Source organism: Bufo gargarizans, chromosome 1 (genome assembly GCF_014858855.1).
Source record: "Bufo gargarizans isolate SCDJY-AF-19 chromosome 1, ASM1485885v1, whole genome shotgun sequence".
Taxonomy (NCBI): domain Eukaryota; kingdom Metazoa; phylum Chordata; class Amphibia; order Anura; family Bufonidae; genus Bufo; species Bufo gargarizans.
Genome location: NC_058080.1, coordinates 371,648,936 through 371,709,078, shown reverse-complemented (window position 1 = coordinate 371,709,078; position 60,143 = coordinate 371,648,936). Strand labels below are relative to the sequence as shown.

At 44.5% G+C, this 60,143-nt stretch overlaps 1 protein-coding gene across 1 annotated transcript; it reads right to left on the bottom strand.

The window, feature by feature from the left end:
* Positions 1-13,981: 13,981 nt before the first annotated feature.
* Positions 13,982-48,374, bottom strand: S1PR4 (sphingosine-1-phosphate receptor 4). Its single transcript, XM_044284620.1, has 3 exons — positions 48,242-48,374; positions 17,921-18,142; positions 13,982-15,760 (listed from the first exon to the last, which is right to left on the bottom strand). The coding sequence occupies exons 2-3, from the start codon at positions 18,124-18,126 to the stop codon at positions 14,839-14,841; spliced, it is 1,128 nt and encodes a 375-aa protein (XP_044140555.1). The 5' UTR covers positions 18,127-18,142; positions 48,242-48,374; the 3' UTR covers positions 13,982-14,838.
* Between the last annotated feature and the right edge of the window lie 11,769 nt (positions 48,375-60,143).

Genomic DNA, 60,143 nt, shown 5'->3' with positions numbered 1-60,143 from the left:
TCTATGTTGGGATAGAGCTGCCTTATAGGCAGGTCTAAGGACACGGTCTGGGTATCCCCTTTGTTGAAATCGTGTCCTCAGATCAGCCGCTTGGGTGACGAAATTCTGCTTGTTTGAGCAATTTCTCCTCAACCGTAGATATTTGCTCCTCGGAATTCCTCTCCTGAGTGGGAGAGGATGGCTGCTCTCCCACCTCAGGAGGTAATTGGTGGAATTAGGTTTCCTGTGAATAGAAGTGTCTAGTTCGTCTTTGGCATTTCTTGTGACTTTGATATCCAAAAACGGCAGACTAGAGGGGTGTGATTCACAGGTGAAGCGCATGCCTATCTGATTAAGATTAAGATTCAGTTGCGAGATGAAGGATTCAAACTGCATTTTGTTGCCATTCCATAAGATGAATATAGCAAGTAGTGGTCAATAGGATAGAGAAAGGTGCTCCTAGGGTAAGTATGTTCAGCAAATCGAATTTCTACTGTAAGAAATGGTTTGCTCACCTATTGCGGTTGCACCAATTGGGCGCAACCACAACGAAGGCCAAGTAAAGAAAAACAACAGTTGGTGCAGCCTAGATTAGTCCGATCGCCTTGGGCAGGAGCCACCCTGCCACTCGAGTAACGGTAGGAAAGAAGAAACGCTGAACTTTACGTTGAGCATATGGACCTTAGAGGGCGCACTAACACAGTCGTAAGCAATATTTCAGTTTCAGCAATTTTCAGTTTATTCAAAGACAACGCATTTCGGGGTACTGGGGACCCCTTTATCAAGTCTAAAAGGAGGGTTGATAAAAAGACACATATGTAGAATAAACACGATATGTGTGCTCATCTATATAAAAATGTGTGACAAATATGTAGTGATAAATATATATATATATATATATATATGAAAACATATAGAATAAAGAATATCATATATATATGTATATATAGAGAGAGAGAGAGAGAAAATTGTAACATCAAGAGAACCAATGCTGTAAGATTGTCATCTGCTAGGATAAAAGCCAATATGATATACAAGAAATGGGTGATAAACCTAGATGAGTCCATACAATATTATATAATAGTGTCTCTGCTGTGAAAACACCAAGGTAATAAAGTAACATAAAATGAAATAAAATAAAAAATGAACATATATAAATATTGATACCACCAAGGCAAAAAACTAAAATAAAAAGATGAACATATACAGATGAGCGTGCATAAATATCAAATACATCCCTCAGGACAATGTACTTGTAATATAAAGAGCCAATTGATCCTAATCCATAGTGTCCATATCCCTGAGGGCATGGGGACTATAGAGTCCATAAACACAGTGAAGTGGAGAACCCCTAAATTTTGATAGTCAAAGACCTTAATTTGTTTGTTCGTAAATTAACCACTTCAACCCCGCTAGCGGAAACCCCCTTCATGACCAGGCCACTTTTTACACTTCTGCACTACACTACTTTCACCGTTTATTGCTCGGTCATGCAACTTACCACCCAAATGAATTTTACCTCCTTTTCTTCTCACTAATAGAGCTTTCATTTGGTGGTATTTCATTGCTGCTGACATTTTTTCTTTTTTTGTTATTAATCGAAATGTAACGATTTTTTTGCAAAAAAATGACATTTTTCACTTTCAGCTGTAAAATTTAGCAAAAAAAACGACATCCATATATAAATTTTTCGCTAAATTTATTGTTCTACATGTCTTTGATAAAAAAAAAATGTTTGGGCAAAAAATAAATGGTTTGGGTAAAAGTTATAGCGTTTACAAACTATGGTACAAAAATGTGAATTTCCGCTTTTTGAAGCAGCTCTGACTTTCTGAGCACCTGTCATGTTTCCTGAGGTTCTACAATGTCCAGACAGTAGAAAACCCCCACAAATGACCCCATTTCGGAAAGTAGACACCCTAAGGTATTCACTGATGGGCATAGTGAGTTCATAGAACTTTTTATTTTTTCTCACAAGTTAGCGGAAAATTATGATTTTTATTTTTTTTCTTACAAAGTCTCATATTCCACTAACTTGTGACAAAAAATAAAAACTTCCAGGAACTCACTATGCCCATCACAAAATACCTTGGGGTGTCTTCTTTCCAAAATGGGGTCACTTGTGGCGTAGTTATACTGCCCTGGCATTTTAGGGGCCCAGATGCGCGAGAAGAAGTTTGAAATCAAAATCTGTAATCAAAAGACAACTTTTCCCATTTTTTTATACAAAGTTGGCATTTGACCAAGATATTTCTCTCACCTAGCATGGGTATATGTAAAATGACACCCCAAAACACATTCCCCAACTTCTCCTGAGTACGGCAATACCAGATGTGTGACACTTTTTTGCAGCCTAGGTGGGCAAAGGGGCCCACATTCCAAAGAGCACCTTTAGGATTTCACCAGCCATTTTTTACAGATTTTGATTTCAAACTACTTCGCACACATTAGGGCCCCTAAATTGCCAGGGCAGTATAACTACCCAACAAGTGACCCCATTTTGGAAATAAGACACCCCAAGGTATTCCGTGAGGGGCATGGCGAGTTTCATAGAATTTTTAATTTTTTGTCACAAGTTAGTGGAATATGAAACTTTGTAAGAAAAAAATAAATAAATAAAAAAATCATCATTTTCCGCTAACTTGTGACAAAAAATAAAAAATTCTAGGAACTCGCCATGCCCCTCACGGAATACCTTGGGGTGTCTTCTTTCCAAAATGGGGTCACTTGTGGGGTAGTTATACTGCCCTGGCATTCTAGGGGCCCTAATGTGTGGTAAGTAGTTTGAAATCAAAATGTGTAAAAAATGACCTGTGAAATCCTAAAGGTGCTCTTTGGAATGTGTGCCCCTTTGCCCACCTAGGCGGCAAAAAAGTGTCACACTTCTGGTATGGCCGTACTCAGGAGAAGTTGGGGAATGTGTTTTGGGGTGTCATTTTACATATACCCATGCTGGGTGAGAGAAATATCTTGGCAAAAGACAACTTTTCCCATTTTTTATACAAAGTTGGCATTTGACCAAGATATTTATCTCACCCAGCATGGGTATATGTAAAATGACACCCCAAAACACATTCCCCAATATCTCCTGAGTACGGCGATACCAGATGTGTGACACTTTTTTGCAGCCTAGATGCACAAAGCGGCCCAAATTCCTTTTAGGAGGGCATTTTTAGACATTTGGATCCCAGACTTCTTCTCACGCTTTTGGGCCCCTAAAAAGCCAGGGCAGTATAAATACCCCACATGTGACCCCAATTTGGAAAGAAGACACCCCAAGGTATTCAATGCATTACAAGAATATGTGTCAAGCTTTATTGTCTGATGGTGAGACTTATGAGATCCTCGATAGAGACCCTACTGATGTCTATAAGCGCGAATTGAAAACTATTCTGGATGAAGCGAAGGGCTCTCATGTAATTTTACCTGAAGAATATGCTTTCCTTTGATGTAGAGGCTTTGTACTCCTCTATACCGCATCATATGGGCCTGATTGCAGCGGAACATTTCCTTAAATCTCGTGGTTGCCAATATCACGCTCACAGCCAATTCATCCTCCGTATCCTTGAATTTACCCTGACCAGGAATTTTTTCTCCTTTGACAAAAAGATTTACCACCAGCTCAGGGGTACAGCGATGGGGAGCCCATGTGCCCCCTCCTACGCTACCAGACCCTGGTATTCAGGGATGAGGAATCGGTGGATTTATCTAGAATTGGTATGTTGGCGCGATATATCGACAACATCTTCATCTTATGGAATGGCACAAAATGCAGTTTGAATCCTTCGTCTTGCAACTGAATCTTAATCAGATAGGCATGCGCTTCACCTGTGAATCACACCCCTCTAGTCTGCCGTTTTTGGATATCAAAGTCACAAGAAATGCCAAAGACGAACTAGACACTTCTATTCACAGGAAACCTAATTCCATCAATTACCTCCTGAGGTGGGAGCGCAGCCATCCTCTCCCACTCAGGAGGGGGATTCCGAGGGGCCAATATCTCCGGTTGAGGAGAAATTGCTCAAACAAGCAGAATTTCGTCACCCAAGCGGCTGATCTGAGGACACGATTTCAACAAAGGGGATACCCAGACCGTGTCCTTAGACCCGCCTATAAGGCAGCTCTATCCCAACATAGACCCTCCCTACTGACCCCCAATCGGTACAGTAACTTAGATGCCAAAATGTTACGTATAATTACCACCTTTGACAGTGGATCAAAACAAGTCAGATTCTTAAAATGGACCCTGACTTGGGGGAAGTGCTAGGGGATTATCTCCAGATCACGTATAGACGGGGTGGCAATTTACGTGACAAACTGGTTCACAGCCACTTTTCTTCCATCCGGACATAGCCAACTTGGCTGCAGTCTAATGCCGTGGGTTATTACAAGTGTGGCAACTGTGTAGCTTGTAAGCATATACAGGCCACAAAATCCTTCACCAGCGCTGTTACTGGTAAAACCTACTCCATCTCACAGTTCATTAACTGTAAATTCAAGGCAGTGATTTACCGTATTTTGTGTGAATGTGGCATGGAGTATATCGGCAAAACTAAACGTGAACTTCGAAGGAGGGTAGGCGAGCACCTGGGAGACATCTCACATAGAAGAGACACTTCGGTAGCTAAACATGTACATTTAATGCACAAAGGGAGAGCCCAATTAGGATTCATGGGCATTGTTCTGGTCAAACCCCCACCCAGTGGGGGCAACTGGGGTAGGAATCTTCTCCAGCGTGAATCATGTTGGATTTTCTACCTAAAAACATCAGCCCCTCTGGGTCTCAATGAGAGACTCAGTTATGTTTGCTTCATATGATTAGTTATTGTCCAGCTTTAGTCATGTTTTGAGGATATTACTATCTATCAATTATCTAACATATGGTATAAGCAACTAGGCTCTATGCCCCCCACGGAGTCTGTATATTCATCTTAGGAGTATCTAGTTCTGCTTAGTTTGCTATGTTTGCGTAATCCTTTCATCTCCTCTTGTCCTGAATTTTGCCAAAAAATGCCATTAACTGTTCTATTGATTGTATTTACTAGGTTACCACGGATGCACACGACTTGTGCGTCCCTTAGCGTTTCCTGTTTACTTCAGTAACCAGGTAACCACCTGTGCCGCCTCTCCTTATCTTGCTATTGGCCGCCCCTGCCCACGTGACCGCGGCGCCCGCATCTGGCGTCACACGCCGACGCCAGACTTAGGGAGGCTTTCCCTTTGGAGAAGCGCGGGCAGGTAGAGTTTAATACCACTGGTGAGGTGCATTATCGCTGCTGGTAGTTTTTTCCTCTAACCATAGGGGACCTGCAAAGCGTAGGATTATCATATACTCCTGACCAGTTAGTTCAGGATTACCACTTCCTTCGCTTATATGCACCCTCTCATCTGAGGGGCATTTACAATTATATCTACATCTGATCCAGTTTTCGCTGCAGGTTTTTCTTTCCTTTTGTACGTACTCCCCTGAAGAGTCGACACGGACAGAAACGTGCCACGTCGTTTTAGATCTAGGGATCAGGTCCGAGTAGGGACAGGTTCGCCCCTTTCGGGGCGGGTGCTCTGTATAGATAGGTAGAATGAAACTAGCCCCCTTCTCTATCAATTGTGTTCAATAGGGCACAGAGCTCCATTATTTATACAGACCCTGTCGACTACCGTGGCTTTCCATTGGACCTACCTTGACATCCTCCGGATCCGCCTCCCCTGAAATCTCTTCTGTTCCCATCACACGTATTGGTCTGGTAAGACTGCTCGCACCTTTTACTAGGTGGAGCAGGATTATTCTTTATCTACCAGTGTTGGGGTACCAGGCTTGGACCCCTCATGTTTTTAGTGTCTTGCATCACAGTGGTGTGTTTTATCCATTTATTTATTAAAATTAATGTTTTAGATATTGACACTCCCCTCTTAGGGGCTTTTTTCTTGGTTGGATATTGGCGTGCCTTGCTGAGCCTATACACATAGAGCTCTCAATTTTTGTTGATACCACATTATCTTCTAGGCAGAAGAACTGACCAGAAAGTGAGCAAACATAAACAGTAGAAGAATAGTGCAACATTCAGGACTATTTTATTTTGGTAAAAAATATTAGAAGCCAGAATGGAGATGTTAAATTACAGTGTGCGCTACTACTATGTCTTCCTTCGTCAGGGATGTAGTCCTGATGTCATAAAAGCAAAATAAATAAATAAGAAAAACACAATGCAACATCACTCTGCAAACAAATAAAATAAATACAACAGTGCCATACTTATTTTGGAATAAAGAACTACGTCTTATCTTTATATAGTCACTAGAGAAAATGTACTAATGCTAATGCTATGTTATTAGGGTGGCCACTGGCTTCACCCCAGAAAGCCGGACCTAACTGTCCACACCCCCGAACAGCTAAACCAAGCTCCCATCACGGCCAAAAAAAGGGTTGGTTGGAGAACTTTCAGAAGGGAAGGTGAGCTGGGGGCAGCCGGGGTGCTTCTCTCCCCCTCAGCTACAGGGAGCCATGTCTGCGGGCTCTAATGACTGACTGGAGGTGAGAGAAGCTTCAGTCAGTTAATATGTTGCTGCAGCTCACACTCAGCGCAATGCTGTTGTCTGAGCGTGAGCTACTGAAAAGAAGGACATCCCCGTGTCCGTCCAGGCCCTGCGCCGGACGGAGGACAGGGAGCCAGAAATCCGGACTCTCCGGCCTAAAACCGTCTAACTCCTGTACAAGTGTTCCAGGGAGCGTGAGCGTGGGTACGTAGCGTGGGTCGGGAGGATGGAGAGGACTGTCTGGCCCGGCGCATGCGCACAGCAAGGATGGGGACGCCAACAGTCGCGGCCACGTTGAACCATTGATGGTAGGCGCTACTATTTTAACACTTTATAGGATGCAGCTGTATCCTTCTTTTGATATTAGATGTTTTTAACCCTTGATGTAGATGCACTTAGCACTTTTGTATTACAATCTATACAGTCCCTTGGTTCTGATATGTAGGATGAGAAGGGGTATAGATATATGTATAGGATTTACACTTTGCACTTTATACTAATGTTTGTATAATCACTGTAATTTTTACATAATCTTGTATTTACATGGATTTATTGATAATATGGATAGTGTCATGTGACAGAGCACAGATGGATTTCATGTGATTGATACTATGTGATTGTTAACATGTAAATTCACTAATTACACTATGTGATTGCACTGGCTTGTGGGTATATATTCCCTGTGTTTTGCACTGTTGTATAGCTTGACAAAGGCCTCATTGAGTAGGCCGAAACGTTGCTGGGGAATAAAGTTTGGGGTCTTCACCCTTTCACCGAAATCTGGAAGTGCTACCTCGTTTTTTGGAAAGTATACATCGTGGAGGAGAAGCCGACCCCTAGGAGGAATTGCACCCAGTGCACACTGTCTGACTGTGCTGCTGCGGTATTTGCTACTATATATTTAAGGACTTCGCAGCTTAGCACTGAGTACACCGATGATGCCGAATTCATCTGAAACAGCCCCCCCCCCCGATGTACCAGGCTGGACGAGGAGAGGATTCTCCATGGTTTGGTGAGCGACTGCACATTTCTGTCTACTCCATCTGTTACAGAATTAAAGAAAGGCTATGAGGCGGATGGCAAACGTTTAGCCTCTATGGAGTTACACTTGGCGACTCTGGCTGAATACTATAAGTCGCACAGAATCCCAAGGGGGATGCGCTCCCAGCTGAAGCCCAATTTGTTTCCAGCAGATACTAAGTTTGCACAGAAATTCACGCAAATCTCCAACAAATATGCTTTGGATGTTATACTATTGAATTTGGAGTTCCTCCAATATGAACTGGGAGTTACACGGGATCAGCTTGAAAAGGAGGACAGCAAGCTGAAGGATGTCCTCCGAGTACAGGATTATGAGGTATACCTGACGAGTTGTTCTGCATATCTGGACAAGTTCAGAAAGGAGCAAGAAGTGATTAAAAGGCGTAAATGGCTACGAGATGAGGAGGATTACAGACGAGGCAACGTTTATACCTGGCATGAGCAGAGAGGCCAGAGACGCCAACCCAACTATGGTGGTAATAATAATAACACAAGGAGATATGTCGGCAATTCCCGAAATAAAATGGCACCGTCTACAGCAATGGGATCCACACAAGTTGAGCAGCAGGATGATTGTTTTTTAGGCGCGGTTTTGGACCCAAAAGGACCAGACGTGGTGGACAAAGACAACACAGATGGAGAAAAGGAACAACGCACAGCAAGAAGTCGGCCTGTGAGGAAAAGAAATCAGGAGTGGTAAATATATCTTCCCATGTATTGACTGATACACAGACTGAACTTTTATCAAAGGGCTTGTCCTATTGCCCTTCAGTGGGTGTAGACTGGTTTCAACTTGAAGTTGACCTACAGCGGTTTTTCAGAAATATTAAACACTTAAAGTGTGGTTCTCAGATGAAAGTAAGCATTTTTCTAATAGTGAAAGTGTTAACAGCTGTGAACTCTCTCTGCGCGGTGTTGGATTACACGCGAAGAGTGACTTCACTTCGCAATTGAATTGTCCAGCCATTGACACGTATATTAACGTAGTCAGGGCAGATATTAACAACCTGAAGGGTCCTATGCAGGAGAATGGTTTAAGACATCCGAATATGACATCAGGAGAGATACAGGCTCTTAATGAGCTGTGCAACAACGGTTCCCTCACAGTCAAACCCGCTGACAAGGGGGGAGCCGTTGTTGTCATGGATACAAAATGGTATATCTCTGAGATTCAGAGACAGCTTGGGGATGTTGTAGTGTACAGGCGTCTCAATCATGACCCCAAGTTTGATGTGATTAGAACTATCACTAGGATGCTTGATAGAGCCAAAATGGGAGGTCTGATTGATGGACCCTTGTACACCTACCTATTAGTGACACATCCTAAGACACCATTAATATACGTGTTACCTAAGATTCATAAGTGCCTCAGTAATCCCCAAGGGAGGCCCATAGTGTCCGGGAGGGAGTCAGTTTTTTCTAACATAGCCATTTTCCTGGATAGGATCCTCCGTCAGTTTGCTATTGCAGCCAGATCGTACATACGAGACACAGGCGATTTTTTTGGATAAAATTGCTCAGGTGGTAGTGACTCCGAATACTATATTGGCATCATTTGATGTGGTCAGCCTCTACACCTCTATCAATCATGATAGAGGTGTGGAGGCAGTCAGGAAGTGTTTGAGGAACACACCATACACTAACGAATGTAAAGAGTTTATTATTGACCTGCTCGGTGTAGTGTTATTTTGCTTTCCAAGATGGCTACTTTCTCCAATTGCGAGGACCGCAATGGGTTCGAATATGGCGCTGACGTATGCCAACATCCTCATGTCAGGCCTTGAGGCAGAGCACTTCAGCCATGTGCTGGGGTGGTGGAGATACATAGACGATGTGTTTCTTGTCTGGGATGGCACTGAGAGTGAATTGGCTGAGTTCCACAATTTTATGAACTAAATGGACCCTAAGATCCAGTTCACCCTTACACACTCCACCTAGCAGGTAAAATTTTTTGACACAATAGTAAAGATACAAGGGACGGTATTGATGACAGATTTGTTCATTAAATCGACAGACTGCAATAAATTGCTGAAATTTTAAAGCTGCCACCCGCGTTCTATGGTGAAATCACTGCCACGGAGTCAGTTTCGCGGTGTCCAGCGAATTGTGAAGGATCCACAACTATGTGATTCGAGACTGTCAGAAATGTCTGACAAATTTATCTACAGAGGTTACCCTAAAAATTGGTCCAGAAACACAATGGTATCTGGTCGCTCTGAGGTAGTTACTAAGCAAGTCACAAATAGGGTATCATTTATTTCCACTTACACGGAAGGTAACTAGTAGGGGTTATTAAAAAACACTGGTCTATATTGAAAAGCAATTTTGGTGGTGTCAAAGAATTTGCTGTGCCCCCTCTCATGTGTTATAGAAGATCTAGTAATTTATGCGACAAATTGGTTAGCGTGGAGGTAGTCGGAGAAAAAACATCTATTCAAACCTATATAGGTCACAAAAGATATGGATGCTACCCGTGTCTGAGCTGCGTGAACTGCAGCTATATGCTAAAAGGGGAAAAATTTACGCATCCAGTACTGAAAACTCAATTTGAGATACGACACTTCCTTACATGTAATAGCTCATTTGTTATTTATCTACTGTCTTGCCCTTGTGACCTCCTCTACGTTGGAGAGAGCACTTGTGATGTAAAAACAAGGTTGAACTATCATAGATATTCGATTCGTCAAAAACGGAGGGATCTCCCTGTGCCCAAGCACTTTACGGAGGTTGGACACAGGGAGAGGGACCTTAAATTCAGGGTGATTGACCATATCCCTCCTCTGAAAAGAGGAGGTAATAGGGAGCGAATATTGAAACAGCGTGAAATAATGTGGATTCACCGGCTACGTACACTCAAGCCTGATGGCCTGAACACAGAATGCAGATGGGATTTGTGTGGATAGGATGTGTAGTTTGTTCACTTGACGTGAGGAACAGTGCTAATTTTGATGGTGATGGACCATGTGATTGGCGCATGTGATCTGACGTCACCACAGGTCCTTTAGCCGGTAGTTCATCATTGAAGAAGTAAAGAAGAGACCGGGAAATACGCGATCAAGAGGAGAAGGTGAGTTAATTTATATATTTTTTTTAACCCTCAATTGATCACCTACTAAGCATTCTGTATTCAGAATGCTATTATTTTCCCTTATAACCATGTTATAAGGGAAAATAATACAGTGAATAGACTGTCTCCTAGCAACCATGCGTGAAAATCGCACCGCATCTGCACTTGCTTGCGGATGCTTGCGATTTTCACTCAGCCCCATTCACTTCTATGGGGCCTGCGTTGCGTGGATATATAGAGCATGCTGCGATTTTCACGCAATGCATAAGTGATGCGTGAAAATCACAGCTCATGTGCACAGCCCCATAGAAATGAATGGGTTCAGATTCAGAGCGGGTGCAATACGGTCACCTCCCGCATTGCACCCGTGCGGAAATCTCGCCCGTGTGAACTCAGCCTTACACAGCTCCATCAGCAGAAAAGTAAAAAGTTATGGGTATCAGAATAGGGTGATATAATCTTTGCTTTGTTTTTTGAAGAGCATTTTGATTTTTCAAGTAAAAAATAACAAAAGCTATATACATTTGGTATCTCCATAATTATACTGACCTGCAGAATAAAAATAAAATGTAATTATTACTGCACAGTGAATACTGTTGAAACAAAACCCTAAAACAATGTCAGAATTGTTTTTGTAAAATGTTGCCCCCCCCACCCAAAGAAAAGTATATACTAGATAATTCACCTGATTTATCCCAAATTGGTTCCAAAAACCTGTGTGCAGGATAAATTCTAAAGCGGACAAAGGTATGCCAAAGGTGGAAACGCATTAGGTCTAATGTATTGGCTTACTTGCCTTACAGTGCCAGAATTGGTATCAGCAACTGTTGATGGGGGCATCCTTTTCAGGGGAGCTACTCCACAGTCAGGCAGGGTAAGACTAGGGTGATGAGGAAAAGTTTGTACATGGAACCATACTATAACGTACAACAGTCATCTTGACATCATTGGGGCTAATCAATGAGCACAGAGCATTGTGATTATTAATCCACAACTAGAACTACTCATCTGTGAACATCATAGGGTCAGCTGGATTTATTTCCTGGGCCTATGTTTTATGGTTTATGTACATGTGATATAGCCAACATCTGGTTGTCCAAACCATCACCTATCCACATTGTACATGCCCTTTTTTTTTATAATAAATGTTTTGAACTTAATGATGTTCTAGTGGTCCATGTAGAAATGGATATTTGAGTGCCCTCCCATCTATTTCTTATTTACCTGTCTTAAGGAAATGGATCACACACTTTGACAACACTTATTTGGCATAACTTTATATTATAACACACACTTACATGAAAAATACTTTACATTCAGATTACATATACAGTATATGTTTTATATTTTATATATATATTCATATACAAATGCATACAATTCTGAAGAACACAAATGTTTTCTTGTAAGCATCTCAATATCAGTATACAAGTTACAAAGCTTACAGCTTACACAGAGTATTAGTTTTTGGCCTTCTTCCACTAGATGGCTCTCCCAGTGCATATGTGTATATATATATATATATATATATATATATATATATATAGATAGTTATATATATATATATATATAGTTATATATATTTATATATAGATAGATATACAGTACAGACCAAAAGTTTGGACACACCTTCACATTCAAAGAGTTTTCTTTATTTTCATGACTATGAAAATTGTAGATTTACACTAAAGGCATGAAAACTATGAATTAACACATGTGGAATTATATACATAACAAAAAAGTATGAAACAACTGAAAATATGTCATATTCTAGGTCAGTGATGGCTAACCTTGGCACTCCAGCTGTGGTGAAACTACGACTCCCAGCATGCTCCATTTATTTCTAAGGAGTTCTGAGAGCAGCCAAGCAAGCGGGGCATCTTGGGAGTTGTAGTTTTACCACAGCTGGAGTGCCAAGGTTAGCCATCAATGTTCTAGGTTCTTCAAAGTAGCCACCTTTTGCTTTGATTACTGCTTTGCACACTCTTGGCATTCTCTTGATGAGCTTCAAGAGGTAGTCACCTGAAATGGTTTTCACTTCACAGGTGTGCCCTGTCAGGTTTAATAAGTGGGATTTCTTGCCTTATAAATGGGGTTGGGACCATCAGTTGCGTTGTGGAGAAGTCAGGTGGATACACAGCTGATAGTCCTACTGAATAGACGGTTAGAATTTGTATTATTGCAAGAAAAAAGCAGCTAAGTAAAGAAAAACGAGTGGCCATCATTACTTTAAGAAATGAAGGTCAGTCAGTCCGAAAAATTGGGAAAACTTTGAAAGTGTCCCCAAGTGCAGTCACAAAAACCATCAGGCGCTGCAAAGAAACTGGCTCACATGCGGACCGCCCCAGTAAAGGAAGACCAAGAGTCACCTCTGCTGCGGAGGATAAGTTCATCCGAGTCACCAGCCTCAGAAATCGCAGGTTAACAGCAGCTCAGATTAGAGACCAGGTCAATGCCACACAGAGTTCTAGCAGCAGACACATCTCTAGAACAACTGTTAAGGAGACTGTGTGAATCAGGCCTTCATGGTAGAATATCTGCTAGGAAACCACTGCTAAGGACAGGCAACAAGCAGAAGAGACTTGTTTGGGCTAAAGAACACAAGGAATGGACATTAGACCAGTGGAAATCTGTGCTTTGGTCTGATGAGTCCAAATTTGAGATCTTTGGTTCCAACCACTGTGTCTGTGCGACGCAGAAAAGGTGAACGGATGGACTCTACATGCCTGGTTCCCACCGTGAAGCATGGAGGAGGAGGTTTGATGGTTTGGGGGTGCTTTGCTGGTGACACTGTTGGGGATTTATTCAAAATTGAAGGTATACTGAACCAGTATGGCTACCACAGCATCTTGCAGCGGCATGCTATTCCATCCGGTTTGCGTTTAGTTGGACCATCATTTATTTTTCAACAGGACAATGACCCCAAACACACCTCCAGGCTGTATAAGGGCTATTTGACCTTGAAGGAGAGTGATGGTGTGCTGCGCCAGATGACCTGGCCTCCACAGTCACCGGACCTGAACCCAATCGAGATGGTTTGGGGTGAGCTGGACCGCAGAGTAAAGGCAAAAGGGCCAACAAGTGCCAAGCATCTCTGGGAACTCCTTCAAGACTGTTGGTAGACTATTTCAGGTGACTACCTCTTAAAGCTCATCAAGAGAATGCCAAGAGTGTGCAAAGCAGTAATCAAAGCAAAAGGTGGCTACTTTGAAGAACCTAGAATATGACATATTTTCTGTTGTTTCATACTTTTTTGTTATGTATATAATTCCACAGGTGTTCATTCATAGTTTTGATGCCTTCAGTGTGAATCTACAATTTTCATAGTCATAAAAATAAAGAAAACTCTTTGAATGAGAAGGTGTGTCCAAACTTTTGGTCTGTACTGTATATATACAATATATATATATATAACTGCTCTTTAAAAGTTCAAGCAGTTTTATACAGTGCTCACTTTCCTATAGCTTTAGCAAGACACAATTCAAGATATTTGCAAACCACAGAGTTGTGTCCCTTTACATTTTATATTAAGTATGCTGAAACTTATACAATATGAATACAACAAAATATAACACAGCCTACATATATGGATTTGTAACTGAGGCCCATCTACTGTAAGCATGGTTGTTTAGGACTGGTATCTAGGACTGATCAGGAAGAGCATTCAGTTATGAAGTTTCTTCTATAATGTTCAGTTCTGGACAATGTTTTGCTCCATTGTATCTATGTTGATGTACTATAGGCCAGTGCCTACGCTTTGATGTATTATAGGTCAATCTAGAGCATTTTCATAAAAAATTAGGAATCTGAACTTCATATGCAAGTTACAGATTAATGTTAGGATAATGATCAGAGTTGAATCTCACTTAATTCATTGCATTGCATTTTTTCTGGCCCATATAGTAAGAGAATAATTTCCTCAAAACACATCTGCGCCATGCTGGCACATCAGCAGTAAAGTGCTTAGACCACAATGTAATGCTGCGTATGAATGTGAGTACCATATATGTGTATCATCGGTCATCATATTTTATTAAAAATTCTCTAATGAAAAGAAATAGTGATATAATGGAAGATAACCCATAGTATTGAAATCATGATTGCTTCCATTTTTCTACATGCTATGTATGACAATCAGTGGACATACTGTATGTGAGACAAAACTCCTTAGGCATGGTATATGTTTTTCACTTACGGTAGATTAGTCTGAAGACTCATTACTGACTGGGCACACTAGAAATGCTGGTTACAGGACTCCTAAAACTTAATGCTCGTGAAAGGCGCACACTGCTTTTTCTTCTAAGTGAACTTTCATTTGATGAACCTGAGGTGATATCTGCACCTTGCTGGTGACATGCTGGTACCTTAACTCCAGCCATAGTGCAAGCACAGCAGAGAAATGCCACCATTGCTTTACGTACTTCTGAACTTCTGAGAGAGTAAATTAAAGGGTTAAAAGCTGAGTTCAAGACAGCTAAGGCAAGCACCCATTCCAGTCCTACTGGGGATTGACAGGAAGGTGGAGTGCATGAGGAATCCACCAAAAGATAGATAAAAAGGGGAGTCCAGCAGACTACAAATGCGCCAAGGATGATGAGAACGGTTTGAAGTAAGTGTATTGCACGCCGACTTTGGGTTGTGACTGCAGTCTGCCTAGCAGTGCAACAGACTAAGTAATAAATAGTGCAGTAAAAACCAATAATCCCTATCAGGCTAATGGTCAGAAGGCCAAGGCTAAATACAATATATTGCCTTGAGTAAAGGGGAAGAAGGCTGGAGCAGGTTTCAATGTGGCATAGGCAGTTCCAACCAAACAAAGGCAAGGACCCAACAATAGCAGCCAGCACCCAACATAGAATAATTAACCCCTGTGCACGCACCACTTTTCTAGAGCGGCTCTCTGAGACAAGGGCCACCATTGTACAATATCTTTCCACTGCTGTTATGAACAGGCTGAAAGTAGATGCAGCTAGAGTGGTGAAGAGAAGGCCCTCTCTTAGAAACCATTGTTGTGGGGACAATTGGAAAGTCATTTCACCTGAAAGCCATATATTTAGCAAGTATGAAATGCCAGCCAGGAGATCACTAAATGCAATGTTTGCTAAACAGCAGTGAACCCAACGTCTCAAACGCAGAAACCTAAAAAAGTAGAAAAGCATGGTTAATTGTAATATCCTTCCAATTACATATTACTACAGTCTGGCAGCTCATCGTTAGAGGGACTCTTTCACCTCGGGCCAGTCCTATTAACTACACCAAGGCATGACTATTACACAGGCCTTTGACTTCACATCAATAATTCTTCTCTCTGTACTCACTCCGGTTCCTCCACTGTGCTCCCACAAACTGGCTGTGCAGTGCATAGAGAGGTGGCCTCCTGCAGTCCTCTTCATTATGTGCGTGGGCTCAGGAGTCTTCTCTATGCATCACACAGTGGAGTGAGTATAGAAATAAAAATTACCAACGTGAAGTCAGTGTAACAGTGGCTGCTGTCCGCCGCTGTTCCCCTGCTTACTGCTGCTGTTCCAGGCGCCGTGTTCAGCGGTGATCTGCGGCCTGTGCTTCCTATTCACCGCTGCAGGGATCTGGGATCCGCTCTACAGTTTGCTCTCAGCCCTGGGCACAGCATGCTTGCTGCTTGTTTCCTGCAGCACTTCTTTATGGGCCGGCGTGCATGACTTCCTGGGCTTTATGGGTTAGGTCATGTGACCTCTCTGATCTATCCCAGCCCTCCTGCGCATATATAAGTGTCAGCCCCCTTCCCAGATGCCTCAGTGTCAAGGCCCTTGTGTCCTGCTAAGGTTCCTGGTTTCCGCTAGTGTTCCTGACTCGTATCTGTATTCCTGGACTCTGCTACCTGTTAGATCCCTATCTGCTTGCCTTGACTCTCCTGTTGCCGATCCGGATTGCCTTACCTGTACCTGTGCCACCTGCCCTGACCTTTTGCCTGTCTGACTATGCCTTTGCCTCATCCTTTGGTCCTGCACCTCTGGTACCTTTCTCAGGTATCTTCTGTTCCACCTGGACCAGCTGCCTCGTGTGCCTATCCTCCTCAAGAGGTAGCGACCAGGTGTTCCCCTTGGGAAAGTCTATCCCCACCATTAGGGGTACTGTGAAGATACAGGGATTCACTTAGACAACGCCCCTTAGAGGAGGTAGGACACATGACACAGTGGGTTCACACCCGCTGGTTCGTGACAGTCAGTAGTGTGTATATTAGTCATGCATAAGAGACCCTTTATGCCCCATGCACATGACCGTATCGGTTTTGCAAAGTGCAGATACACAAAATATTGATGCAGTCTGTGTGCTTTTCACCTCCATATGTCCTATACTTGGCCACAAAATGTGGACCATAGAGCTATTGAAGTTAATGGGTCTGCAAATAAAATGTCTGTGGACCTCAAAATACATATGGTTGTGTGCAGGGGGACTTAAAGGGGTATTCCCATCACATACAATGGGGGCATATCACTAGGATATGCCCTCATTGTCTAATAGGTGCGGGTCCCACCTCTGGGACCTGCACCTACAAGGAGAATGGAGCGGGTAGAGCTGTGGCTGGAGGACCCGGGGTCTGTCCACCGCCAAGCGCTGCTCTCTGCTGCTCCCATAGAAGTGAATGGGAGCACACAGCGCACGCGCGGCCCCTGCTCTCATTCATTTCTATGGGGCAGACAGAAATAGCCAAGCCAGCGCTCGGCTATTTTCGACAGCCCCATAGAAATGAATGGAGGGCAGCTGCACATGCACAGTGCGCCCTCCGTTTATTTCCCCGCTCCGTTCTCATTGTAGGTGCAGGTCCCAGAGGTGGGACCTGCACCTAACAGACAATGGGGGCATATCCTAGCGATATGCCCTCATTGTCTGAGATGGCAAAATCCCTTTAATGTAAGAGTCAGATATTTGTGCTTGGTTAGCATAGAAAAATATTCTCTTTGGTGAAGGATGACTGTAAGGGATCGGCAATGAACGTTCAAATGAAGATTCACTCATCCAATCACTGCTCCTTGTAAACAGACTAATGATCACCCAACATTAAAAATGCCCATTTGTCGGCAGCTTATCAAGGGATGTGCTGCCAATAAATGAAAACTATATAAAGAGTGTATGGGGATTGGGAAGAACGCTAATATTACCCACTGATCATTTTTCCCCATACTAACGAAAAATTGCTGCATATAAATCCTAGTAACAAGTGCTGATCGACATTATGTTGTCGATCAGCGCTTGTGACCAGGCTGGATATCTGCACGTGTCAAAGGACCCTAGTTCTGTCCTTGCTTTGTTCTGTCTCACCTTAGCAGGGCCACCAGCACTGTCAAGTTCTCCATTATGATGAACAGACCGATTAGGGTACTGATTATCTTCAGATTAATGCCATTTTCACTTGATCGTCCAAGTAGACGTCCAGTCAGGTTGTAATGTAAGAATATAATGTTAACATTTTGTTTACCCACCAACTCTAGGCACTGATTAGATATCTGGGTATATGTGAAGTTCATGATGGCTTGTAAGAACCTAAAAAAATAAATATGAATTATTTAATTGACCTATTGGATATTTCCAACTTTTGCAAACAAAATATTGGGTTGTTTGCTTGGGCTTTGTTCATATATATATGTATCTCCTGTATGTTCCACAGTAAGAATGGTGCACTCCGTAGCACTGTTTTTGCTGATAAAAATATAATCCAATCTGTCATGAGAATATGATGTCCTATTTAAAAGAAGCGTATAGTAATGATGGGTCTCTGGGCTATTATACAAAAAACTCCTAAAACAAAATAGCAGGTCCAACTCCTTCCTGCCCCATCACCATTGATGTATACTGACAGATACACAGTGGCTCTCAGCTTGTTTTCTGGGTTGAAGTAATGTAATGCCCTTCCGTATTATGCACAAAAGCTGAATAGATAATAGGTCTACACTACAAAGGCCTCTTTCCAGGAAGACTTCAAAAATCCTAAAATGTATTCCTGCATTTAGTAATCTTTTTAAGTTTTACTGGTACTTGGTGGTCAGCATGGAGTTTATGGGATTGATTTATCAACACGTTTTATACTCCAGTCTAATAAAAAAGGTTGTTGGAGTGAATTGTGCCAGATCTATTAAATGGCACACACCTTCAAGTTTGGCACATTGTCTATGCCTGCTATCAGAATAGTGCAGTCTGTAGTGCTGTTTTTTCCGTCTAAAACATTTCCAATAGATTTGTGTAGATTTGCACAACATTTTGCACAATTTTCAGACTTTAACATTGATTAATGTGTCTAAAGGCTTAATGCTACACCCCTTCTTGTTCTGGAAGAAGCCTGTGGGTTAAACGTCGGGAGGAGGGCGCTGACATATCGGTTGGTAATCATTTTTATATTTTGGTTGCATGTTTGCAGTTTCATTTTTTGTCTTTTGCCTTTCAACTAGCTCTCACGGGAGTATATTTACTATGTATGTGGTTTTCCACTTTACTACCTAGTTGTCTGGTGTTACTTGTTTATTATTTATTTATTATGAGCTGCTATCTCAGCGCCCTCTTGTGTCCTCTTTGGTTAATAATCTGTAGCCAAATAACAATAACATATATATCTGTAAATGAATTAGTTATTCATCAATGTTGTACATGAGTTGTTACAGATATTCTATAACCTTAACAACAAAATATAACCTTATAAAAGCCCTTTGACTCTGCCACCTTGTTTGACTTAGCAACCAAAACCTATTTAATTTCCCTAAGGTGCCTTTGGCTTCTTCCAATAAATACCATTTAGTGTATCTAAAGGGGTCCACTAAAGACTTCCTCTCCTTGTAATCACAATAGTTTATAATAAAAAAATTAAATTTTTTTAAAAATGTTCTTGTCTGAGTCTCTTTATTGTGTGTGACTATTGTATATTCTAGCCATAATGCTTTCTTCACAGTTATCAGTATTTGCCTTATAGATGGGGGCTGAGGAAGTATCCAACTTTTTTGTTGCCATAATAACAGTGTGTGCTATTGGAGATAAATGACTAGCCTTTCCCGTTAAAGTGATTAAGTCCCCTCCTCCCGTATGAAACAGTATCATTGTACCATTTATTGGCACCTTTAATAAGCAAGATCTTTTGAGTAAAGTGTATGTATCATCCCATAGGGCCTTCAACTCTTGACAGCCCTATAACCCATGGAATAAGTCGGATTTTTGTTCTGAGCATTTTGTGCATTTTGTCTGTCTGGCCTATAGGCCGAGGGTAGTATGGTAAATGCTTGATTTTTAGCTGAGTTTCTCTATAGTTTTCAGATATTATGTGCTGTCTAAAATCCGTCCACCCACTAAGAATCTCTTTTCCTATGTCTCTTATCGCTAATTGTTTTGCCTATTCCTGGAACATGGAATGACATGTCCCTGGAAGTATCTTACTTTTTCTAAAAGCGTAAAGATCTGAAACAGAATGTTTAGTATTTTAGGATAGGAGAGTATCAAAAGCGTTTAAAGGGGCTTCTTTTGAAATATCCACCAACTTTGCCCTGCAAAAATGTAGGAGTTGTCTATATGGGAAATATTGAGGGCCTGTCAGAGTATATTTATCACATAGTTCTAATGTCAACCATCTTAGTTCTTTCTCTTGAATCAGGTTTCCTACTCTCTCTATTCCTTTCCCCTTCCAACGCCGAAGCAAACTGCTTGTTTGACCCTCCTGGAACTCCGGTGCTTCCCATAAGGGTAGGTGCTTGGAACATTGGTAAGATAGATTAAATAGCTTCCGAGTGATTTTCCATGTAATAATGGTATCCCTAAGTAAGATAGAGCTTCTTATTTCCTGTGGTAAGTCGGAGAATACACCAACGCCATTAAGTCCCATGGGGACCCCATACTTTTTTCTAGTGTTAAATTTTAATAATGACTAGTTCCTCTCCTCCAATCCAGTATATGTCTCATTAAACAAGCTAGATTATATCCACTCACGTTCATAAAGTTTACTCCCCCTTCTAATTTAGATCTCATAAGTTTATCTAGCGCTATCCTAGGCCTCTTTCCAGACCATAAGAATGTCACAAAATGTGAGTTTAGTGTTGTTATATCCTTATGCTTTCGCAACACTGGAATGGTCTGTAGTGGATATAGAAGTCTAGCAAAACATGACATCTTAACTAAGTGACATCTTCCCATCAAATTTAATGGGAGTTGGGCTCATCTTCTCAAGTCTGAGAATATTCACTCTAGTATGGGTTTGTAATTAAAATTATATAAGGAAGCAGGGAAGCAACCTATCTTTATTCCTAAGTACTTGATGTGGTCTCTTGGAGGAGTGATACCACAATTCCTATGCAATATGGCCCCTCTACCGGTGTTATACACCCTAAGTCCAAAAATTCACATTTTGACAGATTTGCCTTATATCCCAAATACAGACCAAATTCGGACAGTGTATCAAATATTTTAGAGATGTGTTTTGTCGGATTATCTAGGAAAAGGATAATATCGTCTTCAAAGAAAGCTATTCGGACTTCCTGATTGCCCACTTTAATGCCACTAAAAATTCCAGATGTTTGGAGGTATCTTGACAGAGGTTCAATAGCTAGATTGAATAGCAAAGGCAATAGGGGGCAACCCTGTCTGATGCCTTTCTTCAGTTCAAAAGGTTCTGACAAGTATCCACCTGTGTGAATCCGTGCTTGTGGCTTTCTATATATATATGCCCCAGTCACTTACGGAAAGATCCTTTAAAACCCATTTTGTCCTGCACTGACCCCAACCAGTTCCATCTCACGTTGTTAAAAGATTTTTCTGCTTCTAGCGTCAGCAGTGCTGGCTTTTCTCCTTGGCGGGGCCAGTGCTGTACTCTATCCAAGACCGCTAATGCCGTTCGTATATTAGTGACGGCTGCTCTGCCTTGGGTAAAACCCACCTGTGCAGGGCTTATTAGAGTTGGCATAAAGGTACCCAATCTCATTGCCATAATTTTTTATAGTATTTTTGCGTCCACATTTATCAAGGAAATGGGCCTATAAGATCCCGGATGCATGCTATCTTTGCCAGGTTTTAGCAATAGCTTAATATAAGCCAGAGAAGATGATTGAGGAGGACCCCCCTCTTCTAGTGCAGAATTAAATATTGCTGTTAAAATGCTCCCTATTTGGTCCTTTAGTAGTTTATAAAACTCCCCTGTCAAGCCATCAAGACCTGGTGCTTTGTGCGACTTTAGGGATTTGATAGTGTCCAAAACCTCCCCCTCTGACACCGGGGCATTCAAAATAGCTAATTGTTCAGCTAATACTTTAGGGAGAGATATTTGATCCAGTATTGTGGTCTGTGGAATAGGATCAGGAGAGTCATCATATACGTTTTTGTAAAAGTTACCCAAAAATGTATTTATACATTTGTGATCTGTTATTTTTCCCGCTTCATCAATAGTGTTGATCATGAATATTTGAATTGCACATTTTTATCGTGAATATAGGTACTTTGAAAATTGCGAATATTTAGAATATAGTGATATATATTAGTAATTTAGAATATTCAAGATTTTTTTAAAATCAGTACACATGATCCCTCCCTGCTTCTAGCTTGTGAGCCAATGAGAAGGCTGCCGTATCTTTGACTTTAGGAGTAGTGTTGATTGCGAATTTTTCAATTGCCGAGTAAAAACATGATTCATCCCTGCTTCCCTGCTTCTTGCTTGTGGGCCAATGACTCATGCTCACTTTTTTTCTGGAACTAAGACATTTGTTTCTACAAATTACCCCCTCTCCCATCCGCCCCCCATACATTTGCTATCACATGGCCCTTCCTGTCTATCACCTCGTTGTAGTTAAAACCTCCCCAATAGTATATTCACTATATGGCTGAACCCTTAAAAGAGCAATGTTACATAGAGAAAAAACCTGTATGGAAGGCAAGTTAACAGACTAACTAACTAAAAGTAATGAATTTTCTATACTTTTCAGTCCACCGCCAATGACGCATAACGATTCGGTCTCTGCTCCGGTTGTGTCTTGGGAGAGGAACTGTTGTCCAAGGCTTGTAGTCCTTTTCCTGGACTTTTTCTCCATTCCGCTCCTATCTGTGCTGAGGAGATATCAATTCTTCCGGCTAATGAAGATCTTTCTGTGTCTCCTTGACGTTGTCGCTGTGGCGAGTACTTCTTGGGCACAGCACTATCTTTATCCGATGCCTTCTCAGCCATCCATCCCTGGGCCTCTGCAAAGCTCCTTGTTTCACTCGGTGATTTGAATATATACGGCGCTTCTCCCACCACTTGTATTTGCAATATTGCGGGGTATTGCACCTGAATTTATCTTCTTGGCATAAAGCGTGGAGCACACCGCACTATACTCCCTCCTTTTCCTTGCCACATCTGCAGAGTAGTCTGCAAATACCAGGAGTTTTCTCCATGTAGATCCAGGGGAGTTTTCCTGTTACAGAATGCTCTCAGGATTTCTTCTTTATGATTATAGTCCAAAAACTTTACAATAACCTGTCTGGGCTTGTTTGTTTGTGGTTTGGACCCTTAAGCTGGTGTAGTGGTTACAGCCCTGGTAGGACCCACACAATGTGCTCTTTCTACTCTTTTGAGCTCAGTCAAACCCAAAGCTTTCGGAATCTATTCTTCACATAGTTTCTGTAAGTGAGTGGGTTTGATGTGTTCTGGCACTCCCAGGATCCGCAAGTTGTTCCTGCGAGATCTATTTTCTATATCTTCCATGCGATCACGCAAGGTAGCATTTTCCTGTGATAGCTTTTTTTAATGATATACACTTCTGTCGACTCATCCGCCAGACTCAATATTCTTTGCTCTACTTCCCCAAGCCTGGAGGAATGTGAGTCTACCTCCGCTCATATTTCTTGTAAAGAAGCCGACACCACAGATATGAGGGAGTCTTTGATGTCCGGGGCAAGATGTTTAGCTACCTCCATAGCCAGCGTTTTATAGTCTAACAACGATCCCATTTTTCTCAGTCTGTCATCTCTGTATCTCCTATGAATAAATCTTGAGACTAAGCAATGGGCTCACTCACTGCCGCGTGGTCTCCCGGCGCCATTTTCCTCTCACCACCCTCGGTCCTTCCCTTTACACTTGCTGGTTTTCCACTGCTCTGGAGCAAAAATCTCCCCATGTGATGTCCTCCAAGATGACAGGGGAACGTATAGCCACAGCTTCTATAATCGCTGATGACTGTACAGAAGAATTTTTGAAGGTCTAGGGAGAGGGTGTAGCGGAGCTCCTCACACCACCGTCTTACATCCCAGCGCCGGAACTGGAAGTCCAGCCACGTTTTATATTCACATTTTTATATTCACACTATTATGGAATTTTATGCATTCATATTACATGTTACTTGTCTCCGCTATGGCAACATTGCTATATTAAAATTTCCTGTCTCCTACCCGACAGTGTTAGTGACTTGTATATGAAAATGTTTCTGACAGACTCCCTTTAAAGAGAACCTGTCAAACTGGTTTGGGGCCACTAAACCACCAGCATGCGGTTATTCAGCTGGGGTTTAGGGTCCCAAACTTGCCCGTTGCAAACCCATCCCAGGACTCTTCTCCAGTAGCATCATCCACATGCACATTGTGCCAATGAAGCTGAGGACATTGCACCTTACTTAACAAAACGTGCTTGAATGCACAATAAAACGAGGTATAATTTCTCTGGTTTCATCATCACAGTGCGCATACACCTGATGCTGCTGGTGAAGAGTCCTGGACACTTATCTAGGTATGCTTGAATTTCATTTACCTTCTTTTAAGGAGACAGGTGGCTTTGCTATGAGCAGCTTTGGGGACCCTAAACCCAAGCTGCATAAAGACATGCTGGTGGTTAGTGGCCCCAAACTAGGTAATAGGTTCCCTTTATATGATATATATCATGTACAGAAATAATAAATACACATTGCAATTCAAGTTCTAAAGGTTAGTTCTTGCAAATGAAACCTGCATCCATGTTTACAGAAATTGAGGGTCACTGTTTGCCATAGTTCTAGAAAGACTTTACAGATACACACAATGCTATATAGAAAAACACGTTTGGTTCAAACAAATTCACACGTGGCACTGAAGTTTTCTGTTCTCTTTGTGGTTTAGGCGTTGCACAGACAGACTCACAGGAAGGGTGGAGTGTGTGAAGTTTCACAGAGCATGGCAAGATTTCTTCCAAGCTGTGAAATGGCTGAACGTTTATTTCCTATTGTTGTTGTATATAGTGAAATTATTACTGTCTAGTTTACTTAGATGGAATTTTTGAGTTAAAGGGGGATTCTCATGCCAACAATTTTCAGCACATCCTGCTCTGGACCTTACACCTTCTGATATCTCGAGATTAGGGGTCCCTCAACCCTGTCCAGGTGTTGGCTGACTGCCGCATGCAGCCTGTGGTTCAAAACAGAGTTGGCCAGGATAATGGAAGTAACTGAGCTCACCATACTTTTTCTGCAGCTGCCGGTGCACAGTGAGCTATCTTGTTTCTGTATTTGGCACGTTGTATAAAGAGCATACCATCTAATGTGTATGGGCACATCCTGACTCTGCTCTTAATGCTAGATTTAAGGAGAGATAAGGACTGGGCAGTTGAATTTCAACTGACCAATCCCTTTGGCAGCGACTTTCTCACCTCTCCCCATTCAGGACACATGCACACTTGCCCGTGAATATGTGCAGACAATTTTTTTTAAAATAATGGTACGTTAGTTCAGATATGTTTTTAAAAATCTTTAGAGGGGTTGGCCCACCTTATACATTGGGGGCACCTATGTCTAGAACGGAGCCTGTAAAGTGAAAGAGAAAAGACCGTGCATGCAAGGCCGCCCTCCATTCATTTCTTTGGGACTTCCGAAAATAGTTGAACGTGCTTGGGACCTGCACCTATCAGACATTGGGGACATATCCTAGCAATATGCCCCCAATGTGTAAGATGGGACAACCCACAGCGTGGGAGCAGGGATGTGTAAGTATTAATGGTTCACTGTGTGGCTATCTCTTAAACCCTCATATTGGCATGGTGGGGGTCTATTGAACCCTGTGTATGGGTCCATTCACATGTCCGCAGTGTTTTGCAGATCCGCAAATTGCTGGCACCCCAATAGAAATGCCTATTCAATAGGACATGTTCCAATTTTTCGCGGAGCCGCGGACCGGAAGTTCGGGGGCCGTGGACCGGAAATGCGGATCTTTTCCATACCTATTGAAAATGAATGGGTCTGCACCCGTTCTACATAATTGCGGAATAGATCCGGACCCAAAGTGCGGACGTGTGAATGGACCCTATAGATGAGGTAGCGAGGTGGCCATGCGTACATTTTAGGAACTAAGAAATAAACCACAGTATAGCTAGCCGCATGCATACATGACAACGTCATCTACTCCTTTCTAGAGTGTCGCACATGGGTCAGGAGACCCTCATTCTGCTGATATATAGGTATGAGGGATGGAGAGAGTCGCATGCAACTCTTAGGGCTCATTCAGATGGCATAAGTTTCTTTCTGCATCTGATCCGCAATTTTTCGAATTAGATGCAAATCCATTCACTTCTATGGAGCCCCAAAAGATGCGAGCAGCATGTGCTGTCTGCATCTTTTGTTCCGCCACGCGAAACAAATAAAACATGTCCTATACTTGTCAGTGAAAATTTGGACGTGGCACCATTGAAGTCTATGGGTCCGCAAAAATGCAGAATGCAATCCGTTTTTTGCGTACATGCTGAACTGACCGCAAAAACATATGGCTGTCTGAATGAGCCCATTCTCCGGATAGGTCTCTTGGAAATAGAACTGTCACCTATCCATATAATTAAGCAAATTAACACCACATTGCCGTCACCTATTTGGCATTTTTGCCATATACATTTGATGTTCCATGTCTCTAATGGTATCAACCAGCACCTGAATCTGAATTCTTTTGTAATTTCATGTCATTATAAATTTAAGTTTTATTGAGTTATTCAATAAAATGTATTTTTTTTTTTCCGTATTTCTTTGTCCTGCTCAGTGAGAAGGTCGCACATGCTCCGTTTGATCCTTCAATTGCCTCCTGAATTGTGATAGGGAGAGCTGAGACACACCTCTTAGCTGCAGCAGAAAAGACACTCCCCTTGACCTGTGATAGGGAGAGCTGAGACACACCCCTTAGCGGCAGCAGAAAAGACACTCCCCTTGAGCTGTGATAGGGAGAGCTGAGACACACCCCTTAGCTGCAGCAGAAAATACACTCCCCTTGAGCTGTGATAGGGAGAGCTGAGACACACCCCTTAGCTGCAGCAGAAAAGACACTCCCCTTGAGCTGTGATAGGGAGAGCTGAGACATGCGCCCTAAGCGGCAGCAAAAAATACACTCCCCTTGACCTGTGATAGGGAGAGCTGAGACACACCCCTTAGCTGCAGCAGAAAAGACACTCCCCTTGAGCTGTGATAGGGAGAGCTGAGACACACCCCTTAGCTGCAGAAGAAAATGCACTCCCCTTGAGCTGTGATAGGGAGAGCTGAGACACACCCCTTAGCTGCAGCAGAAAAGACACTCCCCTTGAGCTGTGATAGGGAGAGCTGAGACATGCGCCCTAAGCGGCAGCAAAAAATACACTCCCCTTGACCTGTGATAGGGAGAGCTGAGACACACCCCTTAGCTGCAGCAGAAAAGACACTCACTTTGACCTGTAATAGGGAGAGATGAGAAACGCCCCATGAGCTGCAGCAGAAAAGACACTCCCCTTGATTTAAGTTTTATTGAGTTATTCAATAAAATGTATCTGTTTTTTTTTTCCGTATTTCTTTGTCCTGCTCAGTGAGAAGGTCGCACATGCTCCGTTTGATCCTTCAACTGCCTCCTGAATTGTGATAGGGAGAGCTTAGACACGCCTCCTTAGCTGCAGCAGAAAAGACACTCCCCTTGAGCTGTCAACTTGATATTAATCCAGCAGAGCAATGAATGGGGAGATCTCTGGATCCATGTGAGGTACAGGGCTGGTTCTAGCTTAGTTAGAAAGAGATTGTCATGTACTATTTGATGTCATATTTTTACATTAGTCATGAGATAAGCCCATTAACCTCCTCAGGACCGCCGCAAGCAGGGATGCGTCTTTGTGGCGGCCCTGTAATTCCTCCTGGACGCGCCGGCGCGTCATCTTGCGATGATTTCGGTCAGAGCCGCCCCGCGCATGCGCATCGCGGGCCGGCAAAAGTTAAAGCACAATTTCGTCATCAGCCTGCCAGCCAATGATCGTCGCTGGCAGGCTGATGATTTTCAAAAAATCGAATCAGAAGCCATCTAACACATTATATTTATAAATATAATGTGTTAAATGGCTTCTCTGCTCCTCTGCTGGTTGGTTCCAGCAGAGGAGCAGACATCACAGTGAGTACACAACAAACACTACACTTAGCCCCAGATCACCCCCCATCACCCCAATTAACCCCTTGATCACCCCTTGATCTCCCTTGTCATTCACCTAGTGAAAGGGAAAAAAGTGATCAGTGTAAACTGTCACATTTTTTTTTATTGACTGGTATTGACTGATAGTTTTAGGATAGTTTAGGCCCCTTGGTTAGGTAGTTAGCGATCGTTTAGCGCCCAGACCACCGCACCGCAGTCACTGATTCGCTGATTAGCGTATCGCTAATCAGCATTTGTACTGTTATAGTATCTGTAAGTGATCAGAACTGATCACAGTCAGATCTATAATAGTATTAGTGTCACCTTAGCTCGCCCTCCACCCAAAACGCAGTGTTTGCCCGATCAGGCCTGATCAGTCGCCCACACGTGCGTTCACTCACGCCCGCCCCGCCGCAGTGACAAAAAATATTATTTTCTTTAATCACTGCACAATCACTTTACAAGCGCTGCGGCGATAAAAAAAAAATCAGTTTTGATATTTTTTATCAATCGCAGCGGCCTCCGGTACTTCGCTAGCCTCCCATTTGTAAGACAGGCTTGCTTTTTTTCTTGGGTAGTCACAGGGAATACCCCCTAAATTTAGTAGTCAAAATGGCAAATAAGGGGTATTCTTCTGAAGAGGCCTACAGGCTTCTGACCCAGTCGGATGAGGAATGGGAACCCTTATCTGACGAATCCAGCGGGTCAGACTATGAACCTGTAGAAAGCAGTGGCAGTCTGACCCAAAGTTCGGACGAGGAGGTTGAGGTCCCTGATACCACCAGGCGTACCCGGCCCCGTGTTGCTAGACCACAGGTTGCGCAGGATCCGCTTCAAGTGCAGTAGAGTGGGGCTGGCACTGTCGGATTACGTGGTGAGGCATACACCAGCAGCGCAGCCCATCCTGGACCTAGTACCAGCACCGCCGTAGAACATGGTGAAGTGGCGAGCACCAGAAGGGCAGTTGAAGCTGGTACGGTGGCAGGTGCAGTAGTTCCCCCGTCGCAGCCACCGCACAGACAGGCCCGTAGAGCCCCTAGAGTCCCTGAGGTGTTGGCAAACCCTGATTGGCAGCTCCCAACTTCAGCCACACCAGTAGTTCCCCCTTTCTTCGCCCAGTCTGGAGTTCGGGTTGAGACAGCTCAGATCGGTTCGGCACAGTTTTTTTTTAACTGTTCTTGACTGCGGAGCTGTTGGACTTAGTTGTGGCAGAAACAAATCGATATGCCACTCAATTTATAGCCGCCAACCCGGGAAGCTTTTATGTCCAGTCTTTCTGGTGGAAACTAGAGTTGAGCGAACACCTGGATGTTCGGGGTCGAGAAGTTCGGCCGAACTTCCCGGAAATGTTCGGGTTCGGGATCCGAACCCGATCCGAACTTCGTCCCGAACCCGAACCCCATTGAAGTCAATGGGGACCAGAACTTTTCGGTACTAAAAAGGCTGTAAAACAGCCCAGGAAAGGGCTAGAGGGCTGCAAAAGGCAGCAACATGTAGGTAAATCCCCTGCAAACAAATGTGGCTAGGGAAATGAATTAAAATAAAAATTTAATAAATAAAAATTAACCAAACTCAATTGGAGAGAGGTCCCATAGCAGAGAATCTGGCTTCCCGTCACCCACCACTGGAACAGTCCATTCTCAGATATTTAGGCCCCGGCACCCAGGCAGAGGAGAGAGGTCCCGTAACAGAGAATCTGTCTTCATGTCAGCAGAGAATCAGTCTGCATGTCATAGCAGAGAATCAGGCTTCACGTCAGCCACCACTGCAACAGTCCATTGTCATAAATTTAGGCCAAGCACCCAGGCAGAGGAGAGAGGTCCCGTAACAGACAATCTGGCTTCATGTCAGCAGAGAATCAGTCTTTATATCATAGCAGAGAATCAGGCTTCACGTCACCCACCACTGTAAGAGTCCATTTTCATAAATTTAGGCCCAGCACCCAGGCAGAGGAGAGAGGTCCCGTAACAGACAATCTGGCTTCATGTCAGCAAAAAATCAGTCTGCATGTCATAGCAGAGAATCAGGCTTCACGTCAGCCACCAATGCAACAGTCCATTGTCAGATATTTGGGCCCAGCACCCAGGCAGAGGAGAGAGGTCCCGTAACAGACAATCTGGCTTCATGTCAGCAGAGAATCAGTCTGCATGTCATAGCAGAGAATCAGGCTTCACGTCAGCCACCACTGCAACAGTCCATTGTCATATATTTAGGCCCAGCACCCAGGCAGAGGAGAGAGGTCCCGTAACAGAGAATCTGGCTTCATGTCAGCAGAGAATCAGTCTGCATGTCATAGCAGAGAATCAGGCTTCACGTCACCCAACATTGGAACAGTCTATTGGCATATATTTAGGCCCTGGCACCCAGACAGAGGAGATGTTCATTCAACTTTGGGTAGCCTCGCAATATAATGGTAAAATGAAAATAAAAATAGGATTGAATGAGGAAGTGCCCTGGAGTACAATAATATATGGTTAAGGGGAGGTAGTTAATGTCTAATCTGCACAAGGGATGGACAGGTCCTGTGTGATTCATGCCTGGTTCATTTTTATGAACGTCAGCTTGTCCACATTGGCTGTAGACAGGCGGCTGCGTTTGTCTGTAATGACGCCCCCTGCCGTGCTGAATACACGTTCAGACAAAACGCTGGCCGCCGGGCGGGCCAGCACCTCCAAGGCATAAAAGGCTAGCTCTGGCCACGTGGACAATTTAGAGACCCAGAAGTTGAATGGGGCCGAACCATCAGTCAGTACGTGGAGGGGTGTGCACATGTACTGTTCCACCATGTTAGTGAAATGTTGCCTCCTGCTAACACGTTGCGTATCAGGTGGTGGTGCAGTTAGCTGTGGCGTGTTGACAAAAGTAACGACAGATTTAGCGGGATATAAATTTGAGGCCTAGTATTTAGGCGCTGGGTGACCGGTATGGATTTACTGACAGAATTAGACTTGGAAATGCACAGTAGCGTGTGTGTGAAGTTATTCTGAATGACCCTATGTGCACCTTGAATATTATATACCCTTTTAGGGATAGATTTCAAATAGCTCTGATATAGCAGAAACCACTAAATTATGAAATTGCTAAATTGGGAATTGTATTTCAACCCAGAACAAAAAATGTGCTTTGATGGACACTAAATAACTTGCCCAGCCACAACAGTACAGCGGTAACGACAGATTTAGCGGGATATAAATTTGAGGCCTAGTATTTAGGCGCTGGGTGACCGGTATGGATTTACTGACAGAATTAGACTGGGATATGGCCAAAAAATAACCACACTATTGCTGGTTAAATGCACTTGGTGTGACAGCTTGACCAACCACACTACTGAGGGTTAAATGCACTTGGTGACAGGCGCAGCTTGCCCCTGATGTAGTATATGGCCAAAAAATGAACAGAATATTGCTGGTTAAATGCACTTGGTGTGACAGCTTGACCAACCACACTACTGAGGGTTAAATGCACTTGGTGATGGGCGCAGCTTGCCCCTGATGTAGTATATGGCCAAAAAATGAACAGACTATTGCTGGTTAAATGCACTTGGTGTGACAGCTTGACCAACCACACTACTGAGGGTTAAATGCACTTGGTGACGGGCGCAGCTTGCCCCTGATGTAGTATATGGCCAAAAAATGAACAGACTATTGCTGGTTAAATGCACTTGGTGTGACAGCTTGACCAACCACACTACTGAGGGTTAAATGCACTTGGTGACGGGCGCAGCTTGTCCCTGATGTAGTATATGGCCAAAAAATGAACAGACTATTGCTGGTTAAATGCACTTGGTGTGACAGCTTGACCAACCACACTACTGAGGGTTAAATGCACTTGGTGACGGGCGCAGCTTGCCCCAGATGTAGTATATGGCCAAAAAATAAACAGACTATTGCTGGTTAAATGCACTTGGTGTGACAGCTTCACCCTGATGTAGGCTTTAGCCAAAAAACAACCACACCATTGAGGGTTAAATGCACTTAGTGACAGGCGCAGCTTGCCCCTGATGTAGTATATGGCCAAAAAATAAACAGACTATTGCTGGTTAAATGCACTTGGTGTGACAGCTTCACCCTGATGTAGGCTTTAGCCAAAAAACAACCACACCATTGAGGGTTAAATGCACTTGGTCGCAGCTTGTGCTGGCGCACCACAAGACACAAAATGGCCGCCGATCACCCCAGAAAAAAGTGACTGACAAACGGTCTGGGCAGCCTAAAAACATTGAGCAATTGAATTTCAGCAGCTCAATGATGCACAGCTGCAGATCGATCGATTAATCAAGTCCTTTGAAGGAGTTAATCTGCCTAATCTCGCCCTACTGTCGCAGCCGCAACCTCTCCCTACGCTAATCAGAGCAGAGTGACGGGCGGCGCTATGTGACTCCGGCTTAAATAGAGGCTGGGTCACATGGTGCTCTGGCCAATCACAGCCATGCCAATAGTAGGCATGGCTGTGACGGCCTCTTGGGGCAAGTAGTATGACGCTTGTTGATTGGCTGCTTTGCAGCCTTTCAAAAAGCGCCAAGAAAGCGTCACAAAAGCGCCAAGAAAGCGACGAACACCGAACCCGAACCCAGACTTTTATGAAAATTTCCGGGTTCGGGTCCGTGTCACGGACACCCCAAAATTCGGTACGAACCCGAACTATACAGTTCGAGTTCGCTCATCCCTAGTTGAAACCCATCCAAGTTTCCGAAATGAAAACTTTTCTGGGCCTTCTCCTCAACATGGGCCTAACAAAAAAGCATGAATTGCGGTCATATTGGTCCACGAACCCAATTTATCACATGCCCATGTTCTCTGCTGTCCAGGACACAATTTGAGACCATCCTGCGTTTCCTGCACTTTAGCAACAACAGCACCTCCCGTCCCAGAGGCCACCCAGCTTTTGACAAGCTCCACAAAATTCAGCCCCTCATAGACCACTTTAACACCACATTTGCAGATTTGTAAACCCCTGAGCAAAACATCTGCGTAGACGAGTCCCTTATACATTTTACCGGGCGCCTTGGCTTCAAACAATACATTCCAAGCAAGCGCCCCCGGTATGGGGTCAAATTGTATAAGCTCTGTGAAAGGGCCACAGGCTATACCCACAAATTTTGGATCTATGAGGGTAAAGATCAGACCCTGGAGCCGGTCGGTTGCCCTGACTACCTGGGGAGCAGTGGGAAGACAGTCTGGGACTTGGTGTCACCCTTATTTGGCAAGGGGTACCATCTTTATGTGGACAATTTCTACACAAGTGTGCCCCTCTTCAGGCATTTGTTCCTAGAACAGAATGGCTGCTGTGGCACCGCGCGACCTAGTCGCCGGGGCTTCCCCCAACGGCTCGTTACCACCCGTATTGCAAGGGGAGGGAGGGCTGCCTTGTGTAACCAAGAACTGCTCCATTCACGCAGACAAGACAATCCAAATTGAACGAGCAACCAGTGTCATTGAAAAGCCCCTCTGTGTCCAAGACTATAATTCGCTCATGGGAGGGGTGGACTTCAATGACCAGATGGTAGCTCTCTATTTACTTTCCCACAGAACCAGACGCTGGTATAAGAAGGTGTCTGTATATTTGATTCAATTGGCTGTATATAATAGTTTTGTTCTCTACAGTAAGGCTGGGAGAACAAGATCCTTCCTCAAATTTCAGAAAGAGATCATCGAGAACCTCCTGTATCCAGGAGGTTCTGTGGCCCCAACCACCAGTGTAGTGAGCCGTCTACACGAGCGACATTTCCCCAGTGTCGTTGCCGGTACCTCAAACCAACCGCCACCCCGAAACAAATGTTGTGTCTGTAGCAGGAGTGGAATAAGGCGTGACACCCATCTATTTCTGTCCTGACTGCCCTGACCACCCTGTCCTATGCTTAGGGGAGTGTTTCCGGAAGTACCACACACAGGTAAACTTAGCATAGGGATTGCATCTCACAGGACAGGCACACAGGGCTATTAGGGCCCATTCACACAGAGCTGCTGCAAACCTCTCCTTTCACCTGGGACAAAGTGCATAATGTACTTCGCCACATCTCTAGGCATTTTGCGCTTTGCACATTGTCCCATGGGGAAGGGGAGGTTTGTCCTATAAAGGTAAAAAAAAATAAAAAAATCACCGGTAAGCAAAAAAGTTAATGTTCTGTTTCCAAAGTTCATAAAAGTTAATGTTCTGTTCAAAAGTTATTATAAAGTTCAGTTAATAAAATTTATTGCGTTGCGGCCTGGTTTTTTCTTTTTTGTTTAGTTTTTTTTACCTTCTAGGTGGACCAACCGATCGACCAGCTGCAGCACTGATGTGCATTCTGACAGAAGCATTGCGCTGCTGTCAGATTACACAAAAGTCGGTGTATGCGGCGCTGCAAGACGAGATTTCGCCTCTGCAGTAAAAAAGATATGTTTGTCGATGCTTATGAGCTGAGGGGGCGGTGGTGTTCATATGCTTTGGCAAACACTTTGTATAGAAAAAAAAACAAAACAAAAAAACCCGGCAATGATTTATTCATCCACATCGATTGATGTGAATGGAGAAATCAGGTTTGCCAGGGCATACGAGCTAAGTGGGTATAGATGTTGGGCGGAGCTCCTATGTCCTGGCCGACGCCTTTCCCCTCCTTTTTTTTTTGGCAGAGATTTTTTCATCTACATTGATCAATGCGAATGAAGAAATCTGTGCCGTTTAGTTTTTCTTTCAGCCCAGAGGCTGAACGAAAAAAAAAAAAATCTCATTACCTGTATGCTCAATATAAGGAGAATAGCAGAAACTCCCAATGCTGGCCATACATGTAATGATTGCTGAGACCCTCAAATGCCAGGGCAGTACAAACACCCCAAAAATGACCCAATTTTGGAAAGAAGACACCCTAAGGTCTTCGCTGATGGGCATAGTGAGTTCATCGAATTTTTTTTTTTGTCACAAGTTAGCGTAAAATTATGTTTGTTTTTTGGTTTTTTTTTCTTACAAAGTCTCATATTCCACTAACTTGTGACAAAAAATTAAAACTTCCATGAAATCACTATGCCCATCACGAAATACCTTGGGGTGTCTTCTTTCCAAAATGGGGTCACATGTGGGGTATTTATACTGCCCTGGCATTTTAGGGGCCCTAAAGCGTGAGAAGAAGTCTGGAATCCAAATGTCTAAAAATGCCCTCCTAAAAGGAATTTGTGACCCTTTGTGCCCCTAGGCTGTAAAAAAAGTGTCACACATGTGGTATCGCCGTACTCAGGAGAATTTGGGCAATGTGTTTTGGGGTGTCTTTTTACATATACCCATGCTGGGTGAGATAAATATCTGTGTCAAATGACAACTTTGTATAAAAAAATGGAAAAAGTTGACTTTTAGAGAGATATTTCTCTCACCCAGCATGGGAATATGTAAAAATACACCCCAAAACACGTTGCCCTACTTCTTCTGAGTACGGCAATACCACATGTGTGACACTTTTTTGCAGCCTAGGTGGGCAAAGAGGCACAAATTCTAAAGAGCACCTTTAGGATTTCACAGGGCATTTTTTACACATTTGGATTTCAAACTACTTCTCACGCAGTAGGGCCCCTAAAATGCCAGGGCAGTATAACTACCCCACAAGTGACCCAATTTTGGAAAGAAGACACCCCAAGGTATTTCGTGATGGGGATAGTGAGTTCATAGAAGTTTTTATTTTTTGTCACAAGTTAGTGGAAAATGATGATTATTATTATTATTTTTTTTTCTTACAATCATCATTTTCCACTAACTTGTGACAAAAAATAAAAAGTTCTATGAACTCACTATGCCCATCAGTGAATACCTTAGGGTGTCTACTTTCCGAAATGGGGTCATTTGTGGGTTTTTTCTACTGTCTGGGCATTGTAGAACCTCAGGAAACATGACAGGTGCTCAGAAAGTGTCACCACCAGACATCTGAGAAGCTCTGTCAGACGTTCTTCAGAACCTCCTGCTTGAGGTTGCTTTTGTTTTGCTTTCGATTTCTCATCTCGTTAGCCTCTCTCAGCTGTCATGTAGTTGCACTGATTGCATCCCTTTAACCACTTCAACCCCCCTAGCTGAAACCTCCTTAATGACCAGGCCACTTTTTACACTTCTGCACTACACTACTTTCACTGTTTATTGCTCGGTCATGCAACTTACCACCCAAATGAATTTTACCTCCTTTTCTTCTCACTAATAGAGCTTTAATTTGGTGGTATTTCATTGCTGCTGACATTTTTACTTTTTTTGTTATTAATCAAAATTGAACGGATTTTTTGCAAAAAAATGACATTTTTCACTTTCAGTTGTAAAATTTTTTTAAAAAAATGACATCCATATATAAATTTTTCGCTAAATTAATTGTTCTACATGTCTTTGATAAAAAAAATGTTTGGGTAAAAAAAAATGGTTTGGGTAAAAGTTATAGCGTTTACAAACTATGGTACAAAAATGTGAATTTCCGCTTTTTGAAACAGCTCTGACTTTCTGAGCACCTGTCATGTTTCCTGAGGTTCTACAATGCCCAGACAGTAGAAACACCCCACAAATGACCCCATTTCGGAAAGTGGACACCCTAAGGTATTCACTGATGGGCATAGTGAGTTCATAGAACTTTTTATTTTTTGTCACAAGTTAGCGGAAAATGATGATTTATTTTTTATTTTATTTTTTTCTTACAAAGTCTCATATTCTACTAACTTGTGACAAAAAATTAAAAATTCTAGGAACTCGCCATGCCCCTCACAGAATACCCTGAGGTGTCTTCTTTCCAAAATGGGGTCACTTGTGGGGTAGTTATACTGCCCTGGCATTTTAGGGGCCCATATGCGTGAGAAGTAGTTTGCATCTGGTATCGCCGTACTCAGGAGAAGTTGGGGAATGTGTTTTGGAGTGTCATTTTACATATACCCATGCTGGGTGAGAGAAATATCTTGGTCAAATGCCAACTTTGTATAAAAAAAATGGGAAATGTTGTCTTTTGCCAAGATATTTCTCTCACCCAGCATGGGTATATGTAAAATGACACCCCAAAACACATTCCCCAACTTCTCCTGAGTACGGCGATACCAGATGTGTGACAATTTTTTGCAGCCTAGGTGGGCAAAGGGGCACACATTCCAAAGAGCACCTTTCGGATTTCACCGGTCATTTTTTACAGATTTTGATTGCAAACTACTTCTCACGCATATGGGCCCCTAAAATGCCAGGGCAGTATAACTACCCCACAAGTGAACCCATTTTGGAAAGAAGACACCCCAGGGTATTCTGTGAGGGGCATGGCGAGTTCCTAGAATTTTTTGTCACAAGTTTTTGGAATATGAGACTTTGTAAGAAAAATAAAATTAAAAATCATCATCATTTTCCGCTAACTTGTGACAAAAAACAAAAAATTCTAGGAACTCGCCATGCCCTTTATGGAATACCTTGGGGTGTCTTCTTTCCAAAATGGGGTCACTTGTGGGGTAGTTATACTGCCCTGGCATTCTAGGGGCCCTAATGTGTGGTAAGTAGTTTGAAATCAAAATGTGTAAAAAATGACCTGTAAAATCCTAAAGGTGCTCTTTGGAATGTGTGCCCCTTTGCCCACCTAGGCGGCAAAAAAGTGTCACACATCTGGTATCGCCGTACTCAGGAGAAGTTGAGGAATGTGTTTTGGGGTGTCATTTTACATATACCCATGCTGGGTGAGAGAAATATCTTGGCAAAAGACAACTTTTCCCATTTTTTTATACAAAGTTGGCATTTGACCAAGATATTTATCTCACCCAGCATGGGTATATGTAAAATGACACTCCAAAACACATTCCCCAACTTCTCCTGAGTACGGCGATACCAGATGTGTGACACTTTTTTGCAGCCTAGATGCACAAAGCGGCCCAAATTCCTTTTAGGAGGGCATTTTTAGACATTTGGATCCCAGACTTCTTCTCACGCTTTCGGGCCCCTAAAATGCCAGGGCAGTATAAATACCCCACATGTGACCCCATTTTGGAAAGAAGACACCCCAAGGTATTCAATGAAGGGCATGGTGAGTTTATAGAATTTATTTTTTTGGGCACAAGTTGATTTTTTTTGTATTTTCTCACAAAGTCTCCCTTTCTGCTAACTTGGGACAAAAATTTAAATCTTTCATGGACTCAATATGCCCCTCACGGAATACCTTGGGGTGTCTTCTTTCCGAAATGGGGTCACATGTGGGGTATTTATACTGCCCTGGCTTTTTAGGGGCCCTAAAGCGTGAGAATAAGTCTGGAATATAAATGTCTAAAAAATTTTACGCATTTGGATTCCATGAGGGGTATGGTGAGTTCATGTGAGATTTTATTTTTTGACACAAGTTAGTGGAATATGAGACTTTGTAAGAAAAAACAAAAAAAAAAAAACTATTTCCGCTAACTTGGGCCCCCCGGTAAGGCTCCATTCAGACGTCTGTATGTGTTTTGCGGATCCGATCCATGTATCCGTGGATCCGTAAAAATCATACGGACGTCTGAATGGAGCCTTACAGGGGGGTGATCAATGACAGGGGGTGATCAGGGAGTGTATATGAGGTGATCACCCCCCTGTCAGGCTCCATTCAGACGTCCGTATGTGTTTTGCGGATCGGATCCATGTATCCGTGGATCCGTAAAAATCATACGGATGTCTGAATGGAGCCTTACAGGGGGGTGATCAATGACAGGGGGTGATCAGGGAGTGTATATGAGGTGATCACCCCCCTGTCATTGATCACCCCCCTGTAAGGCTCCATTCAGACGTCCGTATGTGTTTTGCGGATCCGATCCATGTATCCGTGGATCCGTAAAAATCATACGGACGTCTGAATGGAGCCTTACAGGGGGTGATCAATGACAGGGGGGTGATCAGGAAGTCTATATGGGGTGAGCAGGGGTGATCAGTGGTTCATAAGGGGTTAATAAGTGACAGGGGGGGGTGTAGTGTAGTGTAGTGGTGTTTGGTGCTACTTTACTGAGCTACCTGTGCCCTCTGGTGGTCGATCCAAGCAAAAGGGAGCACCAGAGGACCAGGTAGCAGGTATATTAGACGCTGTTATCAAAACAGCGTCTAATATACCTGTTAGGGGTTAAAAAAATCGCATCTCCAGCCTGCCAGCGAACGATCGCCGCTGGCAGGCTGGAGATCCTGTCTCTTACCTTCTGATCCTGTGAACGCGGAAATCACAGGAAATCACGGCTCTCGCGAGATGACGCGTATATGCGTCGCTGAGCGCAGGGCTGCCGCCTCCGGACCACAGATCTGCGTTAGGCGGTCCGGAGGCGGTTAAATCCTTTCCCATACTGCATCACTTTGTGGTTTATACAACTTCCTGGAGTGTGTGCATGCTGGATGCTACTACTGAGTCTTCTACAGATAAGTTTTGTTCATTCATTTGTGTTTTCCTGTTTGCTGGATCCCAGGTGACCCTGACTCCCTCCGTATCAAGTGTAGGGAGCCAGTGGTCGTGTCCCCTCACTATTATAGGGTGTTCAGGTGTTATACAGTCGAGGAACGAGGGTATGCAATCATCTACCATAGAGATTTTTGCATAGGCTGAGCAGTTAGGGAGAGAGCCAGGTCTGTTGCAGGGCTTACCCTTTGGTTCCTTAGTTTTGGATCCAGTCAGTCGGATCTTCATTTTGTGTCTTCTAGTTTTCTGTAAACCTTCCGTGACATTATAAACCGCCAAAACCGTCTTAAGCATGAATCCGGTTTCAACCTTGATTGACCGCATGCAGGGTCTTTCACTGGAGGTAGTAGATCTCCGGAAAACTGTCTCTCAGTTTGAGGTGACCGTTTCTGCTTGCGTTCATGGAATTTGTTCTGAGCCTAAAATCTCGCTTCCGGATACGTTCTCCGTGGGTAGTGAGAATTTTGTTCGTTTTAGAGAGGCTTGGAAACTCCATTTTTGCCTACTTCCCCATTCCTCTGGTGATGAGGAGCGGATGGTGGGGATCATCATCTCGCTGCTCAGGGATAACGCTCAGTCCTGGGCCTTTTCGCTGCCGGTGGGGGCACGGCCCCTCTGTTCAGTGGATGAATTTTTTTTTAGCCCTGGGTCAGATATATGATGATCCGGATCGTATTGCTCTGTCTGAGTCTAGACTACGTCTTTTATGCCAGGGTAAACAGTCCGCAGAGATATACTGTTCAGAATTTCGGAGATGGGCAGCTGATACTGGTTGGAATGATGCTGCACTCCGAAGTCAATTTTGCCATGGTCTTTCAGAGGGATTGAAAGATGCATTTGCCTTTCATGAGAGACCTACCTCCTTGGACACTGCCATGTCTCGGGCCGTTCGTATTGACAGGCATCTTAGAGAGAGAGAGAGGAGAGATCACTCCTTCCTGTCATACTCAGTCCAAGGACAGTGCAGCGGTCTCATTCAGTGCACAGGGGTCTCAGTTGCTCTCAATCCCTTATGAGCAGGAGCCCATGCAGGTGGGTTTGCTTGCCTCTGACAATAGAAGATTCAGCTCTCATAGGAAGGTTTGTTTCTATTGTGGAGGTATAAATCATTTGGCAAATGTTTGTCCCTCTAGGAGATTCAGGCAGTATTTTGAGAGTAATAAAGAAACAAAAAGAAAAAAACGTTCCATCTGTTACTATTGGCAAGGTTGATGCGGAAATTGAAGATTTTCCGTTTGCTTGTAGTTCCTGTTTTGTCCTACCTGCCAGGGTGGCGCTAGAGAGCAAGAACATTTTTGGTGAGATTTTTGTAGATAGTGGAGCAGCTGTCAATCTCAGTAATAATCAATTTGCTATAACTCATGGTTTCCAGGTATGCACTTTGGGAAAGGATATACCTGTTTTTGCTATTGATTCCGTTCCACTTTCTCAGAAATCGTTAAAGGGCATAGTTCACAATATCCGTTTGATTGTGAGTGATACTCATGTTGAGGATGTGTCATGTTTCGTCCTAAGCGCGTTGCCTACTCCTCTAGTGTTGGGGCTACCCTGGCTCACTAAACATAACCCCACCATTCATTGGCAAGCGAGGCAAATAAATGGTTGGAACGACTTTTGCAGAGAGAATTGCCTCACGACATCTGTTTCAGAGGTTTCTACTAAGACTGTACCATCTTTTCTCTCTGAATTTTCGGATGTGTTTTCTGAGAGTGGTGTTCAGGACTTCCCCCCTCACAGGGAGAACGATTGCCCTATTAATCTCACCCCAGGCGCCAAGCTGCCTAAATCTCGTTTATACAATCTCTCCCAACCTGAAAGGGTCGCTATGCGTGCCTATATCTCTGAGAGTCTGAGAAAGGGACACATACGACCCTCGAAGTCACCTGTTGCCGCTGTTTTTTCCTTTGTTAAGAAAAAAGATGGTTCTTTAAGATCATGTCTGGATTTCAGGGAGCTGAACAGTATCACAATTCGTGACCCTTATCCGCTTCCTCTGATCCCGGACCTGTTTAACAAGATTGTTGGGGCTAAAGTTTTTTCCAAGTTGGATCTAAGAGGGGCATACAACCTGGTCAGGGTCAGAGAAGGAGACGAATGGAAGACGGCCTTCAATACCCCTGAGGGCCATTTTGAGAATTTGGTTATGCCTTTTGGTTTGATGAATGCTCCAGCCGTCTTTCAGCATTTTGTGAACAGCATTTTTTATCATTTAATGGGGAAATTTGTATTAGTGTATCTAGATGACATTTAGATTTTTTCTCCTGATTTCAAAACTCATAAGGACCACCTACATCAGGTCTTGCTCATCCTGCGGGAGAATAAATTGTACGCTAAACTGGAAAAATGTGTGTTTGCGGTTCCAGAAATTCAATTTCTGGGGTTTCTTCTCTCCGCTTCTGGTTTTCGCATGGACCCCGAGAAGGTCCGCGCTGTGCTTGAGTGGGAGCTTCCTAAGAATCAGAAGGCGCTGATGCCTTTTTGGGGTTTTGCCAATTATTACAGGAAGTTTACTTTGAATTATTCCTCTGTTGCTAAACCACTCACTAATATGACTAGAAAGGGGGTAGATTTTTCCTCCTGGTCGGTAGAGGCGCGTAAGGCCTTTTCTAGTATCAAGGAGAGTTTTGCTTCCGCTCCCATCTTGGTACAACCTGATATTTCTCTGTCCTTCATAGTTGAGGTGGACGCTTCTGAGGTGGGTGTGGGTGCGGTCTTGTCTCAGGGTCCCTCTCCTGCCAAATGGCGACTGTGTGCCTTTTTCTCAAAGAAACTCTCCTCCGCAGAGAGAAATTATGATGTGGGAGATAGGGAGTTGTTGGCCATCAAGTTAGCTTTTGAGGAATGGCACCATTGGCTAGAGGGAGCCAGACACCCTATTACCGTGTTTACTGACCATAAGAATCTGGCCTACTTGGAGTCAGCCAAGGGTCTGAACCCGAGACAGGCCAGATGGTCTTTGTTCTTTCCAAGGTTTAATTTTGTTGTTACGTTCCGCCCTGGGGTTAAGAATGTGAAGGCGGATGCCCTGTCACGTTGTTTTCCGGGAGGTGGGAATTTTGAAGACCCGGGTCCCATTTTGGCTGAAGGTGTGGTGGTCTCTGCTCTTTATCCTGAATTGCAGGCAGAGGTTCAGGTAGCCCAGTCAAAGGCTCCTGATCTTTGTCCTCCTGGGAGGTTGTTTGTGCCTCTCGCTTTAAGACACAAGATTTTTAAGGAGCACCACGATACTGTCCTTGCTGGGCACCCGTGGGCAAGAGCCACAGTGGATCTCATCGCTCGGAGATTCTGGTGGCTGGCGCTTCGTAAGTCGGTTGAGGGTTTTGTGGCAGCCTGTGAGACCTGCTCTCGTGCCAAGGTCCCTCATTCACGGCCATCAGGTCCTCTCCTTCCGTTACCCATTCCTTCCCGTCCTTGGACACATCTGTCCATGGACTTCATTACGGACCTGCCTCATTCCTCGGGGAAGACTGTGATTCTGGTGGTGGTGGACCGTTTTAGCAAAATGGTGCATTTCATTCCTTTTCCTGGCTTGCCCAATGCTAAGACGCTGGCGCAGGCCTTTATTGATCACATTGTCAAACTGCATGGTATTCCTTCAGACATAGTCTCTGATAGGGGCACGCAGTTTGTTTCCAGATTCTGGAAGGCTTTTTGTTCTCGCTTGGGGGTTCGGTTGTCATTCTCTTCTGCTTTCCACCCGCAGTCGAATGGCCAGACAGAGCGTGTCAATCAGAATCTGGAGACATACTGTATCTGCGCTGTTTTGTGGCGGAGAATCAGGAGGATTGGTGTTCTTTTTTGTCCCTTGCTGAGTTTGCTTTAAATAACCGTCGTCAGGAGTCCTCTGATAAGTCACCATTTTTTGGTGCATATGGGTTTCATCCGCAGTTTGGGACATTTTCTGGAGAGGGGTCTTCTGGTTTACCTGATGAGGACAGATTCTCCTCGTCTTTGTCATCTATTTGGCAAAAGATTCAGGATAATCTAAAGAGCATGAGTGAGAGATATAAGCGTGTGGCGGATAAGAGACGTGTGCCTGGTCCGGACCTGAATGTTGGTGATCTGGTGTGGTTGTCTACTAAGAATATCAAATTGAAGGTTCCCCCCTGGAAGTTGGGTCCTAAGTTTATTGGGCCTTACAAAATCTTGTCCGTCATCAATCCTGTTGCCTACCGTCTTGATCTTCCTCAGACTTGGAAGATCCATAATGTTTTTCATAAGTCCTTATTAAAACCTTATGTCCAACCCATTGTACCCTCGTCTTTGCCTCCTCCTCCGATTGTGGTTGATGGTAATCTTGAATTTCAGGTCTCTAGGATTGTGGATTCTCGTGTTGTTCGCGGTTCTCTCCAGTACCTCGTTCATTGGGAGGGTTATGGTCCTGAGGAGAGGATGTGGGTCCCAGTGACGGACATTAAGACCACTCGTCTCATCAGGGCTTTCCATAGGTCCCATCCTGAGAAGGTGGGCTCTGAGTGTCCGGAGTCCACTCATAGAAGGAGGGGTACTGTCACCACCAGACATCTGAGAAGCTCTGTCAGACGTTCTTCAGAACCTCCTGCTTGAGGTTCCTTTTGTTTTGCTTTCGTTTTCTCATCTCGTTAGCCTCTCTCAGCTGTCATGTAGTTGCACTGATTGCATCCCTTTAAATCCCTTCCCATACTGCATCACTTTGCGGTTTATACAACTTCCTGGAGTGTGTGCATGCTAGATGCTACTACTGAGTCTTCTACAGATAAGTTTTGTTCATTCATTTGTGTTTTCCTGTTTGCTGGATCCCAGGTGACCCTGACTCCCTCCGTATCAAGTGTAGGGAGCCGGTGGTCGTGTCCCCTCACTATTATAGGGTGTTCAGGTGTTATACAGTCGAGGAACGAGGGTATGCAATCATCTACCATAGAGATTTTTGCATAGGCTGAGCAGTTAGGGAGAGAGCCAGGTCTGTTGCAGGGCTTACCCTTTGGTTCCTTAGTTTTGGATCCAGTCAGTCGGATCTTCATTTTGTGTCTTCTAGTTTTCTGTACACCTTCCATGACAGAAAGTCAGAGCTGCTTCAAAATGCGGAAATTCAAATTTTTGTACCATAGTTTGTAAACGCTATAATGTTTACCCAAACGATTTTTTTTTTTTACCCAAATTTTTTTTTTATCAAAGACATGTAGAACAATAAATTTAGAGAAAAATTTATATAGAAATGTAATTTTTATTTTATTTTTACAACTGAAAGTGAAAAATTTCATTTTTTTGCAAACAAATCGGTAAATTTCGATTAATAACAAAAAAAGTAAAAATTTCAGCAGCAATGAATTACCACCAAATGAAAGCTCTATTTGTGAGAAGAAAAGGAGGTAAAATTCATTTGGGTGGTAAGTTGTATGACCGAGCAGTAAACGGTGAAAGTAGTGTAGTGCAGAATTGTAAAAAGTGGTCTGGTCATTAAGGGTGTTTAAGCTAGGGGAGCTGTGGTGGTTAATGTCCAGAATGAACATAGTGTAGGTAGCATTGCCAAACAATAAAGTTAGTAGCTAACTTTGTATTTAATAGCAGTGGGGAAAACTAAAAAAGTGACAGATTATAGGATAAGAGCTGGGAACTAATACTGGGGCTGTGGACAGGCTGATTCTGTATAAGCCCTTTGTGTTTCTTCACATAGCTCATTTGCTTACAAGGTAAATATCTATATAGTAGGTGGCATTAAAGAGACAGTTTTCTTCTTTCTGGAGAGTTAATTTGCATAGCTGGTAGTGACAGTGAGTCACTGCTAGTTTTACCTGCTACTGACGGCAGAGGGAAACATACCACATCTACAGAGAGCTCTGTAAGTACAGCAGTTTTAGGCTCCATTCACACGTCCGTAATTGTGGTCCGCATCCGTTCAGCAATTGTGCGGAACGGGTGCGGACCCATTCATTCTCTATGGGGACAGAATGGAGGCGGACAGCACACAGTGTGCTGTCCGTATCCGCATTTCCGGAGCACGCTGCCGATCTTCCGGGCCGCGTCCTAATCTCGTCTGCAATTGTGGACAAAAATAGTCATTTATATATGGGGGTGCCGTCCAGGTGTATTGTGGATCCACAATACACTACGGAAGTGTGAATGGACCCTTAAAGAGAATCAGAACATGACCTATTGTTTAAATCACGTTTTTATGTTAAAAATAGTTTTTAAGAATTTTTGCTGAGTTTTTTTTCTTCAAATTTTCACACTAGCCACTATGTCTAATAATAGGGCATGATTTCCTGTTCTGTAGAGGTAACTTTTCAGTAGCGATTATTATTATTACCAGAAGCAGGATTGCAATGATAAGTAACACCTCTATATAGATAACACAGAATCCACCATTCACAATAAGTGATATCGCAGCTTATCTCCTCCCTCCTGACCTCTTCAGAGGTCACAGAGCATGCCTAGAAAACTTTCCCATAGAGGTCAATAGGGTCAGCTCCTGTCCTTTGTGTCTATGGCCCATATGACTGTTCTCAAGAAGCGCAAGAAGTCTTAAAGGGTTTGTGTCATCTCAAGGTAGAATACGCCACCAATGTTTGATAGGTCCAGTTCCCACCTCTGGGACCCGCACCCATCTCTAGAATGGAGCCTGCAAAGTCCATGGAACTGCTGAAAATAGCCAAGCGATGGCTCAGCTATTTCTGCCAGGTCCATAGAAGTGAATGGAGCGGTGGGTGCCTTTGCAGGGTCTGCTTTCCTTTGCAGGCTCCGTTTTAGAGATAGCTGCGGATCTCAGAGGTGGGACTCGCAGCTATCAGACATTGTTGGTTTATCCTAGTGATATGCCACCACTGCTTGAGATGACACATCCCCTTTCACATAATTTAGACCTAGAGGTCAGTGTGAAAACTTTACAACTTTCTGTTTTTTTATATATAGATAGTGACATGGAAAATGAAAAAGAAAGTCACCCAAAATTCAACAAAAATATATGCTTAACATAAAAACATAATTTCCTGATGACACATTGCCTTTAAGGCACTGTATGACTGTAGGCACACTATAGCGCAATGTAGGCACGTTTGGCAGTATGCCATTATGAGGGCACAGTATGTAAGTGATGAATTACACTCTGGTCGCAGTTAGATATTATGTTGACACTATGTGGGCAAAATGTTATGCTTTTTAGTGGGAAGGAACATTTTTTGCATATAAGCCACATTCAAATACTGGCAACATCTGACTGTCTCCTTTTAACAAACCCAGCGTACCCCCCATTAACTGTTCTAGAGTGTCTCAGTAAATGGTACCAGCTAGAGTGCCTCTGTAAATATTTCCAGCATGTGCCCATAAACCAGCCAGCCAAAGAGTGCCCTATAAACAGTTGGAGGCACAGAATGACCCCATATTTAGTGGCAGCAAAATAGTCACCGTCTAGAAAAGGCCATGGTGACCAGTATACATCTATAACGTGTCCAAGAATAGACTATCCCCACAAACAATGTCTCAGTCACAGTGTGCCCCCATAAGCAGTTCTCCAGGTGGAGCGTACCCCCATAAACAGTGCCCCAAGCTGAGCGTGCTCCCATATATATAGTGACAGACAATAAGTAATAAAAATGGAACTGCTCAAAGGTTAGCTTCTCCTCCAGTCTATCAGCAGGAATCAGTACCAGGGGACTGTTCCATTTATTCTAGTGGTGTTTCAAGGCTCTTTAATAGCTGGAACATAGATTTTCAGGCTACCTATAGATGACTTCATGGACACAGTTGTCTTCTTCTGGGGGAGAGCTAATTTGCATTTCATTTCCCAAGGAGCATTGCCTGTAAGGCTAGGTCTACACGACGACACTGCTGTCTACACGACGATGGATTTTTCTGCGACTGTCGCGTTGCAGTCGCAGCATGTCGCATGTTGCAGCGCGACACCATAGACTGCCATTATAAAAATTGTCGCGCGACATTGGTGCAACAAAATGCAGCGCGCCAAATGTTGCAGTGTAGTTGTGCCCTATCTGTCGCGCAACTTATTGTCGCGCGACAAATATCGTCGTGTAGACCTAGCCTAAGAGCCCTTGCAGACAAGTGTGTCCAGATTAGGTCCGGATGCTTTGCGAGTGAAAAATGTGCGATTTCGAAGGGAAAGTCAGTTTTGCCTGCGATCGCGTTCAGTTTTTATCGCGCGGGAGCAATGCGTTTTGCACGCGTGTGATAAAAAACTGAATGTATACAAACAACATCTCTTAGCAACCATCCGTGAAAAATGCATCGCATCCGCACTTGCTTGCGGATGCGATGCGATTTTCACGCAGCTCTATTCACTTATATGGGGAAAATTGCAGAATATAGAACATGCTGCGATTTTTCACGCAATGAACACGTGATGCGTGAAAACCAACGCATATGTACACAGCCCCATTAAAATGAATGGGTCCGGATTCCGTGCGGGTGCAATACATACGCATCATGCATTGCACTCGTGCGGAATACTCGCTCGTGTGAAAGGGGCCTAAGACTCTCTACAGTAGCTAGAAGTCTCCACAAGGAGAAAGAATTTTCCCAGAGAGATGTTACAAAAAGTTTACCTTTGTATTGGAGGCTCCAATACAATCAAAAAGTCCAGCTGAAAAAATACATGTGCAGGCACAATGCACAAGAACAAGATTTTGGATAGAGAGGAAAATAAATTTTTTAAATATTTGTATCTATGTCCCTCATCAAATAAGTGTCCTGACAATGGGCATCAGATAAGGGTCAGATCTTTCTTTGCATGGCTACTTTCAGTCAGATAAAGCCAAAAGCCTTTCTTTGGGGACAACAGCCTTATCTCTTAGAAGGTGCAAACATCTATACAAGTTCTATTACAATACCATAATCCTTGTTTTGTAGCCTATTATGTGATATGTCTATAAAGTCATAAAAGGTATTAAGTTTCCCTTTACAAAACTATTGCATCCCCTGCTCACCTGGCATCTGATGGTCACCTTGTGCATGTCTGAAGTGACAGCCTTTTGACATCTAGTAGTTTTGACAGGAAATATTGTAATCTCTACCACAGGTTTCAGGATGGACCCCACCCAGAGGAGAGGCAGGGGTACCGGTAACTTCTAAAACGAACTAATGGTTTGCTTTTTATATGAAATCGTTCTGTAGTTTTACTGAGAACAAAACTATTCTAGTGTAAATTCTTGGGTGTATATGTAAAAGCTGTTTGCATATTTTATATTATGGTAATGCAGTGATATACTGGGTTGGAAATACCTGGAGATGCACAAGTGTAAATGAACTGAGAACAATAGTATATGTCATGAATATACTCAAGTCTGTTTCAGATATTGGGTGAGGATGGCGACAATAGGCAAAATGATTGTCAAAGAGGTTACCTGTATTCTGAAATGTTGATGGCCCTCGTAGCGCTTGTATGCAAAGCCATCTTTTAACAATACAATCATCTCGAAATAATCTAGCTTCTGAATTATGAGTTGGCCAAATAGGTTAAGGGCTCATGCACACGAATGTGTGCTGGCCGGTGCCCGTATTGTGGCCCAAAAACAGCGGGTCTGCAATATATGGGCACCGGTAGCTTGCATGCACTACTTTTTTGCTGTGCGGACTGTCGGTTGCGTATCACGGACCCTATTCAAGTGAATGGGTGCTGCGTCTGCACACGACGGCCTTACGGCCGGTGACCGTGCATTGTGGTCCGCAACAGGGGCAAGGCTGGCACATGCGCATTTGCATGAAACCTATGACTGCTTTCACATCTGTGCTTTGTATTCCGGTTCTGAGATCTGGCAGAGCAGGGATGCCCAACCTGCAGCCCTCCAGCTGTTGTACAACTACAACTCCCACCATGCTTGGCTGTAGACTGATAGCTGTAGGCTTTCCAGGCATGATAGGAGTTGTAGTTTTGCAACAGCTGGAGGGCCGCAGGTTGGGCATCCATGCGGCAGAGTATCTAAAAACCAGAGTAAAATGCTTCCGTTTTGCTCCCATGCATTGTCCATGGGAGAGAAAACAGATCAGGATGCATTCCGTTCTGGTTCAGGGGCGGATTGGCCATAGACCTTACAGGGAAATTTCCCGGTGGGTCGATGCCCAGGGGGCCACCTGAGCCCTTCTTTATTGCCGGCCTGGGGATGTATTTTGTGATGGACTTTGGTATTTGGCTCTTTTGGGGTGGTATAATGGGCTACAATATGTTATTGCTGGCCCCGGCTACTTGTGTTGGCCCTGCCTTCCATCAATTTAGACCAGACTATAAAATAGGGCCACTTTTAATATTTTTTCCAGAGCCACTTTAAGTTCCCAGTCCACCCCTTTTTTGATTTGTTCCGTTTTGTGACTGGACACAAAACCGCTGCAAGCTGTGATTTTGTGTCCGATCTGCGAAACGGCACAAACCGGATTTGGCACTAAAAACAATGAAAAAAACTGATCCATCACCTATTGACTTTTTAGTGTCGAATCCGGTTTGTTCAGTTTCAGTTTAATAGAACTGCATCCAAACGGAACGGATGCATCCTGATGTATTTTAATCGGATGGACGTGTTTTCCTCCGGATTTGAGATCTTCTGTCGGATCTCAAAACTAGAATATAAAACACAGATGTGAAAGTAGCCTTAGGCTTTGTTCACCTCACCATTCAGCCTTTCCATTCTCATGCTCCGTTTTGGAGCAGGAGAACGGAAAGGACAGATTTAGCACATAACTGAGCAGAATGGAAGCTAAGGACCCTATAGACTGTAATGGGGTCCGTTAGGTTTCCGCTCAGAGGAAGATTTTTTTTAAGCGGAGACAAAAGTCCTGCATCCACTACTTTTGTCTCCGCTCCAAAATCTTCTTCTGAGCGGAAACCTAATGGACTCCATTATAGTCTATGGGGTCCTTAGCTTCTGTTCGGCTGTTATGTGCCGAATGTGTCCTTTCCATTCTCCTACTCCTAAACGGAACAGGAGAACAGAAAGGCTGAACGGTGATGTGAACAAAGCCTTATCTAGTCCTACTCTAATCTAGCCATCATAGTGAAACCCCTAGTAAATAGCAACAGATGAAGAAGCCCCGGCACTCAAAAGGATAAATTCCAATTTCTTTTATTTTACCTCTTGTGGCAACGTTTCGACCAAACGGTCTTTATCAAGCAAGTGTGCTTGATAAAGACCATTTGGTTGAAACGTTGCCACAAGAGGTGAAATAAAAGAAATTGGAATTTATCCTTTTGAGTGCCGCGGCTTCTTCATCTGTTGCTATTTACTACGGGAACCCCCAGACCGGGATCCAACGCTGCAGGCACCACCACAAATTGGAATACTGGGACCCCAGTGAGTAGTGCTGACCTAACAATATTTTTTCTGTGGTCTGTGAAACCCCTAGTAGCCGCCATGATTTGAGGGACAGTCCAGCTACCAGTTGGTTTGCTGGTACAGCTCCTACTGGCAAAGCAGTGAACCAGACCAAACATGAAAGGGGATTATTTTGGTAGAAGAAGACAAATCAAGAAGACATGCAGGTAAAGGGAATCGATAGCCAACTAGGACAGAATATTGGTATACATGTTGTCACTGGGAATTGAACAAGCAAGGACTAGCTATGTTATACACTCAGCTAAAGAATTATTAGGAACACCTGTTCTATTTCTCATTAATGCGATTATCTAGTCAACCAATCACATGGCAGTTGCTTCAATGCATGTAGGGTTGTGGTCCTGGTCAAGACAATCTCCTGAACTCCAAACTGAATGTCAGAATGGGAAAGAAAGGTGGGCTACAACAGCAGAAGACCCCACCGGGTACCACTCATCTCCACTACAAATAGGAAAAAGAGGCTACAATTTGCACAAGCTCACCAAAATTGGACTGTTGAAGACTGGAAAAATGTTGCCTGGTCTGATGAGTCTCGATTTCTGTTGAGACATTCAAATGGTAGAGTCTGAATTTGGTGTAAACAGAATGAGAACATGTATCCATCATGCCTTGTTACCACTGTGCAGGCTGGTGGTGATGGTGTAATGGTTTGGGGGATTTTTTCTGGGCACACTTTAGGCCCCTTAGTGCCAATTGGCCATCGTTTAAATGCCACGGGCTACCTGAGCATTGTTTCTGACCATGTCCATCCCTTCATGACCACCATGTACCCATCCTCTGATGGCTACTTCCAGCAGGATAATGCACCATGTCACAAAGCTTGAATCATTTCAAATTGGTTTCTTGAACATCACAATGAGTTCACTGTACTAAAATGGCCCCCACAGTCACCAGATCTCAACCCAATAGAGCATCTTTGGGATGTGGTGGAACGGGAGCTTCGTGCCTTGGATGTGCATCCCTCAAATCTCCATCAACTGCAAGATGCTATCCTATCAATATGGGCCAACATTTCTAAAGAATGCTATCAGCACCTTGTTGAATCAATGCCACGTAGAATTAAGGCAGTTTTGAAGGCAAAAGGGGGTCCAACACCGTATTAGTATGGTGTTCCTAATAATTCTTTAGGTGAGTGTATGTATATATATATATATATATATACACAGTATATATCACTAAACACTATCCTAAGTAACCAACGTGGTGGTAACTTGGGATCATGACTCGAGTATATGCATGAAGGACGTCCAAGACCCTTGCTAAAACCTATCTTTGAGCACAAAAGATGCAACTTGTGTGTGATACTGGCTAAGTACTGAAGTTTACAGTATATGCTTCCTACTCCTGGTATCTGTAGTAAGCTCACATATAATTCTGAGATTCAGTGCACAGCTGCTGCTGTTAACAACCAGATATTTTCTATTCCATGTATATAGAGTTATTCCATGTATATAAGTTATATAGCAGGATACTGTACTGAAAAGATTCGCTTTATTGGCTTTACTCAGGCATCAGATTAGCAGACGCCACTAGTTCCACGCTGCTTTTCCTCTTTGCTGTAGCGTCTTGCAGGAAACAGCACTCTCTCCACTCCAGTTGCTACACAGGACTATCCAGACCTCAGGAGCAAATTCTTCTGAATGACTAATCCTCTTGAGATGCTCAATACTAAATCAGTAGCATTGGGAAAATTGTGGAAATAAGAGAAATAAACAGATCATGCGTAAACTTCAGATGAAAAGAGATAGATGCTAAAAAGAATACATGTTTTAGACGCCGGTCTTAATAAAGCCCCATAGCCGGCTATGGGTCTGCCGATGTTATGAAGAGGAGCAGGCCTCTACATAACTTTGGCGCATCCAGCGTGTAATGACCGGCGTCACACACAGGGAGGAAAACAGGGAAAGCCCTGCCCAAGGGAGAGGGAAAGGTGGTGACCCCTAACTCACCTTGCGGCTGGCACCTGACTGCCCTGACGTCCCTAGACGGGTTCCTCACCCGTGCGGCGATCACGTGCCTAAACCCTGGCTTTCCCTGAAATGAGCCCTAGATAGTGAACGGGCCGGTGGGATCGCTAGTCCGCACCACTGCACTAAGAGGGAAACACCAGGGAGAGGACAGACAAATACAAACAAACACAAACACCCAGAAAGCTACCATAAGGAAAACAGCCCTATCCTAAATAGAGCGTGCAGCCAACCGCTGCGACTTCCTGACCCCGGGTATAACGGAGTCAGGCGTGGTTCTCGATACCCTCGTGACAGTACCCCCCTCTCTACGAGGGGCCTCCGGACACTCAGGACCAGGTCTCTCAGGATGAGAGGCATGAAAAACCCGAACTAACCTGTCGGCGTTTACCTCAGACGCAGGAACCCACATTCTTTCCTCGGGACCGTAACCTCTCCAATGCACCAGATATTGAAGAGAGCGGCGGACCCGACGAGAATTAACAATTTTGGATATCTGAAATTCTAGATTACCATCCACGACAACAGGAGGGGGTGGCAGCGGTGATGGTTCTACAGGTGGAACATATTTTTTGAGTAACGACTTATGAAAAACATTATGAATTTTAAAAGTCTGAGGTAACTCCAGGCGAAAAGCCACGGGGTTGATGATGGCTACAATTTTGTAAGGGCCAATAAACCTAGGACTCAGTTTCCAAGAGGGAACCTTCAATTTAATATTCCTAGTAGACAACCACACAGTCATTCACTCCTAGGTCCGGACCTGGCGACCGTCTCTTATCAGCCATGCATTTGTATTTACCTCCCATATTTTTCAAGTTAGCTTGCACCTTCTGCCATACCGATGAAAGAGATGACGAAAAACGTTCCTCTTCGGGAACCCCAGAAGACCCCCCCTCTTTGAAAGTACAGAATTGGGGATGAAAACCATATGCACCAAGAAATGGTGACTTGCCAGTGGATTCCTGACGACGATTATTTATGGCAAACTCAGCTAACGGTAAATATGATGACCACAACTCTTGGTTTTCAGACACAAAACATCTTAGATATGTCTCAAGGTTTTGGTTGGTACGCTCAGTCTGTCCATTCGACTGAGGATGGAAAGCTGAGGAAAAGGACAAGTGTACCCCCAAACGGGAACAAAAAGCTTTCCAAAATTTAGAAATAAACTGGGTACCCCGATCCGAAACAACATCGGAGGGGACCCCGTGAAGCTTCACGATTTCACTGACGAATACCTGAGCAAGAGTCTTAGCATTAGGTAGTGCGGGTAACGCAATGAAGTGTACCATTTTGCTAAACCTGTCCACTACTACCAAAATAACTGTTTTACCCGCAGACAAAGGTAAGTCAGTGATAAAATCCATTGACAGATGTGTCCACGGTCTATTGGGAATGACGAGTGGTAATAGAGACCCTGCAGGACGTGTATGTGAAACTTTTGCGCGCGCACAAGTAGAACAAGAAGACACAAAATCTAATACATCCTGACGCAACCTTGGCCACCAAAAACGACGAGACAATAGCTCCAAGGTTGCTTTACTACCCGGGTGCCCAGCAAGTGCCGAATTATGATGTTCCTTTAATAATTCGAAACGTAGGTTCAACGGTACAAACAATTTCTCTGAGGGGCAAGAGACCGGGGCGTCCCCCTGGGCCTCTAGCACCTTCCCCTCCAAAACAGAGTGTACCGCAGAGACAACCACTCCTCTTTGTAGAATGGGCACCGGATCACTCACAGTACCCCCTCCAGGGAAACAACGAGATAGTGCATCAGCCTTGGTGTTCTTTGCCCCAGGACGATAGGTAATCACAAAGTTAAACCTGGTAAAAAATAGCGACCACCTAGCCTGTCTAGGGGTGAGACGCTTAGCTGATTCGAGGTACAGGAGATTTTTGTGGTCCGTAATCACAGTGACGGGGTGGACTGCCCCCTCTAAGAAGTGACGCCACTCCTCAAACGCAAGTTTAATAGCTAATAGTTCCCTATTGCCAATATCGTAGTTCTTTTCTGCTGCAGATAGTTTTTTAGAAAAGAAAACACAAGGACGCCATTTGCCAGGAGACGGACCCTGAGACAGCACAGCCCCCACTCCCACCACTGACGCATCGACTTCAACAATAAAAGGCTGAGAGACATCAGGTTGGACTAGTACAGGTGCTGAGGTAAACCTCTCTTTTAGAGAGGAAAAAGCAACTTTAGCAGCGTCAGACCATTTAGAAAAATCAGTCCCCTTCCTAGTCATATCAGTAAGCGGTTGTACAATAAGTGAATAATCTTTAATTAATTTCCTATAGAAATTTGCGAAGCCCAAGAACCGTTGTAGTGCTTTGAGGTTCTCAGGAAGATCCCAATCTAAAATTGCCTGGACCTTCCTAGGATCCATACGGAAACCTGACGCAGATAAAAAATAACCCAGGAATTGTATCTCCTGAACGGCGAAGACACATTTTTCAATCTTAGCATATAATTCATTCGTCCGTAGGACCTGCAGTACTCCCGTCTCAGACGCGTCCACCTCGAGGACAAAAGGCAACCCAGGGTTGGGATGCGACAGAATCGGAGCCGACACAAAGGCGGACTTTAGAGCCTCAAAAGCTCGGATGGCCTCGAGCGGCCAGACCTGGAGATTACTGCCCTTCCTGGTCAGATCCGTGAGAGGCTTGGCTAGCATGGAAAAGTCCCTGATGAACTTCCGATAATAATTGGCGAAGCCCAAAAAGCGCTGCAGGGCACGAAGACCACTGGGCTGGGGCCACTGTAAGACAGCCGAAACCTTCTCAGGATCCATGGAGAACCCCTCAGCGGAAATGATGTAACCTAAGAAGGTTACCTGGGATCGGTGAAATTCGCATTTCTCAAGCTTACCGAACAGCTTGTTCTCTCGTAACCGTTGCAACACTCGTCTGACATCCAGAATGTGGGCCTCCATGGATTCAGAATATACCAAGATGTCATCCAAATAGACCACCACACACTGCTGCAACAGGTCACGGAAAACATCGTTGATGAATTCCTGGAAGACTGCGGGCGCATTGCACAACCCAAAGGGCATAACCAAGGATTCATAATGACCGGTCCTGGTGTTAAACGCGGTCTTCCACTCATCGCCCGCCTTGATCCTTACCAGGTTATATGCCGCCCTCAGGTCGAGTTTGGTAAAGACCGTGGCCCCTTTGAGGCGATCGAACAGCTCGGAAATCAAGGGTATCGGGTAAGCGTTCTTGATCGTGATGCGATTGAGACCCCTGTAATCGATGCAAGGCCTCAACTCACCGCCCTTCTTTTTCACAAAGAAAAATCCAGCCCCTGCCGGGGACGAGGATTTGCGAATGTGTCCGCGTGAAAGCGCCTCCCTCACGTACTCCTCCATGGCCTCATTCTCCGCTACCGACAGTGGATAGACTTTGCCACGAGGAGGAACGGCACCAGATTGTAACTCTATGGCACAATCGTATGGGCGGTGCGGAGGTAGGGCAACCGCACGCACCTTATCGAATACATCCCGGTACTCCTCGTATTCAGGAGGCAACAGAGAGTCCGAGGAAGTACACAGCAACTTGACAGGCCCATGGATGCAACTAGCCCCACACTGCGGTGACCACGAGAGGCTCTCGGCCGATCTCCAATCGAAAGTCGGATTATGCTTCTGGAGCCAGGGGTACCCCAAGACCACCGAGTAGTGTGGAGACGAAATAACCTGGAGACAGACCGACTCTCTGTGAACGGCACCAATGGCCATCCCCACTGGAAGGGTCTCCTGAGTCACGTGTGGCGGCAGAAGGGGTCTGCCGTCTATCGCCTCAAGAGCCAGTGGGGAACCTCGAGGCTGCAGAGGAATGGAATTGGCGGCAGCGAACACACTATCAATGAACAAACCACAAGCACCAGAGTCCACCAACGCCTGGGTCGTCACCGAGCCCCCGACCCAGGAGAGGACAACAGTAATCAGTGGTTTGTCAACACGGGAAACCGGGGACGAGGAGACTCCACCCAAGATCTGCCCCCGACAGGATCTCAGGTGCGAGCGTTTCCCGGACGGTTCGGGCATGCCAACCGAAAATGCCCACCGAGACCACAGTACATGCATCGGCCCTCGCGTCTCCGGAGTACCCTCTCCCCCTCGGACAGGCGAGCAAACCCCAGCTGCATGGGTTCACCCCCAGACAAGTCATCCCCAGGAGGCGTGGGAGGAGAGGGAGGCACGGGTGGGACAGCAAACGTAGGCGCCAATCTGTTAGAAGACCTCCGCAGGCTCTCCTTAAAGGAAGGTCTCTCCCTGAGTCTGGTGTCAATCAAAATCAGGAAAGAAATAAGAGACTCGAGCTCCACTGGTAGGTCCTTAGCTGCAACCTCATCCTTCAAGGCATCCGAGAGACCATGAGAGAAAGCAGCGACCAGAGCCTCATTATTCCAGCCCACCTCTGCTGCCAGGGTACGAAACTCAATGGCGTATTCAGCTACGGATCGTGAACCCTGTCTGATGGACATAAGGAGCTTCGCAGCAGAGGCAGCACGAGCCGGCACATCGAATACCTTCCGAAGAGAAGCAACAAAACCGGAAAACTCGGCAACCACCGGATTGTTGTTCTCCCATAAAGGGCTGGCCCAGGCCAAGGCCTTGTCCGAGAGCAGCGAGATCAAGAAGCCCACCTTTGATCTCTCAGTAGGAAAGGCATGTGGCAGCAACTCGAAATAAATGCCCACCTGGTTAAGGAAACCTCGGCACTGAGTTGGCTCTCCCCCAAAGCGCTGTGGAAGGGGGGCAGAACCGGTCATACCCCGAAACACCGCAGGCGCAGCAACAGGTGTCGGGGTAGACTCTGGCGCAACAACCGGAGCGGCAGTAGGAGCGGGCCCAGGAGCGACAACCGACCCATCGGCAACGGAAGCTAAATGAGCCGTGCGTTCAAGCAGGGTTTGCAACGCCACAGCGAACCGACCCAACAGGTGATCCTGCTGATCAAGTCTGGCAACCAGCGTAGGTAGCGAGGATGGCCCTGTACCGTCAGAATTCATGGCTTGGTCCTAATGTCATGGAACCATGAACCAGACGTACAACAAGAGATAAGTGGAAATAAGAAGGCTTTATTGAAAATCAAGCTGTAAGGCAAAAGTCCAAACGGATGGCTAAACCGAAGCAGGGTCTTGCGAAGCCAGAGGTCAGGAACCAGAAGGGTAGTCAGACGAAGCCAGGATCAGGAACCAGCAGGGTAGTCAGACGAAGCCTGGATCAGGAACCAGCAGGGTAGTCAGACGAAGCCTGGATCAGGAACCAGAAGCAGCAGCAGTCTTAGAAGCATGTGAACACAGGAGGACCAAGCAAGGAACTGAAGCCACAGACCTCCTATATATGTGAGCTAGGCATCCAGCTCCTCCCAGTGGGAAGGAGAAGCCGCAGGGTGGGAGGCTACAAGAAACCCAGAAACCAAGATGGCCGCCAGCACATGTCAAACGAAGGAGAACAGCAAGAAGGTAAGACCATGACACTCCTAGCTGCATAGGCTAGTCTAAGTCCGTACAGACTAACTGCTGCTTGGGAGGGGTTACCAATTTCTCCGGTTCTTTCAACCTGTCCCTAAGGCGTCTCTCTATACGGATAGAAAGGGACATAACCGCATCAAGGGAAACGGGGGTCTCATATAATGCAAGCGCATCCTTACCCTTTCGGATAACCCAGAGCAGAACTGACTCCTGAGAGCCGGGTCGTTCCATTGGGTATCCGTAGCCCACCTACGGAATTCAGAGCAATACTCCTCTACCGGCCGCTCTCCTTGTAAGAGTCTCCGTAATCTTGATTCAGCCAGTGCTACTTGGTCAGGGTCGTCATATATGAGACCCAAGGCCCCGAAAAACTCATCCACTGACCGAAGAGCCTGGGAATCAGTAGGTAAAGAGAACGCCCAGGACTGCGGGTCCCCCTGCAGCAGGGAAATAACAACCCCCACCCGCTGATCTTCATTACCAGAGGAGTAAGGGCGCAGTTTAAAGTATAACTTACAGGCCTCACGGAACGTCAAAAACTTGTCCCTTCCCCCAGAAAATCTGTCAGGGAGAGGGACCTTGGGTTCCGCAACAACCTGGTTACCAGTAGCAACCGCTGGGCTTGCGGTCAGTTGTAATTGCTGCTGTTGCTGGAGGACCGACGCCTTCAATCCTACCTACCTCCAAAGACAGGCCACAAAATTGTTTGGACAGAGCAGCAATTTGATCCATACTGGATTCTAAGTAGGTAAAAAAAAATTATATATTTTTTTTTTACCTACACAAAATAAGGGCCAGAGATAATGTAATGACCGGCGTCACACACAGGGAGGAAAACAGGGAAAGCCCTGCCCAAGGGAGAGGGAAAGGTGGTGACCCCTAACTCACCTTGCGGCTGGCACCTGACTGCCCTGACAGTCCCTAGACGGGTTCCTCACCCGTGCGGCGATCACGTGCCTAAACCCTGGCTTTCCCTGAAATGAGCCCTAGATAGTGAACGGGCCGGTGGGATCGCTAGTCCGCACCACTGCACTAAGAGGGAAACACCAGGGAGAGGACAGACAAATACAAACACCCAGGTGGGCGACCACAGCAGTCCACAAAGGTCCAACAGGGATCCGGAGGGTAGCGTTCTGAAACAACCATCCGAGAACGCAGCAACACAGCTCCAGTGGGTCAGAATAGATGTCCAGGCAGGAAGCTCTATCTCTGGCAACCAGAGAAGTGTGAGAGAGGAATATAAGGAGGTTTGGGAGTGCTGGACAAGGAACAGCTGAGGAGAAGGAGCTACGGATCCCTGAGTGAGCCAAAAGGGTTTGCAAAGCAAACCCAGAAAGCTACCATAAGGAAAACAGCCCTATCTTAAATAGAGCGTGCAGCCAACCGCTGCGACTTCCTGACCCCGGGTATAACGGAGTCAGGCGTGGTTCTCGATACCCTCGTGACACAGCGCCAGTTCTAAATGTAAGACAGCTTCCATGCTGTCTTACACTTAGACAATTTTCTATGCCTAAAACAGGCGTAGAAAATGATGAAAGAGACAGGCCTGCCGGCCCCTGCCTGCCCGCGCCATGCCCTCTTTTTTTTTTACCTATAGCGTGAGCAAGGTGAAGTCACAGATAGCCTTCTGCTCCTGAAATACCCCTAATTTAGGCTACTTTCACACTAGCGTTTCTATTTTCCGCTATCGAGATCCGTCATAGGGTCTCAATACCGGAAAAAAACGCTTCCGTTTTGTCCCCATTCATTGTCCATTAAGGACAAAACGTAACTGAACAGAACGGAATGCATTTTGGTTGCGTGATCATACCGGAGAGCAAACCGCAGCATGCTGTGGTTTTCTTTCTATCCTGGGATGCGGAGCAAGACAAATCCGATATGACCCACAATGCAAGTCAGTGGGGACGGATCCGTTTTCTATGACACAATCTGATACAATAGAAAACGGATCCGTCCTCTATTGACTTTCAATGGAGTTCATGACGGATCCGTCTTGGCAATGTTAAAGAAAATACAACTGGATCCGTTTATAATGGATGCAGATGGTTGT

What these genes read in the sequence shown, in the direction of transcription:
- S1PR4 (XM_044284620.1), bottom strand. Translation starts at nt 18,126, where the DNA reads ATGAACTTCACATATACCCAGATATCTAATCAGTGCCTAGAGTTGGTG. An exon ending in GTGCTGGTGGCCCTGCTAAG is followed by an intron (nt 15,761 to 17,920) that starts GTGAGACAGAAC and finishes CTACTTTTTTAG; the next exon opens with GTTTCTGCGTTTGAGACGTT.